At 39.2% G+C, this 71,753-nt stretch overlaps 2 protein-coding genes across 2 annotated transcripts; one reads left to right on the top strand and one right to left on the bottom strand.

Moving 5' to 3' along the window:
- On the top strand, nt 33,798–40,081 carry LOC109231393 (probable ADP,ATP carrier protein At5g56450). Its single transcript, XM_019397048.1, has 2 exons — nt 33,798–34,498; nt 39,280–40,081. The coding sequence occupies exons 1-2, from the start codon at nt 34,160–34,162 to the stop codon at nt 39,907–39,909; spliced, it is 969 nt and encodes a 322-aa protein (XP_019252593.1). The 5' UTR covers nt 33,798–34,159; the 3' UTR covers nt 39,910–40,081.
- LOC109231392 (nucleosome assembly protein 1;4-like) lies at nt 40,279–43,677 on the bottom strand. Its single transcript, XM_019397047.1, has 11 exons — nt 43,428–43,677; nt 43,305–43,348; nt 43,100–43,195; nt 42,536–42,628; nt 42,375–42,453; nt 42,226–42,287; nt 41,963–42,147; nt 41,699–41,876; nt 41,558–41,601; nt 40,724–40,940; nt 40,279–40,487 (listed from the first exon to the last, which is right to left on the bottom strand). The coding sequence occupies exons 1-11, from the start codon at nt 43,495–43,497 to the stop codon at nt 40,455–40,457; spliced, it is 1,101 nt and encodes a 366-aa protein (XP_019252592.1). The 5' UTR covers nt 43,498–43,677; the 3' UTR covers nt 40,279–40,454.

Genomic DNA, 71,753 nt, shown 5'->3' with positions numbered 1-71,753 from the left:
AAGCCGAGCCGAGCGAGCGACGACGACGGCGCGAGGGTTTATTCTCTTCAACTCCTTTTAAGAGCTTTGAGAAGTGATTCTATATATAAGCACACAAATGTCGGTTGACCCTTACCAATGAGGGACAAAGTGCAAGACAAAAGTTCACTTCTTCAAATTTTCAATTTTCCTCCATTTCCAATTCACACTTCTTCTACTTTAAAGCCCAATGGCTTAAAGTCCAACAATCCCCCACATGAATGGGAATGACTGTATCAAGAAAGATCATAGATGAAAGCTATGAATGGCTGTATCAAGAAAGATCATAGATGAAAGCTATGTGATTTTGCAAGTAAGGATTAATTGCATCTGGATAAGTAGGTTTCCCTTTGAACTTTCCGTAGTGAACATATGTCGGATATACTCGGTCAATCGGTAGATTTGATATCTTTGAACCGTCGAACTTTAGTGTATACCTAGACAACCATATGTCACACAATCAACCCTTAACCGTCTTTTGGTTCTCATTGTTGTGTTCGTTTCAGCCATGAACACCGCCTGGTCGCATAAGTGCGTAGAGAATTGGCCTTACAAAATTCTCTTTGAAGCGGCTTCCACTTCACACTTACATAGGTGATTCCTAAACATGTAATCCTTTAGATTGACACTATTTGATAAATACCTCATCAAACTTAGGTAATCATTAAAGAACGTGTAAAGTTCTATCCTTGTTACTGAACATTGTCTTCATCACGAGAATGGACCAAAGATTTTATTTTGACAATGTTGAACCGGTCAATCACAACTTTGTTTGAGCTCCTTGAACCTAGATCTCGGAACATCCAAAATTCTAGGTAGAGTTACCGCCATGTTGACTTGTCCTCGGCCATAGTCCCATTTCCTTAGATGATTTCTCAACTCCCTCTCTAGTTAAGCCTTTTGTAAGCGGATCCGCCACATTATCCTTTGATCTTACATAATCAATAGTGATAATTCCATTAGAAAGTAGTTGTCTAACGGTGTTATGTCTTCGTCGTATATGACGAGACTTTCCGTTATACATAACGCTCCCTGCCCGTCCTATTGCAGCCTCACTATCGCAATGTATGCAAATAGGAGCCAAAGGTTTTGGCCAGAATGGATTGTCTTCTAAAAAATTCCGAAGCCATTCAGCTTCTTCACTGGCTTTATCCAAAGCTATAAACTCTGATTCCTTTGTAGAGCGAGCAATGCACGTTTGTTTGGAAGACTTCCAAGATACTGCTCCTCCACCAACTGTAAAAACATATCCACTTGTGGACTTTGTTTCTGTTGAGCCGGTTATCCAATTTGCATCACTATATCCTTCGATAACCGCAGGATATTTATTGTAGTGCAAAGCGAAGTCTTGGGTATATTCCAAATATCCCAGAACTCGTTTCATTGCTACCCAGTGATGTTTGTTGGGATTACTTGTGAATCGACTAAGTTTACTTATCCCACAAGCTATATCAGGTCGTGTACAGTTCATGATGTACATTAAACTTCCCAACACACGAGCATACTCCAATTGAGACGTACTTTCACCTCTATTCTTTATCAGATGATGATTTAAGCCAATTGGAGTTCTTGCACTTCTAAATTCCAAGTGTTTGAATTTTTCAAGTACCATTTTCACGTAATGTGATTGAGACAAAGCTAGACCTTGAGGAGTCCTCTGGATTTTAATTCCTAGAATTACATCGGCAACTCCTAAGTCTTTCATATCAAACTTACTAGCAAGCATGCGTTTAGTAGCTTGAATGTCGGCAATGTCTTTGCTCATTATTAGCATATCATCAACATATAAGCAAACAATGACTATATGATTTGGAACGTTCTTAATGTAAACACATTTATCACATTCATTAATCTTAAGCCATTTGACAACATTGTTTGGTCAAATTTCGCATGCCATTGCTTGGGTGCTTGTTTTAGTCCATAAAGAGACTTAACAAGTCGACACACCTTCTTTTCTTTTCCCGGAACCACAAACCCTTCAGGTTGGTCCATGTAGATTTCTTCCTCTAAATCACCATTTAAGAAAGCTGTTTTTACATCCATTTGATGGATTTGAAGATCATACAAGGCGGCTAACGCTATTAGCATCCGAATGGATGTAATTCTTGTTACCGGCGAGTATGTGTCAAAATAGTCAAGACCTTCTTGCTGTCTAAATCCTTTGACAACAAGTCTTGCCTTGTATTTGTCAATAGTACCATCGTCTTTCATTTTCTTCTTGAAAATCCATTTAGAACCCAACGTTTTGTTACCTGGAGGAAGATCAACCAATTCGTAAGTATGGTTGCTCAATATGGTTTCTATTTCACTATTGACAGCTTCTTTCCAATATTGTGCCTCTGAGAAAGACATTGCTTCCTTGAAGGTACGAGGCTCATTTTCTAACAGAAAAGTCAGAAAATCTGGACCGAATGAAGTAGATGTCCTTTGACGTTTACTTCTTCTCGGATTTTCTTCATTAGGCATACCATCTATTATTTCCTCCCGAGGTCGTTTTGACTTTTGGTAGGTCACTTCACTTTCCTTTTTATACGGATAAATAGTTTCAAAGAATTCAGCATTATCTGATTCTATTATCGTATTAACGTGAATCTCTGGATTTTCTGATTTATGAACCAGAAACCGATATGCCTTGCTATTGGTTACATATCCAATAAACACACAATCAACCGTTTTTGGACCTATCTTAACCCTTTTAGGTTTAGGAACTTGTACCTTAGCTAAACACCCCCACACTTTAAAGTATTTCAAGCTAGGCTTCCTTCCTTTCCACTTCTCATAAGGAATGGATTGTGTTTTACTATGAGGTACACGGTTGATTATTCGGTTAGCTGTAAGTATAGCTTCCCCCCACAAGTTCTGTGGTAAGCTAGAACTTATTAGCAATGCATTCATCATCTCCTTCAACGTTCGATTTCTATTAGATTGTGGAGAGTAAGGGGCAGTTGTTTGGTGAATAATGCCATTTTCCAAACATATTTCTTCAAAAGGAGATTCATATTCGCCACCCCTATCACTTCTTATCATTTTGATCTTTTTGTTTAGTTGCGTTTCAACTTCACTCTTGTATTGCTTGAAAGCATCAATTGCCTCATCTTTACTATTAAGTAAATAAACATAGCAGTATCTCGTGCTATTGTCAATAAAAGTAATAAAATACTTTTTCCCACCGCGAGATGGTGTTGACTTCATGTCGCTAATATCTGTGTGAATTAAGTCTTAAGGACTTGAATTCCTTTCAACGGACTTATAAGGATGCTTAGCATACTTTGATTCCACACATATTTGACATTTGGAATTAATGCAATCAAATTTTGGCAATACTTCTAGATTTATCATCTTTCGCAATGTTTTAAAGTTTACGTGACCTAAACGCGAATGCCATAAAGTGTTTGACTCAAGCAAGTAAGAAGAAGCATTCACTTTATTGATAGGAACTGCTATTACATTTAGCTTAAAAAGGCCCTCATTCAGGTAACCTTTTCCTACATACATATCATTCTTACTTAGTACAACACTATTGGAAACAAAAATACATTTGAATCCATTCTTGACAAGAAGTGAAGTCGACACAAGATTCTTGCGAATTTCTGGAACATGGAGCACTTGGTTTAGAGTCACTATTTTTCCCGACGTCATCTTCAAGGCAATCTTGCCAACTCCTTCAACTATGGCCGTAGATGAATTTCCCATGAAGATTGTCTCATCGGGACCTGCGGGGGCATAAGAAGAAAATAAATCCTTGTTAGCACAAACATGGCGGGTGGCTCCAGAATCTATCCACCATTCTTTCGGATTTCCTATCAAGTTGCATTCAGACAACATGGCACACAAGTCTTCCATTTCATCTTCAACCATGTTGGCTTGATTCTTTTTCTTCTTATCATTCTTTGGCGCACGATAATCCACTGCCTTATGCCCAGTTTTCCCACAGTTGTGGCAATTACCCTTGAACTTCTTCTTACTTGGGTAATTCTTTGGTCCAGAAGCTTTCTTCCTCTTCTTATTTTGTGGTGCCTCCTCAACAATGTTTGCCCCCATTATTGTCGAGTGTCCACGTGACTTCTTTTCAGCATTTTTGTTGTCCTCTTCTATCCTCAAACGAACAATCAAGTCTTCTAGTGTCATTTCCTTCCGTTTGTGTTTAAGATAGTTCTTAAAAACCTTCCACAGCGGAGGTAACTTCTCAATGAAAGCAGCGACTTGAAAGGCCTCATTTATGACCATACCTTCAATAACAAATTCATTATTAATAATAAGATAAATCTTATTAATAAAATTATTGATTTGGGTCATACCTTCAGCAAGGAGGTCATGTACAATGACTTGTAGTTCTTGGACTTGAGTTATGACCGACCTAGTGTCAATCATCTTGAAATCCAAGAACCTTGAGCCACGAATTTCTTAAGTCCGGCATCCTCAGTCTTGTACTTCTTCTCAAGCGCATTCCATAACGCTTTTGAAGTTTCCATGACACTATAGACATTGTACAAGCCATCTTCTAAACAACTCAAAATGTAATTTTTGCACAGGAAATCAGAATGTTTCCATGCTTCAGTTACAACAAGTCGTTCATCATCCGGAGTATTTTCAGCCATGACCGGAGGATCCTCCTTGATGAAACGTTGCAAACTCAACGTAGTAAGATAGAAGAGCATCTTCATTTGCCAGCGTTTGAAGTCAATACCGGAAAACTTTCCGGGTTTTTCTGCCGGTGCCATAGCATGAGCAGGAGTAGAACGGCTTGACGAGTCAGCAGCAGTCGTAACAGTAGCACCCGTTCTCGCAACACTTCCATTAGTTTGGTTTTCATTCGTCATATTTCTGTAAAGTTGAAAACAATACAGAACTTTGTTAAATCAGTGAAGTTTTGATATCTTCAAACTGAATATCAAACCAAACATACAACACGTAACAATGGTGAAGTTTTTATATACTTCAAACCCGTACGTTTATTATTCCGGCAAAGTTTTTATGTACTTTAAACCGGACAGAAAGAATTATTGGAGTAGAAAGCAACAAGGCTTTAGTCTCCAAAACAGTATACAAAATATGAATAACAGTTTAATATATGTTTCAACACAGAAACGTTAGTATTAAAATTCCTTAAGCTTGTGAGCGTTACTGTGTTAAACCAAAAATCAGAAAAAAACTGTTAGAAAATAAAAGAAACTGGAAAAACAGAAGAGTTTAAGAAATATTCCGAGTCCACAATTTGCTTGTGTGTCCTTAAGGAATTTTAACCCCTCACACGTTGCCAAGGTAATGGATTAAATCCTCCCAGGATAAAACGGAATAAACCTTCCTGCAACAGTGGCAATACAAACTGCAGGATCCAACGAACTCAAAGAACGGAGCAAAATCACACTTACGAATTTGAGAGAGAGAGACTGCGAATTAGGATGCAGTATATTCAGAAAGAAAGAAGTTCTGGAGTGTTTTTCGTGTATAGAAAATGGAGCCTTGCCTCAGAATTTATTAGTCAATTATGAGAAGAGGTTCTGGAAAAGGTGACTTTTCAGAAAGAATACACTGCCTGCCGCGGTTCTACCGCGGGTCCCGCGAAACCGCGGTCAGAGAGGCTTCGCGGCAGAACCGCGGCCAGAGAGGCCCTCTGAACCTTCAGCAAGGTTCTGGCGTATTTTCAAGCAGTGATTTGGCATTTAAAGCCAAAGCCAAAGCCAAGCCAAGCCGAGCCGAGCGAGCGACGACGACGCGCGAGGGTTCATTCTCTTCAACTCCTTTTAAGAGCTTTAAGAAGTGATTCTATATATAAGCACACAAATGTAGGTTGTACCTCACCAATGAGGGACAAAGTGCAAGACAAAAGTTCACTTCTTCAAATTTTCAATTTCCCTCCATTTCCCATTTACACTTCTTCTACTTTTAAAGCCCAATGGCTTAAAGTCTAACATTGATAACTTCATAATTGAATTTTTTTGTTAAAAAGCATTCTTTTACATGAGAGAGTTTGCATTTCACATTACCTTCTCCTTTTTAGTAGGATGGAAGGGGCGGACAACTATCTATTGAGTATGGGATCCTGCGCCACTAATAATAGGTGATTCTCAAGTATATTGAAAAAATTTAAGCTCTTATTAGGTAACTATATCTATTTATATCTATATATCTATATTATTTATAAAAAACGAATATTCTATGCTAAATGTCGAATGAAAAAAAATATATTTGAAATATTAATCGACTTTTATACCCCTAGTTATTTAATATTAATGTTCATAAAAAGTCATGTGAAAAGGACAAAACTAGAATACTACACGCTAGGATAAAGAGTTGTGAAAGAAAAAAGGATATGACCGTAAATGAAGTAGAAAATGATATGAATTTGCATTGGATTCTAATCCTAATCAAAGTTCCAACTGTATGTCCTACCTATTCTTTGAAGTTCAAAATTATACACATTAATCATTATATGAGTTAGGAAAGCCACCTATTACTAGAATACAATGAAGGGGCTGGTTTGCAAGGGGCAGTTTGCAACATCCATATATAACAACACTTCACTATAAAAGCTAAACTTTTCCGAAATCAATTTTCATGTTATGTTATTATATATGTTCTCTATAACAACACTTCGCTATAACATCCAATGTTAGTATTTAGCATTTTAATATTAAAATAAAATATGCCATAACTCCCACTACTCCATAATGTGGAAAATGGCCACAACTCTTTTGTAACTCTTCTCTCATGTTCTACCACTAATTACATAATAATTTAACCATTATCCCATGTTCTCCATAACTTCATAACTTATTACCCCCACTTTCTTCCAATTTAATTCAAGGAAGAATTCCCATACCTATAAATATGAGTCTTTCTTTCATAATGTGGTGTGAAAAATTATTGTAGAGTGTTTTAATAAAGTGAGGTTAAAGTTGTGAAAAAAGAAGAAGAGAGTTTTTACTTTTGTTGAAGGAAGGTGTTCATCTTGATGGAGCTTTGGACTCAACAACTTGTCCAGAGTTTGTTCGAGTCATACGACGAGTTCGGGCTTGTAACATTTGTGTTCTTAAACTGTATTATGTCTTACCGGGTCAGTTGGTTCGGGTCCGGAGTGATCTTGGAGTGAATTGAGTCTCTTTTGTGAAGGCTTAAGTTGGGAAAGTTGGCCGGATATTGACTTATGTGTAAACGATCTCGGATGTGAATTTTGACGGTTCCGTTAGCTCCGTTAGGTGATTTTGGACATAGAAGCGCGTCCGAATATGATTTGGAGGCCCGTCATAGAATTAGGTTTGAACTGGCAAAAGTTAGAATTTTGGCAATTTTGGTTGATAGTGGAAATTTTGATATCGGGGTGGGAATGGATTTTTGGATATTGGAGTAGGTTCGTGGTGTCATTTGTGACGCGTGTGTAAAATTTTGAGGTCAATAAGATGTGATTTGATAGGTTTCGGCGTCGTTTGCGGAATTTGGAAGTTTAGAAGTTCATAGGATTGAATCCGAGTGTAATTTGGTATTTTGATGTTGTTTTGAGTGATTCAAAGACTTGACTAAGTTCGCATGTTAGTATATGACTTGTTGGTATGTTTGGTTGAGGTCCCGGGGGCCTCAGATGTGTTTCGGGTGGTTAACGGATCAAGTTTGAAGTTTGGAGAATTGTTGAAGTTGGAACTCAGTTGTCATAACCGCACCTACAGAGTGGGAGCCACAGGTGCGCGCCGCAGAAGCGGGAATGTGACCGCAGAAGCGAAAAAAAGAGGGGATGGCAGAGTCTGCAGGTGCGAGGGGCTTGCCGCACCTACGATAGTTGCAGAAGCGGAAGAGAGGGCGCATGTGCGTGTGTTGGTCCGCAGGTGCGATGTCTTTCCCGAGGCGCATATGCGGTTCCGGGGATTTAAGTAATTTTCCGCAGATGCGTAGGTTTTTACGCACGGCACTGCAGGTGCGCATTTTGGGCTGCATGTGCGAAAAGCCTGGGCAGAAGGTATAAATACAAGGCTTCGCGAATTTTTGCTCATTTTCAACTCGGAATTTTGAGCTCTTGGAGGGATTTTTAAGGGGATTCAAGCGAGGTAAGTTGCTTGAGCCCTATTATCATTAACTATGGTATTTTCCCGTCGATTTCACATCTAATTAGTAGGATTTTTGAAGTGAAATAAGGGGTTAGGGCTTGGGATTTTGGAGAGAGTAATTTGGGGATTTGAAGGACCAAATAATGTTGGACTTTGATGAAATTGGTATGGATAGACTCGTGAGTGAATGGGCTTTCTAGTTTTGTGACTTTTGTCGGATTCCGAGACGTGGGCCAGGGGGCCGGGGTTTGAGTCAATTTAGGGATTTGTGTCCGATTAAGTAGTTTTTCTTGTGGAATTGGTTCCTTGTCATATATTGATTGTATTGTATTGCTTATGACTAGATTTGGGATGTTTGGATGCCGATTTGAGAGACAAAGGCGTTGCGGAGTAGGATTTTGCCTTGGTTTGAGGTAAGTAATGCTTCCAAACTTGGTTCTGAGGGTTCAAAACCCCAAACCATGTGTTATGTGATTAGTACTGAGGTGACGCACATGCCAAGTAATGGGCGTGCGGGCGTGCACCGTGAGAATTGTGTGCTGGGTGATTCCTTGGCACCGTTTAGTGACTCTATCCTGTTGATATCCGTGGTGTCATCATGTGATAACGTAGTTGAACTGTAAATCATGCTAGATATCATGTTTATGCCTTGTGCCGGTTTTGTTTGGACGTTTAGCGGTCGTTTCTTGCTGTCATCTCACTTGTTTTAGCTTTATATTCCATACTCAGTCATGATCATGCATTTCTATATCATATCTCGGTCTCGGTTAATTATTAATTCATCATATCATTGTTCTGGGTTGTTTTCATGACATTGTGAGCCTATGGTGAGACTGGAGAGGTTAATGACTAAGTGAGGCCGAGAGCCTGATTATGAGTGACATTTATGGGATCGGGCTGCACGCCGCAGCAGATATATTGATTATTATAGCGCTTGGGCCTTAGGAGCCCCTCTAGAGTCTGCACACCCACAGTGGGCGCGGATGATATTATTGAGGAATGGATCTTCCCTGGATATGGATCTTGTCCGAAGTATTGATACCTTGAGATGGATCTTCTCTACAGGGCTGGAATGACCTTCCTCGCTACTGAGTGACTATTGTCAGTGATGTGTATATATCCTATATTGATCTTCCCTGGGCCAGATGGTCTTATACAGTACCGAGTGGTTGAGCACTTGAGAGTGGAAGTACATGGTGCATTTCATACATTCTGTGCATTGGCACGTAGAGATTAGCTGAACTTTATATCTTAGATTGTCTAGATCTGTATTTACTTTACTGCTTGAGTTGAATACTTGAATTGAAAGCATGCCTACTTTTCTGCACAGTTTACTTATGTTTACCTGTTGAGGTTAAGTACGTCACTACCTATCAGTTCGTAGTTTGGACTTGTTACTTACTGAGTTGGTGTACTCACGTTACACCCTGCACCTTGTATGCAGATCCAGGTATCTCTGGCCACGGTAGCGGTTGCTAATTATTTTGTGTTGCTGATCACTAGAGATAGTAAGGTAGCTCTGCCTGGCGACCGCAGCCATACTTTTCTTCTTCTCTATCTTCCCCGTAGTTGTATTTTGGATTTTTCCAAGACTATGTTAGTTTTATTATTATCAGAACAGTTGTAGTAGTGGCTTATGACTAAGTGACACCCCAATATTTGGGGCTTTACTTCCGCATTTCTATCTTTGAGTTTAACTCTTGTTCTCTTTGTATGAAAGTCTGCTAAACATGATATTTGTTGTCATATCTTTTAATGAATTATCGTAGTATTGTGGAAGTCGGCTGGCCTAGTTCGGTTGATAGGTGCCATCACGACAGGCTTGAGATTAGGGTCGTGACAGGGCTGTTGTATCCTGAGGGAGACAAGTCAAAAGGATTACTGCTGGACCAGTGAAGACTTTGCTGCAGTGGTCTTGAATCTCCTTAAAGAGAGCGAGATATCCGCGCCTCGGCCTGAAGATATTTTATTTTCTTAATTTTATTTTTCAGCTGTAATTGTATTTTTACCAACAATTTTAAGGAGACTCATTAGGCTACAGTTGAAAGATCTGCGGATATCAAGGTGAGAGATCTCAACAAGCCATTCCGTTTCAGCGGTACTCATTTCAAGAGATGGAAGGGTAAAGTACTTTTTTATTTGAGTTTTCTCAATGTTTCTTACGTTTTAACTGAAAAGAATCCAAGCAAAGTAGACAACTCCTCCATGAATGATGATGAGCTAATTGCCCTTCAAGAAAAAATTGAAAAGTACAACGATGATTCCTACAAGTGTCGGTATTATCTTCTTAATTGTCTATCTGATAATTTTTATGATTATTATGATAGAACTTACTCTATTGCTAAGAAAATTTGGAAAGCATTGCAAAGTAAGTATGATACCGAGGAGGCAGGTGCGAAGCAATATGCCGCTAGCAAGTTTTTTCGCTTTCAGATGGTGGACCAAGCTCAAGACTTCATAATGATCGTTGGAGAGCTCGGGTCCGAGGCTATTAAAATTGGAGACAATCTTACTATTTGTTGGCATAATAGATAAACTTCCACCTTCACGGAAGGAATTTCAAAAAATTATGCGTCACAAACAAAAGGAAACTTAACTTGAGATGTTGATAATGCGGATTCACTTGGAAGAAAAGGCAAGAGGCCAAGATACACTTATGCAATCGGAAGAGAGCACTCTACAACCCGTCGCTATAATGGTAAATTTAATTACTTCAAATAATATTACTCCTGAAACTCACAAAAATATTTTTTTGAAGCCGAAGAAGAAGACTTTTAAGAAAAATTATGGTAGACCTCGCAAGAAGAATAATGGTGCAAATAACCAAGCACAGAATCAACAAGTTCAAATTGCAAAATCATACTTTGTCTGCGGCAAGAGTAGGCATATTGCTCGATTTTATAAATTTCGGAAACGTGGTCCTACACCACAGTCAAACATTACCGAAGAGCCACTTGTGGCGGTGATAACAAACATTAAGATGGTAGAAAATGTTGATGGATGGTGGGTTGATTCTGGAGCAAACCGTCATGTTTGCTATGAAGATTGGTTTAAAGTGTATACTCCATTTGAGGAGCCCAAAATCATCATGCTTGGTGATTCTCACACAACCCAGGTGCTTGGAAAAGGAGAGGTCGAGTTGAAGTTTACTTCAGGAAGAGTATTAACGTTGAAAGACATACTTTATACTCCTTCAATGAGAAAAAATTTGATGTCTAGTTTCTTCTTAACAAGGCGGGCTTCAAACAAATTATTGAGAGTGATCAATATGTAATAATGAAAAAGGGTATTTTTGTGGGTAAGGGGTATGTATGTGATGGAATGTTCAAGTTGAATGTTGAGATGAATAAAACTTCTTCTAGTTCTGTTTATATGCTTTCTTCTACTAATTTTTTGCATGCTTGTTTGTNGTCAGATTTAGTAAGTGTATGTGGAATCATGAGTAGTTTAGGATTAATCCCAATGTCCCACCCCGTTAAGGTATTAAAGCGCGGAATGGTCGCGATTACTTATTACATGCTATTACTCGTCCCAATCCTATCAGTCGCGGAGGCACTTGGGACTGCTAATCCTAAAGGGGAGGGATATTGGGCTTATTTGAGGTTTCGAAAGGTAAAAATCTAAGGCGAAATACAAAAACACATATTGCACATTTAGGGGAAAGCATATAAACAAACAGAGGCTCAATTACACCTCTTTGAACAGAAAAGCACATAATTAGCATGACTTTCACATACTGGTTAAGTTCTGATTAAATACTAAATGTGAGAGAGATAAAGGGTTGGGGCAGACTGGTTTTGTTACATAATTCAGATAAGAAGCCCGAATCAGACCTGCCTGCTGGTGGTAATTGTTAAAACAGATTCATTTTTACCCTATGGCTTGCCTAAGTGTTAGGACGGGGTCCTATAGGCATGATATCTACTGAATTCAGAAAATAGTAAAGCTTGTAATAAATTATTTGAATGCCTACTTGTTAAACTTGCTAAGTGAGGGAATCAGATTATTAAAAGACAGGCGGGATTTAACGAATTGATTATAAGTTCTGCAACTGACAGTATCCATTATTACTAATTTTATATCTAACACTAAGTGAGGCGAATCAGATTAAATTAGAAATTCCTATAGGCATGCTTTCTATGCGTTGCTGATTTTAAACTTTATAGACATGGGGTAAAAAAAGCAGAAGCCTTATAGACATAGTATCTAAACGCATGAGGCTTGTTTTAAACCTATAAACATGGTACCTAGATGCGGAATTTGTTTAAGACCTATAAACATGGTATCTAGATGTAACTGAATATGCAGAATTGAACAATTCTATGTGCATAATTTCTATACGAAGTTGGATATGCCGAGTTCAAAATAGACCTATAGGCATGATTTCTATTTGAATATGCAGAATTCAGAATACCTATTGACATGGTTTCTATATGAAGGTTGGATATGCAGGAATGTAGTAGTCCTATAGTCATGATTTCTATATGTATTTGAAATATGCAAAATTATAATAGACGTATAGACATGATCTCTATATGTATCTGAATATGCGGAATTGTAGTGGACCTATAGGCATGATTTCTTCCCTTTGCATGCATAGTTACCCACCCTTTTTCGCTAGCCAGCTCCAAGCGTTTATTACAACTTATTACAAACCAGAATGAATAAAAATTACATCAGAAAAGTAAAAAAATACAACAAAAGGAGAGAGCCTGATTCAGACTTCCTATCTGAATTATGAGATAGACCAACTCAAAGACCACTGATCCACAGCCTTTCTCCAATCTGAGTGTGTCAGAGTTCCCTAAGAGCCTCAATGGGACTCCGGGCAGTGCTCACACCCAAATTGTATCACCAGAATAAGGACAAGTGCAGTGTTGAAAGGCCAGCCCTCAAGTGTCCAAGTTCAGAGGGAGCTCAAAGGGTCCCAAGGCAAGGCTCACAAGAGGGGGGCAGAACTTAAAGTCTAAGAGAGAGTGCAAGTGAAGAATAGAATTCTAAGGAATAAAGGAGAGGAAAACATCTACAAACAGATACACAAAAGGGGTTCAGGGAATAGGGGAATTTCAAAGAGCCTATTGCTTAGGCTAGGGCAAGCTTTAGGCATGCCCAGCAATGGAGGAAGCTGGCATGCCTATAAGTCTGTCGGAACATATCATATTAGAGGCTAGGATCCCAGGGGATCAAGTTTGAGTCATGGACAATAATTTGCAGTACTGCCATGCCTCAAACCATAGCATAAACACATAGGGAGTGGGGTTTTGGGATTCACAATAGATTTAAAATAGGCAGAAGGCAATTACAGCATGCTAAAGTAAGCATTGAACTATACATAAGCAGTAGGCAGACATGCAGGTAAAGGTAGTAAATAAACACATTGTTGTGATTGCTGAAAACTTTAATCAGGACATACCAATTTCAAGGAAGCAAAATACAGCAGTAGCAGTACTTGAAAAATAGGCCACAACACAAGTAACAAGAGAGAATGCTTTTGAATGTGAGTGTGAGTTCAGAAAACTAAGAGTGTTCGTGTCGTGTGTCAATGAAAGAGCATGTATTTATAGTGTGAAAACAGGCAGAAAATAAGGCAAGAAATAACCGTGTACAATTAAAATCAATCAGTAGATGAACTTCCTTTAATTAAGGAGTTCAAACTTAAATGGTAATGAACGGAAATCATTTAAGGAAAGAGATTGAGTAAGCATCTTGTGGAAAGTAGGCAATTAGGGGTAAATACATAGGAGTTTAATTAAGGGAAGAATCTTTAAAATACACGGTTAAACAAATAAGGTAAGATACATAATAAAATCAATCAGTACATAGTAAATCAAGGAGTCAGGGATTCGAAATTACTGGTTCATGAGTAAACCAAGTCAGAAAGGCTAAGGAAAGCTTTCGAATCAAACCAAGTAACAGGGAAATTAGTGCAACAAGGAAAGAATCAATATGACTTACACAAAGGAGGTCTGAAATCACTCAAAAATTGAAAGTCATTTTAGAGGGGAAGCTCAGCATATATAAAGAGTACACAAGTGTTAGGCATGCGAGGCTGAATTTAGGACAAAGAAAAAGCGTCATGCAATCACAAAAGTAAGTAGTGAACTATAGGAACATGGTAGTCATCTTAGTGACAAAGAAGAGGGAGAGTATCAAATAACATGCAGAGGGTCCAATAGAAAGACCCTAGAAGAGCTTAGCAGGAAATCAGAATCATGTAAAGAAACAAAGGTTGAAACAAAGATTTCGAAACTCAGTCGAGCAGTAGATGAAACAATCTTCAGAAACTCGAATAGGTCCAAAGGAGATAGGGTTTTGAAATCAAACAAGTTCAAAGATGAAGAACAAGCAAATCACATAGCGAATAGTCTCAATACTCGGATGAAACCCCAAATTTTAGAGTTTTGCCATCAATCAAGTGTAGAGATGAAAGGACAAGTAATCAAGGCAAAAAATACTAATGAAATAAGTTCAGAAATCTCAGAAAGGAACTGAGACTTTTAACGTGCATTTTCCAGTAGAAGAACAACATAAGAAACACAGTAGAAGAACGACATAAAGAAACATAATAGAAAAAACTCATAAAGAAACGCAGTAGAAGAAACTCACAAGAAACACAGTAGAAGAAACACTTAAGAAACATAGTAGAAGAAACTCATAAGAAACACAGTAGAAGCAGCACATAAGAATCACAGTAGAACATGCTAAAGATCAGAGAAAATTCTAAAAAAAATCCTAAATCGAAAGGATAAAGGTTTTGAAAGCAGAGTTTTTGAAAGAAACTTAAAAACGTTTGGAAGCTTAGAGATAAACACAGATCTAGAACAGATCTTTTTGATACCCAATTTTACCCTATGTATTTTATATACTCAAAATATTCTCTAAATAGTATGTGTGTGCATACATAAGCATGCCAAGAGTTTTGGTATTTTTCCCTAATTTTCTAAGATTCGTAAACTCGATTTATTGTTTATTTTAGCAGTACAAAATCCCATAATTATTCTTAAAACTACCATTTTTTGTGAATAATTTATTTCCATCCTCATATTTACACCAAAATATAATAAAGGTGATTTTTGCATATTTTACCAATTTATTTGATATTTTTAAACTAAAATCGCATAAAATTGCAATCATAGCCTATATTATGATTAATGGCATTTCACAATTATAAAATTATTTCCAGTATTTTTAGATTAATGTTTATATATTATTAATTAGTTCAGTGCTTTTAATTTGTTTTTAAAATCATTTTAACTATTTTTATATAAATTAAAGGGGAGAAATTGGTTATTTAATACATAGCCATTTCCAATTGCAATTGTAGCCTCAATTTAACCCCCAATTCCACCCCTAATCAAATGACCCAATTTCAAATTCCAACCCAAATCCACAACCCATTTTCAGACCCGCCCGGTTCCTCTTTTAATCTTGGCCGTTGATCATTTTGATCAACGGCCATGATCCGTTCTTTCCTTTTTAATTTCCATACCCCCCTAACCCTAATCTATTCTATCAGTACGCCGCCTTTGAACTCTCATCTCTCAAACTCTCTCTAGCCCTCCCCGGAACCTTATCGTTCCCCTACCTTGTTCCACCATGATTTCACCGGCGTCCATGGCTTCTCAGGCCATGGACAGCCTATACCCACCTCCTATGGCTTCTGCATGCCTGTTGTTCGAAGGATCGAGGCCAGACCTCGAAGGTCTTCACTCAGGCCTTCACTGATTCGAAGATCCGGCCATCTCTGGCCTTGCTCCAGTGGCTCTTGGTCTTTTGAGCCTGTTTATGACATTATCCGGCTTAGATCGAGTATTTTCGAAGCTTTTCTCATCTCTAGGGTTCATCTGGAACCCTAAATATCGAGGTTCTCTCCGATTATTTTAGATCTGTTACATGTCTGCACTGTCGCTTAAGTGCTTAAACATTTTCTCCGATTTTCTTTAAAAAAACGCACTTCTTTTCGATTAGGGTTTCTGGAAAGTTCTTAAAATGTTTCTGACTCTTCTTCTTCTCCTTTTCTTGGTGAGAATCAACCCCTGCTATGTTCTTATTTGCTCTTTTCTGATTCGCATGCCTTTTCGTGTGTTCTTATTTTTGCTGTATTATGAAGTTTTTCTAGTATGCTCTCACATGCCTATCTCATGTGTTTCTCTACTGTGTTTTCCTACTGAGTTTTAGTCCTTTGGTTGCCTTTATCGACTGTTTCTTTAAGTTTACACTACCTGAACTCGTTTAATTTTCAAGCTTTCTTGAAACTTGTTTCCTGTACTGGCTCCTATGTTCTTTGCTATTGTGCTTGTATGCTTCTCATGAGACTCTGAAAAAGTCTCTGAGCCTATCTCAATGGTTTGCCTCTTCATCTCTGTGTCAAATTCAAATTTAAAAAAAAACCCTAAGATTTGGGGGTTTCCTTTGGCTAATTTGGTTTTATGTTTGGACAAGGTTTCTACTTTGAAACCTTGAACTCTCAGACTCACTTCGAGTTTATGAATTGAATTTGAACCTTTTTTTGCGTTTGTGATTTTGAAACCCTCTTGCTTGACATGCCTATGTGTTTTATACGAGAACTTCTCTTTCAAATGTTTTGCCAACTGTTAATTGATTTTGAATCCCTTTAATGTTGCTTATTTGATTGTTACTGACTTTTTCCTAAATTAAAACTTTCCTTTACTTCTTTTCTGACTCGAGCAAAGCTTTCAATGGGATTCTTTGCTGGTTATTTTACTGATTCCTTTTCCTTGTTTTTCAAACCAAGTACCACTAGACTTTTACCTTAAATGTCTTCTATGTATTTACCCTTATTTGCCTACCTTGCACGAGATATTTACTTGATTTCCCTTCCTTAAATAACTTCTGCCCATTACCGTTTGAATTTGGATTCCTTAATTAAAGGGAGTCTATCGGCTGATTGATTTTAATTGGTACATAGTTCCTTAATTATTACTAAGCTATGATCCTTGCCTTATTTGCTACACCTGTTTTCAACTATAAATACCCTGCTCGTTCATTAACACATAGACGATTTTAAAAATCGTCACAACTCTCTTCTAAAACTCACTCTCTTGTTTCCTGATTGTAATTTGGTTTCCCCAAATCTACTGCTTCTCCCTACTTGTTCTTCTGAACTGGTATGTCCTACTTTTGATTCAAGCATCAAATACAATGTGTTTACTTACAAGCTTCCTTTTTACTACTTTATAGAGTTCAACTTTAAAAAAAAATACTTATGTCTTGTTATCTGTTGTTGCAATGAATCCCTATCCCCATTCCCTTTATGTGTTTGGGCTGTATTTTAAGACATGGCAACATGCAAAGTTGTTGTCATGGATTAAGACTGGGTCCTTTGGATCCTAGCCTCTTTCAATCTCCTATTCCCCTATTCCCTTATGTGTATAGTGTTTAGGTATAGCCTGGCAGCATATGAATTGCTGTCCATGGCTGAGCCTGACCTTCAAAAGGTCCTAACTCTCTAATTTTTTGAGCTGACAAGCTGGTCAGGGGTGTGCCAGCAGCCCAGTTGCTAGGCATGACCACCAACCTGCCCTGGCTCCCCCCTTATTCCCTCTCACTGCACTTACACTTACTCCTAGTCCTTAAGTCCTGCCCCCTTCTTGTGAGCCTTGCTTTGGGAACCTTGAGTTCCCTCCGAACTTGGACACTTGAGGGCTGGCACTTCCACTGCACTTTAATCTGTTCTGCAATAACATTTGGGGTGTAAGCACTGCCTGGAACTCTTGAAGTTCCTTGGAACTTTGACACATCCTAAATAAGAGAAAGGCTTCGAAAATCGACCCCGGAAGTTGGTTCATCCCATATTTTTAGATATCGAGTCTGAATTAGGTTCCTTGGATGCAGCTTAAATTTCTGATGTAATTTTATTTTTCTGCCTGATTCATTTGATTTGTAATAATTTGTAATAACTTATGGGGTTTAGTGAAGAAAGGGGAGGGTATAGATTACCTTAAAACGAGTGAGGTAATTCAGAATTAATTGACAGTTCCTATAGGCATGTTTTCTAGCGTTGTTAATGTTAAACACTTTTATAGACATGGAAGAAAATGCAGAAAACCTACAACATGATATCTAGGTGTTGCATTTTATTACGAACGCGACATCTGATTGCATTTGGGTTATTAAGACCTATAAACATGTTTGCCGAATGAGATTTTAAAAATAAAGAGTTAAAATGCTGAAGAGAAAGAAATAAACAATAAAGGGGTAGGGGTCCAAGGTTTATTAATAATACGGATCACCCCACACAATGCCCGGTAATCGCTCCTCAATGAGGGGCTACACGTGACATTATCACGTGGTCATCATATCCATATCTGCATGCTAAACTACATTTTCGTCATTCTGAGGAGGCTTATGTGAGCCTTTAATTTTTATGTGTACCCCATAACTATCCTATATGTTTTGTTTGACGCATTAGAATTTTTTACCTTTCTAAACTCTTGAAAAAGCCCAAAAATTCCTTCCCTTGATAGGATTAGATGTCCCAAATGCCTCCGGGACTGATAGGATGGGACGAGTAATAGCATGCAATAAGTAAAACGAGACCATTCCGCGTTTAATACCTTGATGGGGTGGGAAAGGGTAGATATGGATATGATGACCACGCGATAACACCACGTGTATAAACGGTTACCGGGTGTTGTGTGGGGTGATCCATATTATGTATAAACCTAGGACCCCTTCCCTTATTTGTCCATTTTATTTTTGCCAAACTTCAGCTTTTAAACTGCTTTTAACTAGCAACAACTATGTAGAATTTCTCTTTTACTCTTTTATTCAAGCTTTTAAAACTGCTTCCTCTATCAAAATTCAGTCTCTTTAACTTCCATAATCCCTGGCAACCATTATGTGAAAATCCCTCTTTTTATTTGTAATTCTTGCTTGTCTACTTGTTGTTTGCATTTAAAGTCACAACATAGCATGGCCAGGAACCACACTAGTGGATCTTGAGGGGTGCCTAACACCTTCCCCTCGAGATAATTTCTAGCCCTTACCCGAACTCTGGTTTTCAAATTCAAAACCCTTAGTGTCCTAATGCACTTAATCATTAGGTGGCGACTCTTCAAATTCAAAAACCCAATTCCCAAACGGGAATAGAGTTGTCTTCCCGAATGTCGTAAACCCGATCTCGCTTTAGAGAAAAAGGGGGCGTCGACAGATCTAAAGAAATCAGAAGAACCTCAAAAGGTTAGGGCTTCAGAAGAAACCCAGAGGGTGAGAAAGGCTTGGAAGGTCATTGATCTGAGCAGGAGAAGTCAAGATCAGACTTGAACAGCCATGGCTGGCCGGAGCAATGTCGGAGACAGCCATAGAACTTGAACGAAACCAAATCTAGGCCAAGCTTCTTCAAGGTTTGACCTTAAAACCATAGTAACCAGGCGTGTAAGAGTTATAGGAGGCCGGTATAGGACTTCGATGGCCTTGGAAGCCATGGATTCCGGTGATTTTAGGGTGAAAGTGGAGGGAGGCGGCTAGGGTTTGAGAAGCTTCGAGAGAGAATTGAGAAAAAGGGGGGAATTCAAGGGAGGCTACAGAGGGGAAATGATTAGGTTTAGGGGTTAGGTCGAGTTAAAAAAGGAAGGGGCAAATATGAGCCGTTGATCTAAGTGATCAACGGCTAGGATTAAAAGGAGAGTCCGGGCGGGTTATTTAAAAGGGTCGTGGGTCGGGTAGATTAGGTAATTGGGATGGGAAATTGGGTTTCGGAATTGGGTTTAATTAGAGGTTCAAATCCGGCTAAAATTGAAATGCAAATGGGCTATCATTTAAATAGCCATTTTCCCTCATTTATTTTATAAAAATAGTAAAATAATTTCTGGAAGTAAATTAAAGGCACTAAAATAATTAACAGTACATAATTATTAAATTAAAAATATTGGAGTCGATTTTATAACTATAAATACAATTAAATCTTAAAAGAGGCCAGTATTGCAATTACGTGCAATTTAGCTTAAAAAATACTAAGCAAATTTATAAAATATGCAAAAATTATGTTGGCTATATTTTAGTGTAAATATGAGAATTCAATAAATGAAATACCAAAATGATAATTTTGAAAATAATTATTGGGTTTTTCTTGATAAAATAAGGCAATAAATTGATTTAAAAGTCTTTTAAAAATTAGGGAAAAATAATAAAACATTGGGACATACTTATATATGCATCTACATGCTATTTTAAAGGTATTTTGCATATTAAAAAATACAGAAAAAAATTGGGTATCAACAGCTCTATCCCAATTCTGATTTTTCTTGCCAGGAACGGGGCTTTCAGTGGCAATTTCCCATCAACTCTAAGGTTTTCAGGGACTCTAGCAGCACGGCACAACTTGGTGACTAGAGAAGGGAAGTAGAAGCCTTTGAGCAACTCAGGTGATCTAATGAACATCTCGTCATGGAGGAGCCGGGCCACATCAAAATCCCTGTGGGCCATGAAATAGTAGATCGCTGCCGCTCGTGGTTGATTGACATCGGTCATATTGCTGGAGGGCAACAGCCGACTGTTGATAATTGTGAGCATCACTCCTTATTCACGTACTGGGAATCTTCCAACATTATTATCTCTCTGTCCCCTTTTTCATTTGCCATTCCAAGGTAATGTTTCAACCTCTGACCATTCACTGTGAACTTATTCGTCCCGTCCTCTGATTCAATCTCAACAGCTCCACTTGGGAACACTTGCACCACTCTGAAGGGTCTTGATTATCGGGACTTCAACTTACCCGGAACCAATTTCAATCTGGAGTTGTATAACAATACTAGCTCTCCGGATTTGAAGTTTCGGTCCATGATGTGTTTGTCATGCATCAGCTTCATCCGTTCTTTGTATAATCTGGCACTCTCGAATGCCTGGAACCTGAATTCCTCTAGCTCGTGTAACCCAGTGACTCTGTTAGTGCCTGCTGTCTCCATGTCCAAGTTCAACTGTCGCAATGCCCAAAGTGCTTTGTGCTCAAGCTCTACCAGGAGGTGACATGCCTTTCCAAACACCAACTTGTACGGTGACATACCAATTGGAGTTTTGAAGGCTGTGCGGTACGCTCACAATGCATCATCCAGCTTCCTTGCCCAATCAGTCCTTGTTGCATTCACTGTTTTAGTAAGGACACTTTAATCTCCCTGTTGGACACTTCAACTTGCCCGCTCGACTGTGGGTGTTACGGCGTGGTCACCTTATGACGAACTCCATACTTCTCCAACAGCCTTGCGAACGCTCTATTGCAGAAATGTGTTCCGCCATCATTGAGTATAGCTCTTGGGGTGCCAAAACGTGTGAAAATGTTCTTCTTCAAAAAGCCTGTTACCCTTTTAGCATCATTGGTCGGGAGAGACACTACTTCGACCCACTTGGAGACATAGTCAACTGCTACCAATATGTACTTGTTACCATACGAGCTGACAAATGGCCCCATGAAGTCGATCCCCCACATGTCAAAAACCTCCACCTCTTGAATTGTGGTTACTGGCATCTCGTGACTGCGAGATATGTTGCCTGTCCTCTGGCATTCATCGAAGCTTTTGACCCAAGCATGGGCATCCTTGAACAGAGTTGGCCAATACAAGCCCGACTCCAACACCTTAGCTGCTGTGCGAATTCCTCCAAAGTGTCCACCATATGGTGAAGCGTGGCAAGCCTGCAAAACAGAATTTTGATCTTTCTCGGGGATACACTGCCGGATCATGTTATCTACACAGATTTTAAACAATAGAGGTTCATCTCAATAGTAAGACCGACAATCACGAAAGAACTTTTTTCTTTTGAATTGAGGAGAGTTCATAGGGTACAATACCACTTGCTAAATAATTAGCAATGTCAGCATACCACAGTGCCTCCTCCATTGTTATTGCTAGTAACTGTTCATCCGGGAATGTCTCTGTTATATCCTCAACCTCTACCTTCTTTTCAGCTCCTTCCAACCCCGAGAGGTGGTCAGCTACTTGGTTCTCTGTCCCTTTTCTGTCACGTATCTCCAGATAAAATTCTTGTAACAGAAGAACCTAACAAATCAAGCGTGGCTTTGACTCCTTTTTTTCTATCAGGTACCTAATTGTTGCATGGTCAGTGTAAACAATAACTTTTGAGCCAATCAAGTATGACGTGAATTTATCGAATACAAAAACGACAGCCAACATCTCCTTCTCCATCACGGTGTAATTGAGTTGTGCACCACTTAGCGTCCTGCTTGCATAGTAAATCGGGTGCATCAATTTATCTTTTCGCAGCCCCAAGACTGCTCCTATGGCATAGTCACTTGCGTCGCACATGAGCTCAAATGGTTGCTCCCAATTGGGTGCAACAATGATGGGTGCAGTCACCAATCTCTTCTTCGACTCCTCAAATGCCAACCTGCAATTATTAGAAAACACAAAGGGGATCCTTTTCAAGGAGTTTACATAATGGGTTAGCAATCTTAGAAAAATCTTTTATGAATCGCCTGTAGAACCCGGCGTGCCCAAGGAAACTTCTCAACGCCTTTACAGAAGTAGGCGGTGGAAACTTCTCGATCACGTCAACCTTAGCATGGTCAACCTCAATTCCCTTACTGGACACTCGATGCCCCAGGACTATCCCTTGTTGTACCATAAAATGGCACTTCTCCCAGTTCAGCACTAAATTTGTCTCCACACATCTTTTAAGCACTCTTCTTAAGTTGTGAAGACAGTCCTCGAATCAATCCCCTACCACAGAGAAATCATCCATAAAAACCTCCATAATGTCCTCCACCATGTCTGTGAAAATGGCTAACATGCACCGTTGAAAAGTCGTCGGTGCGTTGCAAAGCCCAAAGGGCATTCTCCGAAAGGCAAAGATGCCATACGGACAAGTGAATGATGTTTTCTCTCTGTCTTCGGGGGCTATTGAGATCTGATTGTACCCCGAATATCCATCCAAGAAACAAAAGTGCGATCGCCCGGCCAGCCTCTCCAACATTTGGTCAATGAATGGTAGGGGGAAGTGGTCCTTCCGGGTGGCTGTGTTCAATTTCTGGTAATCCATGCAAATCCGCCATCCCGTGACTGTACGAGTCGAGATCAACTCGTTGTTCTCATTTTGTACAACTATCATTCCCCCCTTTTTCGGCACACATTGGACAAGGCTGACCCAATTGCTGTCCGAGATGGGGAAGATGATTCCCGCATCTAACCATTTAATCACTTCCTTTTCACCACCTCTTTCATATTCGGGTTCAGTCTTCGTTGATGTTCTCTGGAAGGTTTGTGCCCTTCTTCCAAGAGAATCATTGCATATAGAAGGCTGGGCTGATACCCTTTATATCTGCCATAGTCCAACCAATGGCAGTCTTACATTCCTGTAGTACCTGTAGGAGCTGCTCTACCTGCACATCTAGCAAACTGGATGATATAATAACAGGCAAAGTAGAATTAAGCCCTAAGAAAACGTACTTGAGGTGAGCTAGGAGCTGTTTCAGCTCCAGTTTGGGTGGTTCCTCCACTGATGGTTTCACTGGTGGTGTAGTTCTCTTTTCTAACTCAAGGGACTCGAACTGAGGTTCCCTTTTCCAGAATCCTTGGACTTCAAGTGCCATGACCCACTCAGCTAACCCTTCACCATCCATCTCCTCTAAATTTGTCAGGCAGGCCTCAAATGGATCTTTAGCAGTCAGGGTCACATCATCTTCGTGCAGGATCACATCCACTGCCTCCAATAGGGAGCAATTAGCATATTCACCGGGTCTCCTCATGGATTGCTGAACATTGAATATGACTTCTTTATCGTTCAGCCTCATTTTTAATTCCCCAGTTTCACAATCGATCAGTGCTCTCCCAGTAGCTAAGAATGGCCTCCCTAAAATGATAGGTATCTCCTCATCTACGTGACAATCCAGAATAACAAAGTCTGCAGGGAACACAGACTTCCCCACTTGTACCAACACATCATCAAGAATCCCAATTGGCCTTTTAACCGTGCGGTCAGTCAGTTGCAACAACATCGAAGTCGGTCTAGCTTTGCCAATGCCCAGTTTGGTGTATATGGCCAGAGGCATCAAATTTATGCTGGCTCCTAAGTCACATAATGCCTTTGCAAAGGCATAACTTCCAATGGTTCACGGAATAGTAAAGCTACCTGGGTCAGACATCTTTTGAACCATGGGTCTTGTCACTACTGCGCTGCATGTCTGAGTCAGAGTTACGATGATAGGTCCTGAAAATCAAACTTCCTTGAAATTAGATCTTTCATCATCTTTTCATAGCCTGGCATCTCCCTCAAGGCATCCATCAGAGGAATATTCAACTGAATTTGACGCAGCATGTCCATAAATTTCCTGTATTGATCTTCCTTCTTTTGTTTTACTAGTCTCTGAGGGAAGGGTGCAGGTATCACCCTTTGTGCACTGGTTGCTGGCTTCTCTTTGTTGGGGTTTTGTGGCACAAGAGGTACCACCTGTTCTGCAACTTGTTCACTCACCTTAGCCTTACCCTTTTCATCCTGACCCTGTTCAACCACCACTTCAATAAGTTCTGCTGTTTCATTTATCTCTAATGGAACTGGAGTGGCTGGCGTAGTCTCTTTGCTGGCTTGTGCAATCTCCTGCTCTCTGTCTAAATCTCTCCCATTCCGGAGACTTACTGCCATCAGCTGATTCGGGTTTTGCTCCTTGGGGTTAATGTTTGTGTCCGCTGGCAATGTTCCCTAGGGGTGGTTGTTTAAAGCCATAGACAACTGCCCTACTGAGTTTCAATGTTCTTTATAGTTGAATCGTGCACTACCAACTTTTCCTGCATTTTACCATTTGTTCCAATGAGTTGTTGAAGCTTACCCCTGATCTCTACCATATTATTATCTTGCTGCTGAGGAGGTGGCTGATATGTTGACTGTTGCTGATTTTGCTGTGGATAGCCCTGTTGTCTCTGATAAGGTACTGGCACCATTTGGCCTTGGGGTTTCATACCTCCAGGCTGTTGCATGTTTGGTCTGTATTGCTGATTTGGTGCCGGTCTCCACTGTTGTCCTCCTTGTCCCTGACCCCCAAAGTTGTTGACATAATTCATATCTTCTCTTACACCTTGATTTTCACATTCTCCACTCCATGAACACACATAAGACTAATTAACACAGGGTGTGCACAGTCCTCCATTTGTTGTGTCAACAATATACACCTGCTTTGTACCCATCTCATCAATCTTCTTTGTCAATATACTCATCTGAGTCATGAGTGTGGCTATGTTCTCTGCATGTGAATTATTTGGGTCAAGAGGAACTGAATGTACTATGGGTGCCAGTGTTGTACCTCTAGTCATCCACCCCGAATTCTGGGACATCTTGTCAAGAAGGACTTTGCACTCGGTGAATGTCTTACTCAAAAATGCACCTCCAGCTGAAGCATCCAAATTGGCCTTTAGATTGTCAGCTAATCCCATGTAGAACCTCTGACCGAGCATCTGGTCTGAAATACCATGGTGAGGACACTTCACTAGCATCCCTTTGAATCTTTCCCAAGTTTCTTGCAAGGTCTCAGTCGGTTGCTGCTTGTACTGCAATATTTCATCAATCTGTCATGCAGTCTTGTTGGGCGGGTAGAACCTATTCAGGATCTGCTTGACTAAGTGATAATGGAATTAATAGGGAGCGAATTTAACCAAGTCTGAGCTTCCCCAGTCACAGAGAACGGGAATAGTAACAGCTTGATAGCTTCTGGGGTAACATTAGGTTGCCTTTGGGTCACACAAATCGACAGAAAATTTTTCAAGTGTTGCTGAGGGTCTTCAATGTGTGACCCGAAGAACAATCCCTTATTCTACAGAAGATGCAGCATGTTGTTGGTGATCTGGAATGTCTCCGCTTGAATTGGGGGCACAGCTATGGCAGTGGCCAGGTTGTCAGCTGTAGGCTGTGCCCAATCATGAAGTGCAGCTTCTGGCATAAGAGGTGCCACTACTCTGACATTTGGAGCATCTGGCACATCCCCAACGTTTCCGTTGACGTTTTCTACGTCACCCATGTCAAATTCAAGCAGGTGTGGTTGTTGTGATTGTTGGATCCTCTTGTTAGCACGGTTCAATGCCCTGAATATTTTCTTGGGGTCTGAGAGTCCTTCAAGCAGTTCTCCAGTCCTCGAAGAATTTCTAGGCATACACCTGAATTCCACAAGAGTTCAAACGTGAGAATCTCATGTTTTAATAAATAACACCGTTAGTTCCCCGGCAAAGGCGCCAAATTTGATCACACCCAACTATGCCTTCTAAAAGACAAAGCAGTCATTGCAAATATAATCCGGTTTTAAGTCCGGATCGAATCCTCAGGGAACTAACCTATCTATTACAACTGTTTGGCAATGCTATTATCAACTCAACCAATTTCTAGATGCAAGATTTTTTTATCAATCAATCTTGGGTTTTTGTTTAACTACTTCAAATAATATGAGAAATAACAATATACTAGATTAAAGATAATTCAACGGTAAAAGGTCTAGGGCAGTGATTTCCCCAATTGCTAGTTTAGGTCTTGACTCATTCGCTATACTCTTGCCGTAATACTATAGGAGGATGATGAGCTATGGGTTGTCGTAATTATTTCTCGATCAACTACGATAATTTACTAGAGCATTCTCTCAAACTACTCTAGCTAACAATATAAGAAGCTCTAATTTATCCCACCAAAGTTTCGTTATCTCTAAGCCCACTTTTAAGTTCAAGAAATGAATCTCTTCAATTACCCAAAAGTGGTGATGTTCAACAACATTCTAACCTAATATTCTTTCTCAAGCAATATGAGGCAATTAGACATGATTAATCAAGGGCCCCTTCAATTAATCACCATACAAAACGTAGTTGAACAATCATAGAAGAATTCCGGCTCGATTATAATAAGTTGAGTCAAAACTTCAACCAACAATTGGTTCCATCAACCCTAGATAATTGTTTAGATACTCATAACAAAATAAGATAAAACTAAAATGTTGTTCATAATGTATAATTTCAAGAATTAAAAGGAGATAGAAAAACTCTAATGTTTGGTTGATCTTCTCACACTTGTTCTTGCCTCTAAAGTAGTCTAAAAACAAGCTTCCTCCTGTCTTGGGCGAGCTTCTAAAGTTTATAAGGGTTTGGAATAAGTTTTTCCCGAATTACACTTTGGTCCCCAATTTCCTGGCACGTGAACATTTCACCGCGGTCGCGGCAAGACCGCGGCGCGACCGCGGTGAAGGTTGAACATTCTGCCTCGCATAATTGTCTGTCGCGGTTCAACCGCGGTTCCACCGCGGTACCGGTGGATTTCACCTCAGTCCATTTTTGCTTCTTTATGCTTGGGTGCTTCTTGATTGGGCATTTTCTTCACATTATTGACTCCAAAACACTCCGTAGTGCTTCCTCACTTAGATCATTCCCTGCAAAGCAAAAGAACACCAATTAGAGCATTTTGTTGTCAATTTGCCTATAAAACAACACTAAAGCATGGTAATATTAAGGTGTAAATATCATCTATATAGCCTAATATCACTCGTCCTCGAGCAATGGGACTATCCCATAAACCCCCAACTACGTACAAGTCTTAATTATATAGGAGTACCTTAACTTTTAACCACACACTGTACCCTTGACTATGAGTAATACCGGCACACAAGCATGAACATACAAGATTTCACATTCTTCCTGTTTAAGCATGCCCAAGTATAACATTTCAATTCAATCAATTCCAACAACCTATTTGTCACCGCCCAACCTCAAAAGCCGACTTGTAACCACTAAGCACCCTCAATTCATGCACTTACCCAACAAGAAAGTTTACAACATCACCAATAATTCATGAGATCATGTGCCCTCACCAACAAACAAACGAGTGAATATAGATAGTCCACACATTCAAATATACTTTTGAATATAGATTAAGGACATCGCACAATTGAACAAAATTCGCTCACTCTCACAAAGAGTTCATATGCATCCCGTGGTCATACCATAAGCTTGCCCGTAGTGTATATCTCTACTCATTTAAGCTAGCCAAATCTAGGATCAATTAGGACTTTAAAGTTGTAATGTAGGCTAAGGGACGGGTGTGATACATTTAAAAATAGTGGCTAACCCTCCTAAGCACTTTAATACACTACATTCAGGATTCAAGCACATATTCTTCTCAACCAATTCACTTGCCATATACAACATAGCCCACTTTTCAATTAAGCACTTCTATATTTCCACTAGCACAAATCAATAAGAATTGGAGGTGTGTGTTTTTCTATATTAATTGAACTATCATATTTTTTTTTCTCTTTTCTTGCAATTTTTCTTTTCCTTTGTCTCTTTTTTTTTCTTTTCTTCACACACTCCATACATTAAACTTCATCGGCTAGTGACTTTTAATTTCAACTTTAGTGCACCAACAGGCCCTTCCATGGTTCCACTCAAAAGCTACTCCCCAATCTCTAACCTTACTTCTTTTAGCGACTAAGTGCCTTAGGAGGTAAAGGTTCAATCAATATCAAATTAAGAATAAAATAGGGGTATGACTTGTAATGTGGGTGCCAAAAGAAAGGTCTATAGGCTCAAAGGGGCTAGCAACGGAAAAATTTATTTTTATGTGACAAGCACATCCATGATCAAGCAAGAAAATGCCTACGTCATCTCCTAGATTAGCACAACTTAAAATTTCGCTTCAATTAACACACGGGGCAAGTTCTAGACTACACAGGACAACACAGAAAATCACAAATCCTCACATACACGTTGCACATGACTCAATCAAGACGGCTCAGTTCAACTCTCAAGTCAAGCAAGTACACATAATTGAGAAATTTAAGCAGTATTGCACTATGTGGCATACAAGTCAAACAACTGAGAGATAGCGTCACAAAAATAGGCTATTTACTTTACTTAGGCTTCACAATCCAAACCAAATACACGGAAAGATAGAATGTATTTCCTAGCCTAATGTGCCAGCATCAACCATGTCAATGAGTATTTCAAAGCGACTCAGTTTCTTCCTAAACTAATCCTAAAAAAAAGTACCCGGTTCGAGCTACATCCTTGGAAAAGAACCGGTTCCCAAAGAAAAACCAAGGAATACTACCTAGCTATTCTAAAAGAAATCTTTTTGGTATTTTTAAATCGGACTTTTGTCCCTCAAGAAAATTATTCAAAAGATCCATCGTCGGGAAAAGTCTAAGCTTTTTCAAAACTTTTTTTTTTGATTTAAAGCAACTAAACTACACTAGACTAACTACACTAGAACTACTAAAAGAAACAAATTAAAACAAGTGGATACAAGATATACAGCTACAACACAGGTAGTATTCCTCCCACCCCACACTTAAACTATGCATAGCCCTCGATGCAAGTAAAAATGAAAAACAGAGAAGGCTAGGCTGTGGGAAGCTAAAACTCTCTCTTCTTTCAAGGACACGAACACAAGGAATAAAATACTTGAGTTCAGAACACACACTCCACTAAAACTCTCTCTTTTCTCTGTTGCTACTTGTGTTACTGCCTTACCTAGTCGGCTGAAAGCCAAGGCTAGGCTGTGGGAAACTTGCTTACTTTTTTCTACATTTGCATCTTTACTGGTATGTTCTAACTAAATTTCAGCATCAACAACAACATGTTTCTTTACTATTTCCTTCACCCTTGCTTGTTTCCTGCTTGTGTTTAATCAAGTTCCATTACTAAGCATGTTGTAATCTGCCTTTTCTGTTCTGAATCAATGCTTTCTTATGTATGAATTCTGTCAGTCAATTATTATGACTTATGAGTCCTAAACCCCCATATCCTCTATGTGTTTGGTATCTTAGGTTGGTTTGGGGCATGACAGCATTGGACATTGCTGTGCATGACCCAAACCTGGCCCCCTGGAGTCATAACCCCCATATCCCCTCTATATGTTGTGTGTTCTGGGTGATTTATGGGCATGCCAGCACCATCTATTGATGTGCATGCCCAAACCTGATTCCTGCCCAAGGATATATGCTCTTTGCAATGTATTCCCAAACCCCTGACCCCTTTGTATGGAAATGCTGATTCTGTGTTTTACTGCTACTATTTCCCATCACCCTACCCTTCTCTATTCTCCACTCAGTTTTAAATCTCCATTCCTGCACTTCCACCATATTCTTAGACTTAAGTTCTGCCCCTCTTGTGTGAGCCTTGCCTTGGGACCCTTGAGCTCCCTCTAAACTTGAACACATAAGGGCTGGCCCTTCCACACTGCACTCATCTCTATCCGGTTCTGCAAACATGGGTGTAAGCACTGCCCGGGGTCCTTTGAGACCATTAGGGAACTCTGACACACCCAGGTCTGGGAAAGGCGTTGAAACAAATGGCCTTTTGAGGTGGTTTATTCCCTAACTCAGAGAGGAAGTCAAGAATCAGACTTCCTCTGGTTGTAACCTCTTCTTTTACATTTATTCTGATGAAATTTATTATTTTGGTTTGTAATAATTTGTAATAAACACTCGGGGTTGGCTAGTGGAAAAGGGAGGGGGTAATTATGCATGTTCGTCTGTTAGAAGGGTAGAAAACATGCCTATAGGACTTGTGTTTCTTTTATTCTGCACGCTCAACTCTACATTTAGACACCATGTCTATAGGATCTGTCCTCTAATAAATTCTGCATGTTTGACTCTACATTTAGATAACTTGCCCATAGGACTTGTTTAAATTCTGCGCGTTTGTTACCACACTTAGACACCATGCTTTAGGATCTAAACGGCTATAAGCAGATATCATGTTCAATATAATGTATGGAAATCATGCCTATAGGAATTCCCAAGTAAAATCCTACCTGTTTCCATTCCACATTCAATTAGATATCATGTTCATAAGATCTCACCTCAACACTTAGGCAAGCCTTAGGTAATAACAACAAATAAAAACTGAGCCCGCTTCTGTTAACTAGTAATCGCTACAACCAGCAGGCAGGCCTGATTCAGACTTCTTATCTGAGTTACGTAATAAATTGGTCTGCTTCAAACTTAAACTCCCCTTGCCTTAGTACCTTTTAGATTCAGACCTTGATTGTTGTTTGAGTCATGCTATTTGGTTGCTTTGTTTGAGGAGGTATATATGAGCCTTCAATGTTTTATGAGCTTCCCCTTTTTAATGTGCAGTCCTATATATTTTGTATGTCGCCTTAGCTTTTTCACCTTTGAAACTTCAAAGTCAGCCTAATATCCCTTCCATTTAGGAATAGTAGTCCTAAGTGCCTCCGGGACTGATAGGAATGGGACGGGTAATAGCATGCAATAGTGGTCGAGACCAATCCGCGCTTTAGTACCTTAACGGGGTAGGAAGGATAGATATGGATATGAGGACCGGTGCACTAATACCACGTGTAGCCCCTCTTTTGAGGAGTGATTACCGGGTATTGCATTGATGTGATCCATATTACAAATAAACCTAGGACCTCCCCCTCCTCTTTCCTTTTCTTTAAATATTTACAGAATTGTAACTTCTTTTCAAAATCAACTTTTTAATGTTTGCTTTTTTTAAAACTCTGTTTTACTTTCAGACACTCGTGTATTAAATCCCCTCTTACTTGAGCCTTATCTATTTACATGTTAATTGTACCAAATTCACAAAGAACTGTTTGGCCGGGAACCATACTAGTGGATCCTAAGGGGTGCCTAACACCTTCCACTTAGGTTAATTTCAACCCCTTACCCTATCTCTGGTTATCAAGCAAACTTAGAAGTGAACCTTGTAGGTGTCCTAATGCACCATAAATCATTAGGTGGCGACTCTTCAAATGAATAGTCCAGTTCCCAAAGGGAACGAGTTGCCCTATACCCAAAATGTCATAAACCCGATCTCCCGATGCAAAGAGGGAAAAAAGGGGGTTGCAACACTGCTTCTATCACTGCACGCTCTGCATTACCTGCCATCTCTATTGGATGTGGTTGAACTACGATGTCCAACTCTCTTTCTATTCTAGTTCTAGCTTCGACTTCCCTCCTCACTCTGTGAAGCGTTCGTTCAATTTCAGGATCAAGAGGAAGGAGATTGTTTGCGCTTCTACTCCTCCGCATTCAAGAGAAGAGCCTGTGTTGACACAAACAAGGTAGACTGAAAATTAAAACTTGAACAAATAACTAATAAAAGCTTAAGTCAGTCAAGTAGCTAATTTTTAAGTCCCCGGCAACGACGCCAAAAACTTGTTGCTCCCAAACGCACACGCAAGTATACGTGGTCGTACAAGTAATAAAATGATAAGTCGAGTGTTGAACCCACAGAGACTTATATTAACTACTCACTAACTCACCAATATTGTTATTCAGTCAAGCTAAATTCGAGTTCAAGAGTTTAATTGTACTAAACTACAATTCTAAGTAATAACTAAATTATCAAGCAGTAGAATGATTGTTATGTATTCAATAGAGACAAGTATTCCAGGATTGTGATCGATTCACCAATCCTATTCTGTTCTAGTTAACTCTTCCTCTCATACAATTCACTCATGGTTGCTAATTAATCGATAATTGCTCTCATAGCCTTCTCCCGAAGTACTACTCGCCTATTCAAAATAGATTAACGCCTATATTCCTATGGAATAAATCTATTAAGAATGCATTAAGATTACGATATTTAATTAAGCACGGTGACTAGGTATATTCCTATCCTAACCACAAACCCCCCCCCCCCCCCAACCGGGTTAAGATCATGCTCTCTTTAATTCTTCTCTAATCTAAACACGGCTTTCCCAAGCATAGTATAGATAGTAAATAGAACCTAACTGCTGGCCAGACAATTACGCAATTAATCACAGAATTGGAGAAACAACCATATATTAGTGAATTATAATCGAGGTTAAGTCAACGTTAAACAACAATATTCATGGCTAAATCACAACCCCAGAACAATGGATTTTTAGCCACTCATGATACTAGCAAACAATTGCATAAGTTTTGAATAATTGAAAATACTAGAAAAGATGAAAAAATCTGAGATGTTCTTGCTCCCGGATGTTTCTCGTGTGTATTTTTCCTCCAAAGTGGCGTCTCTCCCTTCAGAAATAGGCTTAGTCTTTCTTTTATACGTGTTGGGTAGGTCTAGGGCCGAATAAATCGTGTCCCGGGCAAAATAGGACAAAATCACGTCACCGACGCCCTGGGTAGTGCCAGGCGCCCACCAGGGCGCTGCCCTTAATTTCTATTCTGTCTCCAGTGCCACAGGTGGCGCCAGGCGCTGGCTGTGGCGCCCAAATGCTCAATTTTCCGGTTATGTTTGTTTTGGCTCAAATTTTGCGCGTTTCGCCCCCAGTTGCCCCGAATCATTCCTACACATAAAAACACTTCAAATTAATATAAATCATAGCATTTAACATCCCAAATTCACGAAACAAAAGTAAAATATGAGGCGATATATATAAAATTATATATGCTTTAAGCTAAATATCACTACTACTGCATGTCTTACATATACATATACTACTACCCTTTTCTCGGAAAAAAAAAATAACAGAAGAAGAAAAAGATAAGTACCTATTGCTCCATTTCAACAACAACAATAAGAAAGAAGTCTGTTTCCTATAGACCCTCGGGTGAATGAGCTGCATTTCCTCTACTCCAATTTGCATTTTTATTTTAGTCATTTCTCTTTGCTAATCTCTTTGATAATAAAGAATAAAGATATTATTATTAATATTATCTTGTAGTACCATATAGGAAGGATAATATTGGGATTTGGGGTGGGACCTGTTTTACCATTTTATACTCCATAACTAAAAATCAAATAGTAACAAGAAAAGTCAAAGTCTATATAGAAAAGGGAAGTGGAGGCCAGGTTGAAGCTAAACTCAAAAAACCCAAATATCTATCTAAATATCCAACAAGGCAACAACCCCATCAACCAAATGAACAGCGCTCTAGAATTCTGTTATACTCTCTTCCAACAAAAGATATAAAAACAGAAAGGAAATATAACATTACAAAAGGGGAAGAGAATCAAAGCCACCCCAGAAGTTCTGTTTCCCTTTCCCTGAATCTTGAAACCCCATATAAAATATTGCATTTTTATTTTAAAAAGCAACCCCAGAAGTTTGTTTTTAATCTTTCTGAATCAAGAAACCTCAGGAACAAGCAAAACCCATATAAGAAACCTTACAAAGATTCAATCTGAAAAAATAAAGAGAAAAAAACAATGGCGGAGGAGGATGGTGAGGGGGAACAGAAGGGTTTCGTTTCAAGAAAATCTGAGCCGTCCAATTGGTGGACAACTTTCAATCGAGATCTAATGGCAGGGGCATTAATGGGGGGTGCTGTGCACACAATTGTGGCACCAATTGAGAGAGCTAAGCTATTGTTGCAGACTCAAGAAAGCAATATAGCGATATTGAGTGGTCCCCACAGGAGGTTTAAGGGCATGTTTGATTGCATAGTACGTACTGTTAAGGAAGAAGGGGTTCTTTCTCTTTGGAGGGGCAATGGTAGCAGTGTCCTCAGATATTACCCTTCTGTTGCTCTCAACTTCTCTCTTAAGGTAAACTACTCTTGCCATTTTCACATTTCAACTCATTTTTTTGTGTTTCTATAGCATTTGCAAGAAATGGATTTATTTTATTGAACATTTGCTGCTTTTTAACTTCTTGTGAATCACTGGACTAATTATTCTGTGAAAATGTTTCAATAATGTATGATGATACTGAAAGTTAGCTACATTTAGTTGACTTAATATTCAGTTGGTTATTGATGTCATATGACAGTTCTTTATATTGGTAAATGTGAATGTTTATAGCTGATTAAGAGTTTGGAATTCTATTCTGTCAAGGTGAATAAAGGTATACAGTCTCTTGATTTCATGAAATGGAAGCTATATTTTTCTTTTGTAGTCTTGGAAAAAGTATGCTGAAGTTTCGAAATGTTGGCTGTGTTGGAAGAAAGTAACAAATGCCTACAGAATGTGGTTCTTTTTTTGAATGGTTTAGAGGACAGGGTAGCATGACTTCTCAGAGAGACTTTTAGAGGTAGATCTCTCAAAAGTTCTCTTTGAAGTCATACTACAATCTACTGGCCGAACAAGATTCATATGGTTTTTGTTATGGAAAATAAAGATTTTCAATGCTAAAAGAGTAGGTGATTCATGGGTGGTTGGAGACCGAACAAGTTAGATGCAAGGAGGAAAAATTTTAAGACAGTTTCGTCATGCATTCTTTGGCTGGTACCAAGAGAAAGAATATAAGACCTCTGAAGGATTTGAGAGCTCTTTGTCAAAAATCAACTGCTCCCTCTCATTTAATTAATTTTTTGGTGTATCGAGGGTATCATTGTTATATAGATTGTTCGATTTGTTTCCTGGGTGTTCACAACGTACTTGTAACATATGTATTTGTATGCTCAAAACCATCTTGGTGTATATTAATAAAATTACTTGATTATCAAGAACATAATGTTCGGAGGATAGCTGCATAGTTGAATGGAGGTACAAACTTACTGGGTGGGGGTAGGTTTTAGAGGGGCAAGCTATTATTTAGGTCTTAAATTTGGAAATACTGAGTAGGAAAATGTCAGCAATTATAAACTATCTCTTACTTTGAAATTTATGCATAAATTTGTTAATTATTTTCCGTTGTTGCTTTACTATATTGTATATAGATTCTTATTATGTATGTTAATATAAGAGCTAGATAGGCACCCAGATGTGACCTAGTGAGTAGTGAAGTGGGTGCAATCCCAGCAGAGACAAAAAAAACAAGATGATTTTTTCTCATCTGTCTAAGCCTTGGTAAGCAGATTTACCAAGTATTTATGCTGGTGTGAAGCAGTAGGTACCCGGTGGAATAGTCGAGGTGTGCCAAGCTGGTTCGGACAACACCATTATCGATTAAAATATAAGAGCTCAATGAAAGGAAAATGTAGCTCCGTGAAGTACCCATATGGAAGGAAATACAAAACGAAAACAAATTGAGGCTTAAATTGCATGAATGTAAGAAGATGCAGGTAGCTTGTCATGCAGCATCACGAATTGATGCATAACCTGAAAAACATGCTATTTACCACCCTAGGTCTTTTCTTTTCTTTCAAGCAGCTCAAAACTCAAGGCCTTGCATAGCGTTGTCTATGAAAGTGAACTTCGTCTGGAATCAACTGCGAGTAAGATCCAAGTTTTAGTCTTTTGTTTTTGTCCTTCTCAATAGTTATCACTAATCTGGCGCCTGCTTCCAACTCTTCCCATCTCTCTACATGCAGTGTTGTCAAAGGCGCGCTTAAGCGAGGCTCAAAGCATGTTGTGCACTTCGCCTCGCTTTGCGGGCACTTCAGTGTCGCATCAAGGCTCTAAAGCATACTTTTCCTTGCCAATGAGTGTAATCATGAAAAGGCGACACTGAACAATTGATATTTCACTTTATCGTAATTTTTTTGTCCATATATTTGTTATTCATGCTTATAATTATTGATCTTGGACTACATATACATATTTTTACTTTTTCTCCATTTTCGCCTTTTTTCATTAAAGCACACGCTTTATTTGCGCTTTGCGCTTAACGCCCCAACAGACCTTAGAGCTTTTTGCGCGTTTCGCCTTTGATAACACTGTCTACATGTAAACATCAAGTCCACTCTAATTTGGTCATCCCTTTTGTCTTTAAATTGCTAAGCAAAAAGCTGTTGCTTCTGAGGTATCAGTAAATGAAAAACCACATCGATTTTATGCTTCTGGAAACATGAAGCTGTAAATAAAATCAGCTTTCTTTCAGCAGGAAATAAACTTCCTTCCATCTGATGACCTTTCCGTGTTCAAGTATAACTTTTCAAGTTGGATAGATGTCTGTTCAATCATATATAGTTTCTTTATTTTCTTAAATGCTGGGTTGCTTTTTTGGAGAAGAGGCTTTTAAGTATCAATGGCAATGGGACAGTTTTGTCTTACCCCACTTCTGTTCCTGAGGCTCAATAACTCACTATCAATCTGACATCATACCCTTCATCTGGAATTTCATTTAAAGACCTTTTACCAATCATTCTTGGAAGAAAGTTTATGAATCCAACATCAACCTCCTCTAGAAACTAGACGTTTGTAGCTTTAGCTGTAAAATTCTTCTCATCATATATCAACTCTTTTCTTCTTTGGGTTGGTTGCAGCAATCTTGATCCACTGCATTCAATTTCTTCCGTACAAGGGATTTGTCTCGGATGGTTGAACGAGTTTGGTTTGAGGAATTTTCTATGGAGAAAAACTTGGGAAAGTGGAGGGACTTGGAGAGGTTGTTAAGGATGAGGGTGGAAACAAGTGCCACCTGTGGGTGGTATTTTCGGCACAGTGGACATGCTGCTGTAAAGGGTGAGGGACGAAGCGCTAATGTGAAGAGATACTGGAGCCCTTGTTCTGATTTTTCTCACTTCACTCTGTCCCACCTCGACTTGCCTTCTTTGAAAGGTTCTCTTGCCCTGCACCTGAGTAACATCTCCCCATCGCCGTGCCACTTTACTCTACATGTGGCTGGTTATACTCTACTCTACTCCAATCCCTTCTTTCATTTTCATTTGGAAAAGCAATGGCCATCAGTCCTCTCCAGTCTGGACTTCACCGCACTGGCTAGATTGGAAGTACCAAAGCTAAAAGTTTGCTAAATGAAAAAGCAAAACAGTAGTAATAATAAAAAGAGAAATAAGAAGTTAAAAGGATAAAGAAGGAGAAGGAAGAGGGAGGCCTTTGCCAAGAAGTGTGTGAATGTTCTGCTTGCATCTGTATGCAACATTTGCCATTGGATTGAACACACCCAAGATTTATTTCAGACTGCGCCCCCTTTGATGTCGGTTCAGCTGTGAAGGAAGTATGATGCAGCATGTGTGGTAGGCGCATGTTACATGTTCGACCTGCCGCTGACCAAAGTCTGATATTTAAGTTGGAGGAGGGTAGACAGGAAGGCCCATACTACCCTGAGTATCAAATCTGTGCGCCAACTGGGCACGAGCCAGCTAACCCACAGGGGATTTCTTGGTTATAAAAAGAAAAGATTTATTTTGAATCTTCTGCTAAAGTCTAAGTACCCTAACTAACACATTCCACTATCATATGAAGCTAAATTGAAAAGATGAATTGACAGCACTAAGGATTGCTCGGAAATATTTCTATATACAAAAGATAAAGTCTTTAAAGAACTTAATCCATTGCTATATTTGCTTGAGTTAGGGCTGTAAAGTTGAAATCTGTCTAAATTCTTGTTCTTGTGGGCAAGTATCTTGATACAAGAAATCTGTGGGATGACTTTGCAAAAGGATTTTTGAGTTTTGAGCTGCATGTTTCACCGGTTTTTCTGTCTTCCGTCTTCTGGATTCTCATGTGATAGGTCATTGGACAATGGGGATTCATGAATCTTGTTAGTACACTATAAAACACGCATTTCAATGGCATTAGTTTACATCATAATAGTCTGTATTGAAAATTATTTCCTTGATCATCTGCTCGTTTAGGAATTGGAAAACGATTACACCATAAGTTACAAATCATTTCTTTGTTGAAAGGAAAGAGACCCTTCTCCTGACCTTATCAAAAAAAGAAACAGAAAAAAAGAGAGAGACCCTTCTCTACTTCATTGTTTTTCTGACATGTTAAATCCATTATATACTACTCCCTCCGTTTCAATTTATGTGAACCTATTTCCTTTTTAGTCCGTGCCAAAAAAGAATGACTCATTTCCATATTTGAAAATAATTTTACTTTATGCAATGATTTTAGCCATACAAAATATATGTGCCTCATTTTAGACCATACTTTTTAGGGATAGTTATTACAGTCAGCAATACTATGAGATCCTGTTATTTTCTCTCCTAGTTGTCCTCTACGTGCAGTGAGCTTTGAGTCAGGAACAGGTTTTTTTTTTTTAAAAAAGAAAAAGGAAAAAAGAGAGACGATTTTCATCATGTGATTGACTAGGAATTTCATATCTACTGCCTATTTTCCTCTCTTTTAACACACCCATATACATTTAATAGAAGTGTCTTTTATAAACTTACAACCCCCTTAAGGCATCTGCAACCTATTTCTGATTTTACAGAACCAACCATGTCATATGCAAACATGATTGTTGATAATTTTCTACACAATATATTACTACTATGAATTACCGTAGAAATGACCCATAGTGGTTGATATGGAATTGCTCATGCATCCTGTCGTGAGGGACATGGCTATTTGTTTTAGATCCTTCATTATCTTTTCCATTAATATCCCCTAGAGCTTCTGTAATGTATTACATGACTTTGAGTGAGGATTGAAGAGATTTTGTCTCAAGAACTGATGGCATGCTTTTCTGAACATAGGATCTCTATAGGAATATCTTACACAGCAACTTTCGAGATGGTCACCTTTTGGCTGGTTCATCGGCCAATTTTGTTGCTGGGTCTGCAGCTGGATGTACAACGTTGATCATCATTTATCCACTAGATATTGCACATACACGGCTCGCAGCTGACCTTGGTAGGTATGAAACTCGTCAGTTCCGTGGCATTTACCACTTTCTGAGGACAATACATGGGAAAGACGGGATTCGAGGCATTTACAGGGGGCTTCCTGCATCTCTTCATGGAATGGTTGTTCACAGAGGGCTTTATTTTGGGGGTTTCGACACCTTGAAAGACAAGATGGCCGAGAATTCTGAAGCAGAGGTACCATTATGGAAACGATGGGTGGTAGCTCAAGCTGTCACAACATCTGCTGGCCTATTGTCCTATCCATTGGATACAGTTCGGAGGCGAATGATGATGCAATCTGGCTTGGAGAAGCCAATGTACAGAAACACATTGGATTGTTGGCGGAGGATTTACAAGACAGAAGGATTTACTTCATTTTACCGTGGAGCTCTCTCGAATATTTTCAGAAGTACCGGCGCAGCAGCTGTTTTAGTGTTATATGATGAGGTGAAAAAGTTCATGAATTGGAGTGGATTATAGCATAAGGGTGTTTCAGGTCAATAGCAATCAATACAAAGACCAAATTAGATTAGCCTTACTTGTTAAAGATGCATTTTGATAGCCACAAAGGTAACAAACATACAATGTTGTAAACACGTTCAGATTCTTTTCACTTTTGGTTCACAATAAAAAATCAGAACTTTCAAAGTTACCCACATTGTAGTTCCTTTCCACTTACAGTAGACTATTTTCTTGCAAAATTTTTGCTTGAATGGAGGAAAATATTTTTAAGGAAATATTCTTTTTGTAGAAAGTGATTGCCCTTATGAATTTGGTTGGGCATAAACTATGTGAGATATGGTAGTGTGAAAGGTGTAATGTATGGTATGATGACAATGAAAACAATAATATCAAAATTGCAAGCTCGTGAACCAGCTAAATTGCTGGATAAACCATTGAGCTGCTTGTTCAAAAATAGGTATTGTCGATAAATAAACAAATAAATAATAAATAAATAAATTTAATACATTAAACAAATGGTTTCCACAACACACAACACAAAATCTGAGGGGCTACTCTAACCACTAGTGCCCACTAGTTTCTGCAATGCCATCCCCCTGCAATTATCAAAAGTGAAGAAGTGTGTTATATAGACAGAGAGAAGGAAATATAACAAGAAAATGAACCAAAATTCAAATTTAATATGCTCTTTGACGCACCAGCATTATCATAGCAGTATGGTCAATAACAAGAGGATGGACTAAAATCCAGATTTAATGGGCAACATCTAATGAAGCTACTACATCTTAGCACATGAGGGAGGAAAATGGGAGGTGGTGAAAGAAATATTTACCTTATTGGTTTTCTTTACATTTCTTTCATTCCCTTTCTCCTTCTCATTCTCATCATCCTCTTCTTCATCATTCTCTTCTACATAATATTCCTCTTCCTCATCATCACCGTCGTCATCTTCTTCTACTTCTTGTTCTTCTTCTTCATCGTCAATGGGAACAGCCTCTCCAGTAAACCAAGACACGGCATGAGGAATGATCTTTTCTCGGATTGTTGACCTACAATGACAAAATCAATAGAACAGCTCAGCTTTTGATCAGAAAAATAGCCTAGCAATCAATGCATGGACATGCATCTCTAGAAAGAATATGCTATTGGACAGTTCAAATATGCTAAGGATGTTTTTACCACCTGCCAATACTTAGCAGATATAGGGGGCATGCTTCTTGTTCTTTTTCTTAATTGATGTTTCTAGCTGGAGATGTCATCCTCGAACTTTCTACTCACTCTTTATTCTTAATGGCAACTGTATAAGTTATTAGTCAAATGAATCCAGATTTTAGTTTTCACAAAGTTACTCATCCCTGCAGGGCAGTTAAGCTGAAGAAACAAATATCCGACAGGCGACAGCACAAGAAGCTTGTGAGCCCTAGCACTGTACATTCAAAGAATACAACAGTGTTTCTTCTACGAATGCTTAGCATATATCAAATAAAAGATATTGCGGAAAAAGACACATTATCAAGAATAGCAAAGTTGATGAAGATTGTGAATTCAGCATATGAAATCAAAGTTGAGACCGTGGCTTTCAGGTCATTTCAACAATTCATCTACTTAATAACTGGTTACACTATCAGTTACTCTGGTTAGGGACAGTCATTACTACAGAACTTACCCAATCTCATAATCTTGTTCCATCTGACTCTGAAGCAATTCAGCCTTCAAAACATACAGCACAAAAAGCGAGGTCAATTAGCAGCAAGAAGCGGAAAGCAGTCTGCATGTTTTAAGTAACGTATTCTCCAAATTCACTTACGGTTTCCTCATCAATTTCCTCTGCATCTTCTGGAAGCTGAGGTGGATCAAAAAAATGAAAGAAACTTTCACATTCCTCAGTTTTTATGATTGGTTTTGTATCGTTGGATCCCTTCTTTGGTTTCTTCTTCACGATCTTCTGTGTCAAACTTTTCCTGGGAAACCATTCGATCTCTGTCCTAAATATATCCAACAAGTACATGCATTTAGAAGGAAGCAACTCGGAGAGAGTTTTCATATTGGCAAAATAATAATATAGCTGTACCCTATTGCATTCTCAAGGATATGCTCATCCTCGCTAATCATGTGATATGTCTTTGTCAGCACACTGTTGCTAAAATAGGGATTTGTATCAAAAAAGAACTCAAGCTTAAAACCCTTGGCATCATTAAGTCTACTCCATTTGACATCTTTCAGATACTGGAGCGCACCTTCATCTCGCTCAGTGATCTGAAGTATAAGCAGACTGATCAATCAGTAGAACAAGCTATAGCAGAGAAATTAAATGAAATATCAAACTCAGGTTACCTCCTTAGCAATTGCTTCATTATTTTTCATCGTCAGCAGCCAGAAATGGGGAATACCTTTATCTGCACGCAAGATTCATATTCATCAGAAACAAACCAGAAATGTAGCAAAGATAGTACTGAAAACATGATTGACTTGCAAACGAATACCTCCAGCTGATTCATTGGTTTCTTTATCTACTGTGCCCTCATTTTCAGCTTCTACCACACCATTCACAATCTCGTATCGCTGCAAATGCACCAAAGAATATGTTTCAGCAACTATACATGTACGTATACAATACACAGACACACACGCACACACAACTCACCTTGTTGTAAAGTGGCTCATACAACTTCTGGAACTTTGCTTCCAAAGCTGCTCTCTCTTCAAGGAACTGCGCCTCTAATTCATCATATTGGCTCTGCATATATCATGTCAGAGATCAAGGATTGAAACGAATATGGGAAGGAAAACAAAATTTTGATATTTATACCCGATTAGGCTTTGAATTCAAGCAACCAAAACAGATAGAAACAAAATGACATAAAACCAAACGAGGCAACAACACGTCTTTTTCTTGATTGTCTCAACACCAACTATAGTTTAACCATAAGTCTAACTTCACTAGTTATAAAACTAAACTCAATTAGCTGATGCAAATAATGGTTACACAATGATCTGCTTTATTGTGATAGAATAATGTTCTTGCACTGGATCACTAGAAATGCAATGAGGAATCAACTTCTTAATATGATATCTCAAAGTGCATAATTTACAAAGAATGCCGAGAAAAGAGTGCAATCAGGATCAAGCTCACTATATACAACTTCAAATTAAGTATTATCAAGTGAGAAACTAGGTAGATGAAATTCTTTGCCATTAAGAGTAAAACCTGAATCTCTCTGAGGACATCAACACGTTTCCTAATGTTTGGAGGAAGTTTTTCAAGAAAACCAGAATGATCCCTTGCCAGATCATGAAGCTTGTTCTGCATCACATTTAACCAATAAATAAATAAATACATTGAGAAAAAAAGAAGCTAAATCACTAAAAAACATGCACTATATAGAAAGTAACTCAGCAGAGAAAAAGAGCACCTTGATGGCATTTACAAGATCTGCACGATCCTCAGCAGAAAGAACTAAAAAAACAATAATAAAATCAAAATGTGAATCAGTTAGCAAATGATCTCATATTCATTAAGGTTAATAGTTTCATACCAGCAGTGGCAGCAGGGAGATCAGAGCCTACATTATCAGCTGTATTGACCTGATCCTTTTGATCACTCATAGTTGTTACTACTAAATTCTGAGTAACACCCAAATGCTGAGAAATCCAAGAAAGTTGATTGGTGGATGTAGTGTGCAAGAACAATTGGACAGATTAAAATAAAAGTCAAATTGTAGCTAAGATGAAGAGAGAAAAAGAAAAATCTTTGAGGACAGAAAGAAAGCACACGTTGCTGATGTTTCTGGTGGCAGTTTAATTAGATATGTGATGATTTGTGTCAACTGGTCACTGTTGACTCCTGCCAGCACACTTGGACTGTCAGTTGTTCCCAGTTCACTCCATGTCAGCAACATTTTACATTTTTCTTTTAGATAGTGTAAAAAATAGGGGAGCTTTGAAGCAAAGGTAAAGTTGTCTCTGTGTGACCTATAGGTCAAGGGTTCAAGCCGTAAAAGCAACCACTTATGCTTGCACTAGTGTAGTCTGTCTACGTTACATTCTTGTTGTGCTACCTTTCTCCGGACTCTATGTGAATGTGGGATGCTTTGTGTAACGGACTGTCCTTTTAGTATAAAAGATGAGGTAAAGATAAGTACTACTCTCTCTTCCAACTAGTGATAGAACGCGCGCGAGGCGCGAATAATTTGACAGAATATTAATTTTGTAAAATTATGATCTAATATATCATATTATTTTAATAAATAATAGTTGTTATTTTATTATTTCATATTGTGCACATAAATATAACAAAAGCTATACAAAATCAAATGACACACATTATATAGTAATCAAATAAATTATTTGTACTTTATGTATTCATTATTATTATTAAATTATGTGATTAATTAATTCAAAATATATAGATCATAAAATTATCGTTATCCCCCTCCTTTCGTACTTCTTTTCTAGTGTAATATTTGTTTAGTTTTCTCATTTTTTATTTTTACTGAAAATTTAAATAATGTGATTTTTAACTAAATTATAATTTTGAACTCATCAAATGTATAAATAGATAAGCCTCTTATTATTTTTATAAAAAACCTACCAATATTTTTAATAATTATTAATTTATGCGACATATAATATGCTTATTTATGTATAATATTCTAATAGTAACTTTATATTCTTATATTTTTCGTTATGAAATAATGAGTTCTATTTATAAACTAAAATTGCCTACATGAGAAACTCAATTAGTAGATATATATTTTTACTCTATCGCTTCAATTTTTTTTTCTTTTTTTTAGTATTCTTCGTTTATGACTATTTGTTTATTATAATTTAATTATGTGTATATGTACGACTTTTCTCATCATAATTCTAATTGTAAGTCTTATATTTATATATTTTCCCATAATTTATTTTTTTGTTCCTTGCTTATCTAATTGTATTATCCATTATTTAATATTATTAAATTGACACATAAATATTTAATAAATTACTAGTTATTATAATACAATGAATATAATTTTGTATTACCCTTGAAATTTAGCTTGACATTATCATGTATGACTTTCTTAAATTATTTCGATAGTTAAATTTATCAATAATATTTTTGAGTATTATCTATTTACTTAATTTTATCAAATAAATTTAAAGTGTTGATAGAATCACACTATATCTATTCTCCTCTTTATACATTTATTTTGTTCGACAATATTTAATCATTTTCATTTAGGGGTTATACAATAATATTATTATTTTTCTAAATGGGTGGTGTTGAATTAGTTCAAAGGTTAAATAGAGACGTTCTTTTATTATATGTCATAAATCTACTAATAATTATAATAGTTATTATTTTTGTATTATTTTCAATAAGAAATTAAATTGAATTCTTCTTCCCATTTGTATTTAATATGAAAGTTTAATTCTTTATATTAAAAATTACTACATAATAAGTTAAATTATTTCTTTATATATTTTATTTATTTCTTGAAGTTATTGTTATGTTTTTGTCTTTAGTTTTATGTATTATGATATTATTAGTTGCATGATCTTGTCCATATAGCATGACCATATGAATTATTATTCAAAAACTTTCTCATCTAAAAAAAAAATTAATCTTATCATTTTATATATCTCTACATTGAAGTTATTTATTTATATATATTTTTTCCTTTTTTTTTATAATAGTTTCCTTAAAAATATATAGGTATTTAATTATTTTAAAACTAAATTAAAAAGACTAACTAATTTTGTCCTAAAATTTGACACTTGTTGAATTTTTGTTGTGACACTTGGCATTATCTGATTTGCTTCTCCTATTCTATATAGATATATTTATGTGTTGTACTAACTTGGACATGAAGTTAGGAAACAAGAGTTTTTAAATTTGTGATCTTAAATATGTTATAATATTTGTGTGACTATAAAATTTTTTGACTAATGGTAAAATCGAAAGTTTAAAGTTAAATAGTTTTCGAACAGAGGGGGAGCCAGGATTTGAAACTTATGGATTCAGGATTCTAGTTATTTTAGGTTACTGGGTTCTAAATTAATAATTTAAACATATTCAATGGATTTCATAAGACAAATATAGGATTTGACAAAAGCTAATGGGTTCAGCCGAACCCCTAAGCAAAAGGCTAACTCCGCCCTTGTTTTCCAGTACAAAAATATATCATTAGCTTTTTAATGGATTAATAGGGAAATAGAGTCATACAAATTGAAACATAAGAGTACAAATTACATTAAAATGTGCATTTTAGTCCTTAATCACCTAATCTTTTTTACTTCCACCCTTTCTTTTCGAGTTTCTTACAATGCTTTGTGACCTATCCAAAAGAAAATGTCAAAATAGTTGAAGATTTTGGGGGTAAAGGGTAGCTGTATATCAGTATTAGTATATATGTAATCTTACTATATCAGCTAAGGATTTATTGTTTGCTAGTTGCTACTTTCCTAGCGAGGTTATTCTTATCTTTTATACTAGTATATATATACACTTCTATTAATACAAGGATACATTATTATGGTGTCATTGCCAAATCTGATAAGCTCGCTTCCAGAAACTTTCTTCTTTCTACATATTCTATGGTTTTGTGCTTCTATGTCTCAACTTAACCAATCTTTTAAAATGTAATATTAACGAAACACAACGAAGCAATGGCTGAAAAACCACGTGGAATTGCTATAGCTTGGAACTTCAAGAATAAAATTTTGACCAAGAATTTATGTGATAATTATGGAGATTCATTACCTTTAAAAAATTTAGTGCCTGCAACAATGACCGGCAACCAATTATTAGAAAATTCAATGAGGCGCAAGACCATGTGGAATTAATTTGATTTGTAACTTCAAGAATATGCAGGACATAATATCAGAAAAGATTGGAACTGATTAGAGTGATAATTTCGTGCAAATCCATATTAGGAAAATATTGGTACAATTTTATCCAACATAAATTATATTGGAAAGAAACAACCTATCTTTTGAAGGGCTCAGCAGTCACTGAGGCACATAATGACAGTACAAAAATACGATTTTATTGATATTATAGCAGTACATAGCAGTACACTACTGCACTGTATTTTATTTCCTTTCCGATAGTTAGTTGGTAGTTGTTACTGTTCATTCTATTAGTTAGTTACTGCTTTCCATTTGTTAGTTACAGCTATTAGTTAGCTGTTAGTTGGTTAATTAGTTATCGATTGATTAACTGTTGCTTAGCTGTCATTAGTCGATCTTATTGTATAAGAAGAACCCAGCTCCAGCATAATTGAATGAGATTCTTATTTTCACTCAATCGAGAGACTCCATTTCTGTGTTCTAGCTTCGATACCTTGGAAGCTTCTGATTGCTTCCTCCATTGTAGTCTGTGGAGCTTTCTAAGCTCATGCTTCTTCTAGCTTAACATGGTATCAGAGCGAGTCCTCGCGACGAGATGATCCACTGAATTATAGTTTGCAGTCTACTGTCTTCTTCGCACTCAAAAATTCATTTATCAATTCATTCGATCGAGGATTTTTGCATCCTCATCTTCTCAATCAATCAATTTTCTTCTTATTCATTCTTCGTTTCAAGCTAAGGCAAACATGGCGAGATGATGCAAACACTGCGTATGCGACAATAGCAGAGATCCAATCGACAATCGATGTGAGTAGTCCACTTTACATTCATCCCTCTGATAGCCCTGGGATAGTTTTAGTTCCAGTACCTTTTGATGGACTAGGATATCGTTCATGGAGGAGAGGTGTGTTGAGATCCCTATTTGTTAAAAACAAATTAGGTTTCATCACTGGAGAATGTGTAAAGCCTAATTCGAATTCATTAAGTTTTAGGCAATGGGAGAGGTGTGACGATTTGGTAACCTCATGGATTTTGAATTCACTTGCAAAGGAAATTGCAGACAGTGTGGAGTATGTGAATAGTTCGGTTGAATTCTGGAGAGAACCCGAAGATCGTTATGATCAAACAAATGGAGCAAAATTATACCAGATCCAAAAGTAAATCAATAATTTGAGCCAAGGAGTACTCGATATCACTGGATACTACACAAAAATGAAGAAATAATGGGAAGAATTAACCAATGTGAGTGCAAAATCCATCTGTAGCTGTCAATGCACTTGTGGTGCAAAAGAGAATATGCACAAAGTTGAATAGGACAGGAGATTGATACAATTCCTAATGGGCTTGAATGAGGTTTATATTGTGGTTCGGGGGAGCATTCTAATGATGAATCCCTTGCCTTCAATGGCACAAGCCTTTGCTCTTCTGGTGCAAGAGGAGAAACAAAGAGAATTTCGACCAAGGAATCAACTGAATTTTGAGTCTACTGCAATGAATGCTAGTATGACAGCTTCAAGAGGATTCACAACAAACTTCTCAGTAAACAGTTGATCGCTGCCGACTCGACGCTACACTAAGGTAGGAAGAGCGGGTCGCAATAGTTTTTACCCGAATAGTGGTTCGGGATCGAATTTCCACAGGGAGCTAGTAGTGGAGTTGGATTTTCTGTCTAGTCTAGAGATGTGTTTGTACTCCTAATGTCAGTTCAAACATTCTTGATTTTTGATTATTTATAACGACTATTATAAGATTAATGATTAACACTAAATTATGCTAAGAGAATATTGCTAAGTTGTATGTAATATAAAGAAAGACACTAGGGTCATGGCATCACCTAGGTGGTTATTTAACGGGTGGAAACTACTAAGGATAGATTGACATATTTGGGGCTTATGCTATAACCGTTGCACAGTTGTACCCATTCTCACACCTCTCGGTAGAGAGAATGATTTTGCCCAATTGACTCTCTCGAGACCAATTGAGTAGGCCAATTAGACCAAGCAACTAGGGTTCAAGTAGGGTGATTACTCTCTCGAGGTTTAACCCATTAATTGGGACTACCATTTCTCATGGGTCCATCCCAATTCCTTGTTGGGTCAATTTTGGGGTTATAGACTCTCTTTCTCAAGAAGAGTTAAACCCACCAAGCTAGAATCAGTGTTTGCAACCACCAATCCTTAATTAAAACCTAAAATTAACCCAAATAGCAAACACCCAATATCAATCTAGCCTTAGATGGAAACACCCATTAATTACCCACACTAGGGTTGAGCCACAACCCTAGCTAGTGAGTTTAGCTACTCATGCTAGATGCAAAAATTAAAGAAATAGATGAAGAAGTAAGCATATTAATTAATTGCAAGGAAGAAAATACAATATTGAAGAGTAAGAATGCCAAAAATGGCTAAACTATAAGAATGCCAAAAATGGCTAAACTAGGCGTTCTCACGAGCTCAGCAGCTTCGGAAAAACAAAACTTAACCTAAAACAGAAAAAGGTTCTATTTATACTGGGCTGGAAAAATTGGACAAAAATACCCCTGCGGGGTCAGCGCGGACCGCGCAAACATGACTGCGGCCGCGCTGGCTCTTGAATTCTTGGCTTCTGCTTCCCTGAAGTTGAGGACCGCGGACCGCGTAAAAATGTAGCGCGGCCGCGGTGGACATTGGCGCGGCCGCACAGAATTGAGCGCGGGCCGCATTGCTTGGAAAGGGTCAAAACTAGGCTCTCTAAATCTCTGCTCCGCGGACCGCGTAAAAGTGTAGCATGGCCGCGGAGCCTGACCGCGGACCGCGTTGTATTAACCGCGGCCGCGTAGCCTCCCCTTGAATTTTTCCATTCTCTGAACCTCCTAGTGCGGCCGCGTTCACAGTTGCGCAATCCGCACTAGGGCCTCTTTTCCTCAACTTCCTTGGTCTTTGACACTTGAGCAGGTTTCACTCCTTTCTGAGCTGATATTTTGACTTTCGTCGCTTTGTCGATCAAACCTGCAATCAAGTGCAACTTGTGAGCGTTTTGAGACCATTTTGTAGCTATTTTATGACAAAAGCGTAGGCAAGTATGGGCATAAAACACGTTAAAATCCTAACTTATCAACTCCCCCAAACTTAAGCCTTTGCTTGTCCTCAAGCAAACAAAATAAGACCCACCCCTTAAAGGAAAATCCACATAATTCCAGCCATCCTAAGGCAATCTCAACAAGCATCAATTGGGACTAACAATTGCCCTCAATACGAATGCATCATTAACACATTTAACTTTTGAAATACCATGGATCAAGTGTGACGCAAGAGCATCAAGAGTTGACACATTTCATCAAAGAGCTTGTCTCAATTACTTTGGTCACTGTGGAACTCAAACTCACACGTCCTCAACTCTCCCTAAGCGAACCTCACCTTTTAGAGTATTAACACACAAATCGAGGTTGATGGAGTTTCACTCATCTCTCTCAAGAAGAAGGTCATAAGTCCGGCTTTAGGTACCATATGCTTGCCCCTTATGTAAGTATCCACTAATGTAGGTTTCCTTTAACTCAAGATCCTATAGGGCTTTGTGGAGTCATTATGAAGGCTTTTGGGTAAGGGTAGGACATGTTTTTATTCAAATGGGTTCAATCTTCCCTTAAGCACTTCTTTTGATTCATTATGGCAACAACTCTTTTGACTCTTTTGAGTATGTCACTTCTTTACAAGGGGTTAGAGAGACACATTGTCACTCTTTCTCATGCAATTCACGACATTTCTCCTTTTCTACTTTTTCCACACCTTTTTCTTTTCACTTTTGTTTCCTTTGACTCCCCTTTAATTCTTGTTCACTTTGAACTTTCTTTTTGTCTTTTTCTTTTCTTGATTTTTCATTGCCTCCCCTTTTTCTTTTGCTTTTGTACCTTACTACCACTTTATTTCCTTTCTTGTCTCTCCCCCCCAAACTTAGACATTTGNGCCCAATTGACTCTCTCGAGACCAATTGGGTAGGCCAATTAGACCAAGCAACTAGGGTTCAAGTAGGGTAATTACTCTCTCGAGATTTAACCCGTTAATTGGGACTACCATTTCTCATGGGTCCATCCCAATTCCTTGTTGGGTTAATTTTGGGGTCATGGACTCTCTTTCTCAAGAAGAGTTAAACCCACAAAGCTAGAATCAGTGTTTGCAACCACCAATCCTTAATTAAAACCTAAAATCAACCCAAATAACAAATACCCAATATCACTCTAACCTTAGATGGCAACACCCATCAATTACCCACACTAGGGTTGAGCCACAACCCTAGCTAATGGGTTTAGCTACTCATGCTAGGTACAGAAATTGGAGAAATAGATGAAGAACTAAGCATATTAATTAATTACTAAGAAGAAACTACAATAATAAAGAGCAAAAATGCCGAAAATGGCTACAATATCCCGTCTCACGAGCTCAGCTGCGTTCAGAATATAAAACTTAACCTAAAAATGGTAAAATGTCTTATTTATACTAGGCTGGAAAAACTGGACAAAAATACCCCTGCGGGTCAGTGCGGACCGCGCAAAAAGGACCGCGGCCGCATTAGCTCTTGGACTTTTGGTTTCTGCTTCTCTGAAGTTGAGGACCGCGGACCGCGTGGAAATGCAGCGTGGCCGCGGTGGAGGTCGGTGCGGCCGCACATAAAGGAGCGCGGAGCGCATTGCCCGAAATTGTCAAAACTTCAATTCTCTGAATCTCGTTCACGCGGACCGCACAAAAGTGTGAAGCAGCCGCGTAGCCTGACCGCGGACCGCGAGAATTCGACCGCGGCCGCGTAGCACTTCCACTGAATATGCCATGTCTCTGAACCTCCTAGTGCAGCCGCATCCACTTTTGCGCGGTCCGCACTAGGCCCTTTTTCCTCAATTCTCTTGGTCATTGATACTTGAGCAGGTTTCACTCCTTTTTGAGCCGATCTTTGACATTTCGTCACTTCTGTCGACCAAACCTGCAATCAAGCACAACCTGTGAGCATTTTGGGGCTATTTTGTAGCAATTTATACTTAAAGCATAGGCAAGTAGGGGCACAAAATACGTTAAAATCCTAACTTATCTCAGCTGCGTTCAGAATATAAAACTTAACCTAAAAATGGTAAAATGGCTTATTTATACTAGGCTGGAAAAACTTGACAAAAATACCCCTGCGGGGTCAGTGCGGACCGCGCAAAAAGGACCGCGGCCGCACTGGCTCTTGGACTTTTGGTTTCTGCTTCTCTCAAGTTGAGGACCGCTGACAGCGTGGAAATGCAGCGCGGCCGCGGTGGAGGTCGGCGCGGCCGCACATAAAGGAGCGCGGAGCGCATTGCTCGAATTTGTCAAAACTTCAATTCTCTGAATCTCGTTCACGCGGATCGCACAAAAGTGTGAAGCGGCGGTGTAGCCTGACCGTGGACCGCGAGAATCCGACCGTGGCCGCGTAGCACTTCCACTGAATATGCCATGTCTCTGAACCTCCTAGTGCGGCCGCATCCACTTTTGCGCGGTCCGCACTAGGATCTTTTTCCTCAATTCTCTTGGTCATTGATACTTGAGCAGGTTTCACTCCTTTTTGAGCCGATCTTTGATATTTCGTCACTTTTGTCGACCGAACCTGCAATCAAGCACAACCTGTGAGCATTTTGGGGCTATTTTGTAGCAATTTATACTTAAAGCATAGGCAAGTAGGGGCATAAAACACGTTAAAATCCTAACTTATCAACAGCAGACCTAGGCCTTATTGTGATTTCTGCAAGAGACAAGGTCACACCAAGGATAAATGCTTCAAACTTTTATGGATATCCACAACAGTTTAATCAACAAGGAGCCTCGAATTACAACTCGAACAATCATAATCAGTATTCTAGGAACAATAGGGGGAAAAATGTTGCAGCAAATGCTATAGTTGGTGTGCAGGCTATGCCACCAGAGATAATATCAAACCAAGGAGAAGATCTAGAGAACCAAGGAGGTCACAATAACCAGAATATGAACCTTTCAAAGGAGCAATATGATCAAGTGATAAGGCTACTTCAACATTTCCAAAGTGATGGGACGGGAGACAGTTCAAGCAACACTAATCCAGCCAATGCAGCAGTGAATTTTGCAGGTATTGTGACATGTACTTCTTCTATAGACTTTGATAAACTGTCATGCAAATGTTTTCAAGCAAAACTGACTTATGGATTCTGGACTCAGGAGCTTCACACCATATGACCTTCAACAAAACACACCTACAGAACATAATTGCTTTATCTTATCCCTTACTTGTGAAACTACCTAATGGCTACAAAGTCAAAGTCACAAAAGTAGGAACTATAACTCTTACACCTAAAATAGTTCTATATAAAGTCCTATTTGTCCCATCCTTCAAATATTATCTCATCTCTATCAGCTCATTGACGGCACATCTCAAATGTCTGGCTTCCTTTTCTAACACATGCTATTTTCTGCAGGCCCCTTCTCTAAAGAGGCCAGTGGAGATTGGTAAGGTCCATGATGGATTGTAACTTCTCTGCTCAGACAGCTTGAGTAAAGGAAGTCCTACAGCAGCAAAGAAGAGTGCAGGCCATGTTGCTACAACACCTTGTCTTTCTCATTCTTGTCAAATTTGTCCATCTGTAAATACTCGGTGTCCTTCCCATTCCTGTCTCCCCAGTTCTGCTGTAAATACTGTGTCTCCATTTCCTATTGTAAATGACTTCACTTGCAATAAAACAAACTAGGGTTATAATTCTGAGCCTTTCTCAATAGATGTAAGTGATATGAATCTATTATGGCACTACAGACTTGGGCATGTACCTTTTGGAAAGATGAAAGGGATATCTTATATACCAGTAACTTTTGCACCAAAACAACCTTTCCTTTGCTCTATATGTCCTATGGCCAGGCAAGTTAGACTTCTTTTCCCCCTAAAAGTCAGAAACACCACTGCCATAGTTGATCTCTTGCATATAGACCTGTGGGGACCTCATCTGTACCCACTCATGACAATTTCAAATATTTCCTCACTATAGTAGATGACTTTAGTAGATCCACTTGGACTCATCTACTCAGTTGCAAGAGTAATGCATTATACACTCTCAGAAGCTTTATATCCATGGTTAGACACAATTTTCTACCAGTATAAAGTGTATCAGATCAGACAATGGTCTAGAATTCACTAGCAGTGAAGCCACCTCATTCTTCCAGTCAAAAGGCATTGAACAACAAAGAACCTGTCCTTACACACCCCAGCAAAATGGCATAGTATAAAGAAAACACAAATACCTATTGGTAACTGCTAGAGCCTTACTGTTTCAAGCAAAACTCCCCTTGAGATACTGGGGAGAGTGTGCGCTTACAGCAACCTTTCTCATCAATCGATTACCTATGTACCTTTGAAAAATAAGTGCCCTTTTGAGTTGTTGTATGGAAAGAAACCAAACTACTCACATTTAAGAAGTTTTGGTTGTCTGTGTTATCCAACTGTTCCTAAACCTCACAGAGATAAGTTTGAACCAATAGCTTCCCCACATATCTTTGTAGGCTATCCTTTTGGTGTTAAGGGGTACAAAGTGCTGAATCTAGCTACCAAGAAAATCTGTGTGTCTAGAGATGTGGTTTTTCATGAATCAATCTTCCCTTTTTCACTTCCATCAATGCCAAACTCCTCTTATTCCCTACCTTATGTTATCACACATCAAGACCACTCTGATGTTTTCAGTACTTATCCCACTCACAGTCCCTTAACCCCTCAAAGAGACAACTCTATTACACCATCACCTAGTCACACCACACACTCATCCATTCCAATGTCACCTAAGCACACCATACACTCACCTCATATTCTTAACACCACATCACCACAAGCAATACCTCCGGTCACCTCAAGAGTTGATCAACTCTCATATTCTACATTGAGGCTAAATCAAAGGGTGTCTAGAGGAATATCTAAGACCCCATCTTACCTGTCTTAATACGTCTGTTCTATGCCTAACCTAAAACAACCACTAAATACTGAAGTCACTCAGACCAGTTCACTTTTTTCTCTCAATGCTCTCTTTACCCAAAGCAATCATATCACTCCTGATGTCTTGAATACTGACAGCCAGCAGGTAGTGAGAAGCATTTGCAATGACAGGGAGCCTTTGTCATATAAAGAAGCAGCAGTCAATCCTGCCTGGCAACATGCCATGACTCAGGAATTTGAAGCACTTCATGCAAACAACACCTGGACATTGGTTCCATTGCCTTTTTCACTTTTGTTTTCCTTGAATCCCTTTTTATTCTTGTTCACTTTGGACTTTCTTTTTGTCTTTTTCTTTTCTTTCTTTTTCATTGCCTTCCTTTTTCTTTTGCTTTTGTACCTTTCTATCACTTTGTTTCCTTTCTTGTCTCTCCCCCCAAACTTAGACATCTGCCATTACTCAAGGGAAGATTTGGGTGCCAAGAGAGGGTAATCATTTGGAACGGGTATAGGCTTGTAGCATTGGTTCTTGAAAGAAAAAGGTTTAAGGCTCAAAAGGGTTAACTAGGGATCATCTCTTCGGTAGGCTATGGAATTGTTCAACTTAACATACGGATCAAGGAGAGCCTATAATCACTTCTCAAGTCAAATTTCACCTAGGATTTCGCCTCAACAAACATTCAGGGCAAGTTCTAGACCATTGGCTTGGGACTTGGACTTACAATTCGATTCCTCACCACACACGCTAGGGGATTGCTAAAGACATCGAGTCGAGGGCCCACAACGACCTTAGTTACAATTTAAGCACACAATGGTCCGAAAAGACCACATGATGATTGTTTGGTCAACGCAAGAGTCTCAAAGTCACGACTTTCACCATCCTAAACACAACATTATGTCTTTGACCATGGGATCAAAGGCAAGTGTGCTAGGCCCAAGTGAAGCTTTGCTTGAGGTACCCTTAACTACAACTATCAAAAACAAAAGAAAAATCAAAGAAACGGACTCAAACCCTTAAGAAGGTTGTCACTCCATCCATCATCGGGAAGAGCCACCCGGTTCACACAATACTCCACCCTTGTAAAGAACCGTGGCCTTAAGAAAACAAAGGGCTTATTGGAAGCGTCAAAACTAAAACAAGAGGCTACGAGCCTAACTATAAAGCTAAAAATGAAATTTTTTTGCGAAAATAGAAAATAGAATGAATATGTACAATAGGGGAGTAGAATATACAACGGGGGATGAATATGTACAGAAATGTAACTTTATATACAGACCAAAAGAGAGAATAAAAAGTAGAAGAAAAGTGGCTAAAGTGTAAAGTTATATACAGCCCAAAATAGAAAATCAAAGTAAAGCATAAACTAACAATCTGTATATACAATCATCCAGATAATCAACAAAAAAGTAGGGCGCACCCCCACGAATAAAAGCTGGCATTGTCCCCAATGCCAACTATCAAACTAAGCATAAAAAAAAAGTCATAAGGAAGGATATAGGGGCTCCCTAAGCCTGGTCCGTCTGCATGGGATCATCAGTGATCCCCAAGTCCTCCGTATGTGTGGGAGCTTCAGACTGGCTCCTGGCCTCCTGCTGCTCAACTGCTGGGACTGAGGCCTGTTCCTGGACCAGCTGGATGTCACGTGCATCCTGAGGCAAACTGGAGGAGGCCTCCTGTGGGACTGCCACCTCAATAACTGCATCCGCTGTGCTGGGGAGCTTCCTCTTCTTCCTAGGCTGCCTGGGTGCCTGCTCCTGCTGGGACTCTGCTACTGGTGCTGGGGCTGGGTCCCCGAATAGCAGGTCAAGAGGCATCTGGTCTGCCAATAGCTTGTCCACATCTGCCCTGAGCTGCTTCACAGACTCTTTGGAAGCCCGTGATCTCCTCATCTTCTTGTGCTCCTTGGTAAGCTCCTTCAGAGCCTTGCCATGTGACTCCACAGCTGTAGTCAAAGTAGCCTGTGTCTTCATAATCCTTTCCTGGTTCTCCAGGAGCTTTTTCAAAGTGTTCTCAATGGATTGAGGAATCTGAGCTGACTGAGGTGCTGATTGGTCTGAATAGTGGAGGACAATGTGGACAACTTGGATGTCGCAGCTGACATCCAGTTGTTCAAGCTAGCCAATGTCTAGCTCAAGTGATGGGCAGTGAAGGGATGAGTTCGGGAAGATGGAACTCCCGGGCCTGCTGAAGAACTGGGACCAGCAGTAGAGGAAAGTCCTAGAGGCAAGTCTACTCCTGTAGTGGCAGCACGTATGGTGGAACGTATGGTGGAAGGCTCGGTAGAAGGCTCTACTGCAACTGGCTCCTCAGACTGGCCAGTTGAGGCAGAGGCAGGTGGCTGGTAGTTCTTGGACTTAGGGTTGTCCGAGCCTTGCATACTGTACCAAGAATAGGGAGCCACAGGCTTGGTCTTGACATCATATATTTTCTTCTCCACCTCCAGGTCCTGGAAATACATTGAAAGGGTGTTGGGAAAAGGGTAATTCTGGTCATGCTCGTGCCCTACAGCAGAAATCACACGGGACATCACATTGACCACATTGATAGGGTACCCGGCCATAATAGATGCAACAAGAACTGCCCGGGTAAGTGGAATAGTCTGATCGTGGGTAGAAGGGTCAAGCCGACTGCATACAAATGTCAACCACCCTCGAGCCTCAAAGTTGAAGGTCTTCCGGAATATTTTCTTCCCTGCTTGCAACCATTCTGGCACAGTACCTGGGATTGCCAAGTACTAGGCCAACCAAGGACGGACTTCCTCACCCATCCCTAACTTAGCCAAATAAAGTGACTCATCTTCATCACGGAACCCCAAATACTCATTTAAAGATGTTCCATCAAACAGCACTGTTTTTTGTCTCTAATTTTGGTCACCTTGGTATCCTTGACAATGTGAGCTACATTAGAGTAGAATTCCCTGACCATGCATTAGCATCGATGCACTTCTCCATGAAAAACTCCCAGCCCCATCTAGTTCTGAACTCCCTCTGCACATTAGGGTTGTGGGGTAAGAGGTCAGTGTCAATAAAACTCCTCTCCGGTATCAACTTCCTCACCGGCCACCACTCCCTAAACTTGTGAAATGCCACTTGACTGACAAATCGATCCTCCCAGACTTCAGGTTTTCTAGTGCGTTCAATACCCCCAACCTGAGGCTCACCTCCCTCATCTCTGTCTGCACTCTCCCCAGATAATGAAGTTGTGGGAGAGGTGGAGTATTTCCCACTACCGGCTTCGGACTCGTCAGATGAATCCGAGACTACATTCGCTGGTCTTGCGAAGGTGGGTGATGGTGGAGGGGTATCAACTAGGTGGAGGGGGTCGGTTACATGAGTTGGGACTGAATTTGAGGAGATGTCCTTGGAGGGCACATACTCACTCTCCGACGAATGAGAAGCAGCCTTATCAGCAGCTTTTATCAATTTTCGGGTCTTTTTTATGTTTTCCCGAGCCTGAGGAGTGAGTTTTGCTATTCTCTTGCCTTTACACCCTCGGGAGGAACCACCTCTCCCGAGTTGTTGTGATTGTTTGCCGCCCCTTTGTTTAACCATTATCTGCAAAGATAAGCATCTAACATTGTTAGTTTAAGCACATGCAGTGAAACAGGTGAATGAAATTGATTGCAGAGATAATTGCAGTACACAGTTGCAGAACAGGTTGCAGAACATAGCACCACGGACCGCACAATACAGGAGTGTGGCCACGTTGAAGGCACCGCGGACCGCCCAAAAGTGACCGCGGTCCGCTCTAGGCAAAGGTCTCAAAACATAACTCTTTGAATCTCCCATCGCGGGCCGCACAAAATGGGACCGCGGCCGCGGTGGGCCAGCGCGAACCATACAAAACAGCAATGCGGCCGCACTGGAAACATTTAACTTGCAATAACAAGAGCATCGCGGTCCGTAAAAAAATGCAACGCGGACCGCGTAAGGGCAGCGCGGTCGCGTAAGAGCAACCGCAGTCCACGCTGAGCTAGGGTTTATGGGAACTAAGGTAGGGTTTTCATGCTTTGTCCATTTTTGTTCAATTTTTGACTCCTACTTGTCCCTACTCAGTTACCCAATCCTTAAGCATGTTCAGCACACAAAAACTAACAGGAAATCTAACCTAGACTAGTAATTCAAAGACAAAATGGGAAGAAAAAGAAGTTACACACTACTGGCAAGCAAATAAAATGAAAATAAGAAAGTAAGTAATCATGAAATGCATGAAATGTTACCAGGATTAGGAAGAGTGAATGCAATCTATCCAAGCTAGCAAGAATTACGGTCTTAGAAGAGGGATGAACAGTACAATTATGGCTCTGGGTTTTCAAATTGCAAAAAGGGTAAAATGAAACCCTTGGTCTCTATTTATAGACAACCCGTGGGTCCCTTACTTATCTACCAGCGCGGCCGCACAAAAGCGACTGTGGACCGCACTGGGTTTCAATATATGAAGTTTCAGAAGGCAACATTGGCGCGACCGCGTTAAAGTGTACCGCGGCCACGAAGGTCCATCGCGGACTGCACAAACTTGACCGCGACTACGGTGGAAAACTTCAGAGAGCAATATTTTTGGAACATGCCAGCGCGGACCGCGCAAAAGTGTATCGCGGCCGCACTGGCAAACTTCAGATACTGTGCCCTTTGTTCCAACTTGTTTTGCATTGCATCAACACAATTCCTGCATCATCTCACAACCAATTAGCTCAAAAATCCTAATCTACAAAGAAAATCAAAGAAAAAGAAAAAGACATGGGTTGCCTCCCTAGAAGCGCCTGATTTAACGTCGCGGCACGACGCGGGTTACCAACACATCATTTTAAATGCACCATAGCCACCACGTGGTTATCATCAATCTTCCCAAGATAATGCTTCACACGATGTCCATTGACTCTGAATATTTCACCATTCTTGTTCCTTAGATCAAGAGCACCAAATGGGGTCACAAACACAACTTCAAATGGCCCACTCCACTTTGATTTGAGCTTTCCCGGAAACAGACGTAACCGGGAGTTGAAAAGAAGAACCATTTCACCAATTTTGAATTCCTGTCCCGAGCATATTTGTCGTGAAGTTACTTCATCTTGTCCTTATACAAGGACGAGCTGGAGTAGGCATGAAATCTAAACTCATCAAGCTCATTAAGTTGCTCAACACGGAGATTCGCTGCAACATCCCGTTCCAAGTTCAACTTTCTCAAGGCCCACATAGCTTTATGCTCCAATTCTACCGGAAGATGGCAAACACCAACCGATACGGTGATATACCTGTGAGCACGTGATTTTTGCCCTATAGGAATTACTCCCAGAAATTCAAGCAAAATAATTTCTCTTCATTGTTTTTAATTTTGTGTGGCATTTTCTGTTGATTGTTTGCATTTGTTTGTGCATTTTCAATTCATATAAAAATACAAAATATATGCATTACATTTAGGGTTTAACTTTACATATTTTTGGAATTAATTAGTAATTAGGAGTTTACAAGATACAAAAAATCACAAAAATAGTTTACTTTTGGAATTTTAGCAGTCTTCCTTTTATTTTGGTGTTTAATCGTTTGTGATAATTGTCATTTAGAGCTAATTAATTTAATACAATAGGATAATTTGATTAGGAATTAATTTGAATTTCATTTTTAGTTTAAAAGAAATGAGAATAAAAAGGAAAAAAAAAGAAGAAAAACAAAAGAGGAGACTTGTCTTGGACTGCTTCAGTCCAATCTCCAGAGGCCCAATCGACCTTGACCCAGCCCCAAAACCCATTCCCACATCCGGTCCACCCGCTAAATCCCCAAACGACGCCGTTTAGTCCAATTGAATTTGAGCCGTCGAGGTTGGATGATCCTACGACTCAGAACTATGGGTACACTTAATATATAAGTGTTTGAACTACCCTACCCCCCCCCCCCCAGGCCCGTCTCTCTCACCCCACTCTCATCAGAGACAACCTCCACCGGCTCCGCCCTAGACAGCCGCCGGAAATCGCCCCACGGCGGCAGCGATTCTCCAAACAACACCAAATTAACACCCCTGTATCACCTTCTTCTCCTCATTCCAAATTCACAACTCCCTTCCCTTAAAACCTGCCCATCTTCTCGAATTTCAAATCGAATTCCGGCCAAAACCCTACATTCTCCAAACCTCGCCAAATTAATACCAAACCACCCTCTTCCCTCCCTCATTACGAATCCCCTATCATTCTCCCTCAAATCCCACCAGGGTTCCTCGAGTTTGCGAAACCCTAGCGTCGCCGCAAGTTTCTCCGGTGGCGGCGATGCTTCCAAGTTGCTTTTCTGTGATCCTCGTGTGAGTTACATCATCAGACATTGAGTGCCGAGTAAAATCAGTAAGACTTCTTTTTTGTTTTTGTTATTATAGTTTAATTTTCTATTTTTTTTGCTCACAATCTATCCTTGTTCTTCAGTTGATTCGATTTTGAATTTTTTCTTAATTGATTTTGTTCAGTATGTTTTAGTTTTAATTGTCAATTTTGGTCTAATTCTTGGTCCTGTGAAATCTTCCTTTGGGTCTGACTTGTGGCTTGGTCTTATTAGTATACGCTCTAAACCTTAATTCTCACTTTTTATTGATTTAGGGTTTCTTAGAATTAATGTTAACTCAATTCGATTCATATTCTGTGGTTGATTCTGATTCTGGATTGTTGCTATGGTGGTGATTTTATTTTAGTTTTGATTTGCTGTTAGTTCCCTGTTGTTGATTTAGCCTTAGCATTAATTAGGGTTAATCTTAGCTAATTAGTTCAATTTTCAAGATTTTCTTATAATTGCTTGGGTGTTCCAGCCTTTAATTAGTTAAATAGGGTTAGTAGACCAAGGTAAAAGAGGTCTAGCTTAGTTAGTAATTTTCAGAAGCAAAAAGGGTAATATGGGTAATACAACATAAGGAATCTGATAGTAACTGAAAATGAAACTCCCTAGGACCTTCTAGATGGGGTTTTAAGTTGAAATTCAAAAAGATAGGTGTAGTGACTTGGGTAGCAAGTCAATAAATAAAGGACTAAAGTGCAAAATAAAACTTGCAAGGGCTGCCCTAGTTACTTGCCTATAAAAGGCACCATTTCTTGCCTTAGAGGGCAAGGTTTTGAGAGTTAAAAAATCCAGAAGTAAAGGCTACACAGTTTATTTTTAGGAAGGTTTTAGAGAGCTAAAAATCTAGAAAAAATATAGAAGGCTGCAAAATTTACTGTCATTCAAGATAAACATAGAAAATCGAAAAAAAAAAGTGCAAAATCACTGCCTTATTAGCTTTTGATCTGAAATTCTTTCGTTGCTGGAAATCATCCATGATTCAAAATGGTTTAACTTGGTGTTCGGAGTCTGTTTTGGGATTTACAAATTGAATTCAAGTCTTGTTTAAGCCTGGGTTAGAAGCTGTTGGCTTAGGATACTGTTGCCTTAGATCTGAAGTTGATTCCTGCTCACTTCTGCTACTGCCCAAACTCTGAATCACTTGGTTTGTTTCTTTTCATTTTTCCAGGTACAAACTCTGAACTCTTCATGATGTAAACTTGATCTGAAGATGGAATAAAAGGCAATTGTTGAATTTCTGTTGATAATTTCGACTTCTGCTTTGACTCAATTTTTTTACGATGCTTATGTGTTAAACATTTGATTCAAAAATTAGATTGGCTGATGTTAATCAATTAAGATATTATGATGTAATCCTAATGTGGACTGTTAGACTGTGGAAATCATGCTGTATTTGGACTTTAAGTGTTTAAGTTTAAGTCCGAAATTCATTCAAATTTGGTCTGAAAATTCATAGTCAATACTCTAGGATAGTGTATCTTGAAATTTGTTCACAGTTAGCTGTGGTTAGTTGATATTTTCGTGTGGTTTGTATTTGAATAGTTAAATAAATAGAAATGTTAACAGATATAGCGTGAGGTTCTGGATGATTTGGATAGTTGTTGGTTATATTAGGTAATTAATCCTGTATGTGTACCATTCGTGTAGTTAAGGTGTTAAATGGGTATTAATCAATGATCCATTCCATCTGCTCTAACTGTGAAGTTTTTTGGGGTTTTAGGTGTAACTAAAACTGAGTATTTGCAGGTTCAAATATTTGCATTGGGTCCAATTCCTTGCATTTAAGGTCGCCTATTTATGCTTAGGTTCTTCAATGTCTAAAAGGGTGTGAAACGGATCTTGAGNATTCACAGCACAAATTATAGAGACTAACATGTGCTCAATATGAAACAGGAAAGCTAATTAACAGTTAAATGAATCAATTCATTTCATTTGGCACGCACTTTGACTAAAGCTGTTATGGACTAACTATTTGAAATAAACAAAACAAAAAAAACAACTGCGGAATTGGTTTAAGTCTATCAAGCTATGAATTCATTAACTGAATCCTAGCTTTTCCATAGCACTCATGCCTACAAACTCAAGGTTATCTACTAATTCCAAAGGATCGACCTACACGAGATTTAGACTGATGAAATAAAATAGAACAAATAAGGCAATTCCTGAATTCAGCTGTCCATGGTACGGCAATACAGTCTACACGATCCAGTTTAATATACAAGTGCAGATTCAAGTATGATTCTAAGACTAGTTGCGATACAAATATGACTTCAGCAACAAAACGAAAAAGTGCACTTCATTTCACGTCCAAGCTTGGAGATTACACGACATGTACCTGGAATTAAGTCACAAAAGAAGCAAGGAGATCAGCAGCAGGAAAACAACACCTCGACTATCGAATTATTCCCAGACAGCACCAGCAATCACAAACAGCAATGACCAGCAAATAGGAGTAATTTGAACCAAAACTACAGTTTCCAGAAGCAGTAACACACTGCCAAAGGACTATACCAACTGGTTGGCCTGAACTGACTCAATTGAACCTAAAAACCACTCGAAATAGAACCAATAGATCTCTGAAATTCCAGTAGCTAGACCTTGAACCAACAGACGTGACTGCACAGCTAGAAATCGAAATTATCCTACAACATCCAATGGAACAGTGCACTTTTTATTTTTTTACTGCATTTCTGTTTTGTTTTTGGATTTTTGAAATTTTTCTTGCGTTTTTAGGGTTTTGAATATTCGAATTTCAGAATTCAGATCTAGAGATTAGAGAGAACTATCAAGAGGAGTTTTGGAGGCTTCCAACTTGTTTGGGGATTTTCAGATATTGAAAAACTTTCAGGGAATTTTCAGGGGTTTCCAAAACCTATCAAACAAGGCATTTGGTCATGCCTTTTATAGGCACAATGAGGTGCAGCTTCAGATTTTTAATTTTTACCTATTAGTCCCTCATTTATTAACTTGTTACTCAAGTTAGTGCACTATGTTTGCTAAAATCTACACTAAAGTCCTATTCTAGAAGGCTCTAGGGTGTTCTTTTAACCATACAATACCTAACTACCCTTATCTTAGTTTTGAATTTACCATTCTTAACAAAACTGCCCTTTTCTATGCCCAAACTACCCCTGCAAACTTCCTGAAACTACCGACCCTCAATAAACCTACCAGCTATAACTACACAGCTAATCTAACTTAACCTAACTAAGACTAATTAATAGAACTTGAAACTCAAACTATAATGAATTTGAAAGACAGTCAAAATTAAGCCGACTATCAATCCATATTTGTTCAGTTCAAACAAACCCAAACAATACTCAAAACTGATTTGAAACCAGAATTTTAACAGGAAACACAAAAATCAAATCTTCAACTAAACCAATAATTGGAACTAATTTGAATTAAGCTAACATTTAACAATTAACTAACAGTTGAATGTTAAATTAAATAGAATAAAAATCAAATCAGAATTAAACAACAATGGAGATCGACCTAAAAACTAACCTAAACATGTACTACTTGATAGAAACAGATTATTGTTAAACTAAACTACCAATTAGAATCATTCAACAATTAAAACTACGCCTAATAAAAACATGAATCGAATTAATAAGAACCAAACTAAAAAATAAGAAATGAGACGAAAACTTAACTGATTCCAGACTTCTCACGGCCAAACTATCGACAAATGATTCTGATTAATGTTATTTGCCTATTTCACCGGAAATAAGCATGTAACATCAAGCGGAATCTACTGACCTTGAAGTTCCATCCAAAACAGACTCGATGCCCAAAACCCTAGATTTAAAATTCAGGTATTTTTACTCAGATTCGAGGGGATTTGGTTAGGGATTAGTGATGACAGAGGTCAGGGGAGTGTATGGTATGAATTTGGGGCCATTTGGACAAAGTAGGGTTTTGGCCAGAAAGTTTATATTCAATATTCGAGCCATTTGACCGGGATTTGAGAGAAACGGGTGGTGGATTCGTAAAGGGGAGGGGAAGGAGAATTCATGGTGTTATTTTGGTGGCGTTTGGTGGTTCTCCGCCGCCGTGGACGATTTTCGGCGGCGGAGCTAGGCGGAGCCGGCGGAGGAGGAAAGGGTACGAGGAAGAGGACTTCTGTCCTTAGGGTTCGGACAGTTTTATGTATCATTTGGATCCAATGAGAACCGTTGGATTGATTGAAATTGATGGACCAGATTTAATCTAGACAAAACGACGTCGTTTCGTTTAACCAGGAGTAGGCCGGGTAAGGGATGTGACTTGGGCTGGGCGTTTGGTAATTCTTTTGGGCCAAAATAACAGCCCACTTCGTGGGTCTCTACAAAGCAGCCCCTTTTCTTTTAATTCCCTTTTTTCTTCTTTTTTCTTCTTTTTTTTTTATTTTCTCTTTATTCAATTTTGTTTTGTTTTCATTTTTGTACTTTATATATTTATTTGTATTTTATTTTCTGATTTTATAAAAATGCTAAAAATTAAAATAAAGTCCTAATATATTTCAAAGTTAAACTAATTAACTCTTAAAATTATTTAAAATCTATTTCATGACGAATTCTCAATTAAACAATTAAAAAAAAAAGTGAACTATTTTTGTTATTTTCTTTATATTTTGTTCTAAAAGCAAACTTAACCGCTAATTAATCCTAAAATATGAAATTAAATCCTAAATGCAAGTGCCGAGTGTATTTTTATATTTTTCATATGAATTAAAATGCACAAATAAATGCAAACAATTAACAGAAAAACCCAAACTTCACAAAATTGCAAAGAAATCATGTTGTTTGGAATTTTGGGAATAATTCATATATAGGGGAAAAATCACGTGCTCACAGCTGCCCCTCTTTGCTCGGAAACATGAAAAGTTTTCGGGCAAAGATAAATGAGCAAATACGAGCGATTTTTGCCCGTCTGGATATTTCGTGTGAAGCATTTTTGAAAACCGTCCGACCGAATCCCGCTTCAAAGGTTGCCTACATATCCTTGGCTATAAAGGAATCAGGTCAGTGTAGTTCTGGAAGGTTTGGTAGCTGGGACTACCAGCAGCTGTGATTTTCACTGCTGTTGCTGCTGCTACTGCTCGCTGACCTCCTTATTACACCGTGTAAAAAAATAAAAGAAACTAGACTAAGCTATGATCTATGAATTACAAAAAATCCTATCTATGTCTTCAAACTTGCTCTTATGGTCCTTGTTGCATGGTTGTGTTGTATTCTCCCTGGCGACATTCTTCTGTTGCTGCCTTGAATTGTGGTCTGAGATGTTTTGCCCCTTCTCCAGGTGGCTGCCTGACTGCTGAACAGGAATGTATTCCCTGCTCTCCAAGCGGGTTCCTGATTGCTGTGTTGAACGGTATTCCTCTGTTCTTCAGGCGGGCTCCTGATTGCTGAAACTTGAAATGTATGCTTCTGTTTTCCAGGCGGGCTCCTGACTGCTGAAACTTGGAATGCGTGCCTCTGTTCTCCAGGCGGGCTCCTGATTGCTGACGCTTTGAAAAGTATGCCTCTGTTCTCCAGGCGGGCTCCTGACTGCTGAAACTTGAATTGTAATACCTTTGTTCTCCAGGCGAGCTCCTGACTGCTGAAACTTGTATGCCTCTGTTCTCCAGGCGGGCTCCTGACTTCAGCAAAATAAACAACAAAGAAAATTTTCTGCCCCAGTTTGGTAACTGGGTACAGCATGTTATCAAATATTAAAAATTAAGAGCTAAAATTTGAATTGTACTTCCCTTGTTCTCCAGGTGGGCGCTTGACTGTTGAAGCTTGCAAAGTATTCCCTTGTTCTCCAGGTGGGCTCCTGATTGCTGAACTTGAAAAGTATTCCCTTGTTCTCCAAGTGGGCTCCTGATTGCTGAACTTGAAAAGTATTCCCTTGTTCTCCAGGTGGGCTCCTGACTGCAACAAAATAGACAAAAATAAAGAAAATTTCCTGCCCCAGTTTGGTAGCTGGGTACATGGGTAAGTGTTAAACTGAATTATTCTACCAACTATTATAAGAATTTGAAAGATAAGTCCTATTATCCAGGGAGGTCCTGACAACTTCTAATAATTATGAACCTAAGTTAAATCCTCTAGAGGTATTACCCCCACTACATTTGTTGTCTAAAAGGTCTTAAACTACTCCCCATTATCCAGGTGGGTCCTGACAACTTCTAGTTAAAAAATAGTTTTAACCTAAGTTATATCTACTGAAGGTACGACTCCCACTATATCTTGTTATCTAAACAAACTTTAAAGCTACGTCCCATTATCCAGGAGGATCCTAAAAATCAAAATTTTAAGTCTTATCTTATGAGTACCAATTCTACGGCTGAGTTATACTATCCTACAACAATATCTTGTTATCTAAAGGAGATCTTAAAATCGTGTCCCATTATTCAGGAGGGTCCTGACAACTCCTAATTGAGTCCTATCTTAAAACAGGCAATTTTGAAACCAACTTATGTTCCTTGGGGTACATTTATGCTAAATTATGCTACTCATGATCGCTTTGAAATTTAAACTAAGTCCCATTTTCCAGGAGGGTCCTGAAAACTTACTGTCAAACATGTCTGGTGCCTGCCTTTCCTTGAGGTGGGTTTCTCCGAAACGAAATTTCTGACCCTGTTTCAATCAAAGAAAAATCTTGTCAATATAAAATGGTGGCTAGTTGCTGGCATTCTTGCTAGGTACATCCCNTGAACCCAAGTTATATCCTCTAGAGATATTACCCCCACTACATTTGTTGTCTTAAAGGTCTTAAACTACTCCCCATTATCCAGGTGGGTCCTGTCAACTTCTAGTTAAAAAATGTTTTAACCTAAGTTATATCTACTGAAGGTACGACTCCCACTATATCTTGTTATCTAAACAAACTTTAAAGCTACGTCCCATTATCCAGGAGGTCCTGAAAACTCCTAATTGAATCCTATCTTAAACGTGCAACCTTTGAAACCAACTTATATTCCTATTTATGCTAAATTATGCTACTCATGATTGTTTTGAAATTTAAACTAAGTCCCATTTTCCAGGAGGGTTCTGAGAGTTTCCAGTCATACCTGTTTTGGTGCTTGCTTTTTCCCTAAGGAGGGTTTCTCCGAAACCAATGAAAACTTTCTGCCCCTGTTTTAATCAAAGAAAAATCTTGTCAGTTTTAAAAATGTGGTTAGTTGCTGGCATTCTTGCTAGGTACATCCCTGCTGCTGGGCTTAACTCCGTCTCGCTTTCCTGGCCTTGCCTTGAATCCCCTCGACTTCCTGACCGAATTTCAACCCCTTGACTCTAACGATCCAAGTGTTCTATCCCATATTGTTTTTGTGTTTCTGACCCCTCTTTTGAAACTTCGCTTCTTCCTCACTATTATCCGATTAATCCACCGATGAAACTTCCAGTGGTCCTTTATGACTTACTTCGCTTTTTGACATCTTTGATATACTCTGGCCCTGTTTGTACAACTAGGAAGCTGGTAAGTTAGCCTTGACATTCCTTCCTTTTGCTTCGAACAGAACTGACACTGAAACATCTTAAAGATAGACCTCGAAAGAATGAAATGCAACGACCTTGAGGATTAAGGATAAAGAGAATCCGAGAACGGATGATTTGTAATGAAGAAAGAAGAGAATAAGACTTATCTGAGTGGAGATGCTGGTACCATTGAGCATGCCATGCATTTTGGATTAATCAGCCTTGTCTGTCTAACCAATCAACTTTCGATTGCCACATTTGTCGCCCCAGAATTCCGTAACCTGATTTCTTCAACCCAAACCTTAACCTTGCTCGTCTTGCAATGTCTTGAGCAACTTGTCTCATTTGCCTGTCTGAAAAACTCGCCTTCGTCTTACGGTGCCCGTGAGGGTTTTCACCAATTAGACTCTCTCATTTGACTTCTCTCAACTCCCTTCGCCTTACGGTGCCCGTGAGGGCTTTCACCAATAAGACTCTCTCATTTTGATTTCTCTCAACTCACTTCGCCTTACGATGCCCGTGAGGGTTTTCACCAATAAGATTCTCTCATTTTTATCATTTTTCTCCTGCACCGGAGTGTTGCCCCTGATGTGAATCACTTTTACTTGCTCGTATTGGCACTTCCTGAAGATTGATCAGAAGGTCTTTCTTTGGACCGTAATGTGGGCTTTTGGATAGGGTTAGAAAGAAAGGGTATCAAAGGCTCAAAACAATTAAACATGGGTTCAGAATTACAACTTTCGGAATCAGATTTCTCACAACAACCACAACTTCTGCCCCAGTTTCGCTCTTGGGGACTTTTGAATTTTTATTTCTGTGTGACTGAACCTCAGAGAGAGGCTGCCTACATACCCTTTCGGGATCAAGTCAAGCGTAGTTCAAGACAGAGAAATTACTTTGTTGTTGTAATCTTTCCTTTTCTTCTACTTTCTTTCTTTTCTTTTCATTTCTTCTCTTTCTTTTCTTTTCTTCATTTCTTTTCTTCATTTTTCTTTTCTCTTTTTTTTTCTTAGATTGTGTTTTCTTGTTTCTTCACTGATTTTCCTTGCTCGTACTCCCAAGTCGTTACTGATTCCGAAAGAGGGGTACGAAAGAAAGTAAATGAGGCTCAAAAAGGGGTAACAAAAGATACAGTGTTTGGATAGCAGAACAAAAGGCCTTCATCATTTCAATCTCAAAAATATGCCAAATACAATAAAGTACAATTAGACCAAGAAATCATACATAATATCTCTTGACTGCATCAGAGTTGATAGCCATTTCTACACATTTTCCTTCCACATCTGTCAAATATAATGCACCATTGGACAACACTCTGGTTACAACAAATGGCCCGTGCCAGTTCGGGGCGAACTTTCCTTTTGCCTCGGCCTAATGAGGTAAGATACGCCTCAACACCAATTGCCCTACTTCAAATTTCCGCGGACGCACCTTCTTGTTATATGCTCTTGTCATTCTCTGTTGGTACAACTGACCGTGACACACTGCTGCCAATCTCTTTTCATCAATCAAACTTAGTTGTTCCAAGCGGGTTTTGACCCATTCAACATCATCAATTTCCGCCTCGGCAATAATCCGAAGGGACGGGATTTCAACCTCTGCGGGTATTACTGCCTCAGTGCCATACACCAGTGAATAAGGAGTCGCCCCTACTGAAGTGCGGACAGTAGTGCGATAACCTAAAAGTGCAAAAGGTAATTTCTCATGCCATTGCCTGGACCCTTCTACCATTTTCCGAAGTATTTTCTTGATGTTCTTGTTAGCTGCTTCGACCGCTCCATTTGCCTTAGGATGATATGGGGTGGAATTGCGGTGCGTAATCTTAAACTGCTGGCATGTCTCTGCCATCAAATGACTGTTGAGGTTGGCACCATTGTCCGTGATGATGACCTTCGGGATCCCAAACCGACAGATGATGTTCGAATGCACAAAATCGACCACTGCCTTCTTGGTCACAGATTTGAAGGTTTTCGCTTCAACCCACTTAGTGAAATAATCAATAGCTACCAAAATGAACTTGTGCCCATTTGACGCCGCTGGCTCGATCGGCCCAATGACATCCATTCCCCAAGCAACGAACGACCATGGTGTTGACATTGTATGCAATTCAGATGGTGGAGAATGAATCAAATCTCCATGTACCTGACATTGATGACACTTGCGCACGAAACTGATGCAATCCCGTTCCATAGTAAGCCAATAATAACCCGCTCGAAGAATCTTATTTGCCAATACATATCCGCTCATATGAGGTCCACAAACTCCCGCATGTACCTCGGCCATGATAACTGTAGCTTGTTTAGCATCCATGCATCTCAACAATCCAAGATCTGGAGTTCTCTTGTACAACACTCCTCCACTGAAGAAAAATCCGCTTGCCAGGCGTCGAATTGCTCTCTTTTGATCCCCTGTAGCCTGTGCTGGATACACTCCCATCCGGAGATATTCTTTGATATCATGGAACCACGGCTCACCATCAAGCTCTTCTTCCACCATATTACAATAGGCATGCTGATCTCGGACCTGAATTTGTAACGGGTCCACATAAGCCTTGTCTGGATAATGCAGCATTGACGCCAAAGTGGCCAAAGCGTCGGCAACCTCATTGTGAATCCTTGGAATATGCCTGAAATCTATTGATTGAAACCGTTGAAAAAGTTCATGCAAACACTGCCGGTATGGTATGAGCTTCAAGTCTCGTGTTTCCCATTTACCCTGAATCTGGTATACCAGAAGATCCGAGTCACCCATGACCAAGATTTCCTGGACACCCATGTCTATAGCCAATCTCAATCCCAAGATACACGCCTCGTATTCAGCCATGTTATTGGTGCAATAGAAACGAAGTTGAGCCGTAACAGGATAGTGTTGCCCTGTCTCGAAAATCAGTACTGCTCCTATCCCGACACCCTTGGTGTTGGTAGCCCCATCAAATAACAATTTCCATCCAGGCTTCTCGACTTGTTCTAATTCTTCAACATGCATTATCTCTTCATCGGGGAAATATGTCTTTAAGGGTTCATATCCATCGTCAACTGGATTCTCGGCCAAATGATCAGCCAGCGCTTGTGCTTTCATTGCAGTCCGGGTCACGTAGACGATATCAAACTCCGTAAGCAAGATTTGCCACTTCGCCAACCTCCCTGTGGGCATAGGCTTATGAAAAATGTACTTCAACGGGTCCAACCGAGAGATGAGATAGGTGGTATATGCTGACAAGTAATGTTTCAATTTCTGCGCTACCCAGGTTAAGGCACAACACGTCCTCTCAAAGTTGGGTGTACTTCACCTCATACGATGTGAACTTCTTGCTGAGGTAGTAAATCGCCTGCTCTTCCTTTCCTG

The sequence above is a fragment of the Nicotiana attenuata genome, chromosome 8 (genome assembly GCF_001879085.1).
Source record: "Nicotiana attenuata strain UT chromosome 8, NIATTr2, whole genome shotgun sequence".
In the NCBI taxonomy this organism is placed as follows: domain Eukaryota; kingdom Viridiplantae; phylum Streptophyta; class Magnoliopsida; order Solanales; family Solanaceae; genus Nicotiana; species Nicotiana attenuata.
The sequence above is the reverse complement of the archived record's forward strand: the minus strand, read 5'-3'. Positions and strand labels throughout refer to the sequence as shown.

Coding starts and splice junctions, on each gene's coding strand:
- LOC109231393 (XM_019397048.1), top strand. CDS start 34,160: ATGGCGGAGGAGGATGGTGAGGGGGAACAGAAGGGTTTCGTTTCAAGA. Junction 34,499..39,279: donor CTCTCAACTTCTCTCTTAAG/GTAAACTACTCT, acceptor TTCTGAACATAG/GATCTCTATAGGAATATCTT.
- LOC109231392 (XM_019397047.1), bottom strand. CDS start 43,497: ATGAGTGATCAAAAGGATCAGGTCAATACAGCTGATAATGTAGGCTCT. Junction 43,349..43,427: donor TCTCCCTGCTGCCACTGCTG/GTATGAAACTAT, acceptor TTGTTTTTTTAG/TTCTTTCTGCTGAGGATCGT. Junction 41,877..41,962: donor ATCCTTGAGAATGCAATAGG/GTACAGCTATAT, acceptor GGATATATTTAG/GACAGAGATCGAATGGTTTC.